The sequence below is a fragment of the Helianthus annuus genome, chromosome 15, assembly GCF_002127325.2.
Source record: "Helianthus annuus cultivar XRQ/B chromosome 15, HanXRQr2.0-SUNRISE, whole genome shotgun sequence".
NCBI lineage: Eukaryota > Viridiplantae > Streptophyta > Magnoliopsida > Asterales > Asteraceae > Helianthus > Helianthus annuus.
This window is the reverse complement of record NC_035447.2, coordinates 125,020,413-125,092,501: the sequence shown is the minus strand read 5'-3', so window position 1 is coordinate 125,092,501 and position 72,089 is coordinate 125,020,413. Positions and strand designations below refer to the sequence as shown.

General features: G+C 38.4%; 2 protein-coding genes and 5 long non-coding RNA genes across 19 annotated transcripts; all 7 read right to left on the bottom strand.

Annotated features, from left to right (window-relative positions):
• Nucleotides 1-16,719: 16,719 nt before the first annotated feature.
• On the bottom strand, nt 16,720-18,995 carry LOC110912408. The gene is made up of 2 exons (XR_002577899.2): nt 17,070-18,995; nt 16,720-16,974 (listed from the first exon to the last, which is right to left on the bottom strand). It is a non-coding gene; the product is annotated as an uncharacterized LOC110912408 (long non-coding RNA).
• Nucleotides 18,996-27,472: 8,477 nt separating this feature from the next.
• Nucleotides 27,473-28,939, bottom strand: LOC118487294. The gene is made up of 3 exons (XR_004881237.1): nt 28,790-28,939; nt 28,249-28,302; nt 27,473-27,768 (listed from the first exon to the last, which is right to left on the bottom strand). It is a non-coding gene; the product is annotated as an uncharacterized LOC118487294 (long non-coding RNA).
• A 264-nt stretch (nt 28,940-29,203) lies between these two features.
• Nucleotides 29,204-29,728, bottom strand: LOC110914172. Its single transcript, XM_022158984.2, has 2 exons — nt 29,615-29,728; nt 29,204-29,506 (listed from the first exon to the last, which is right to left on the bottom strand). Exons 1-2 carry the CDS (start codon nt 29,726-29,728, stop codon nt 29,204-29,206), a joined length of 417 nt encoding a protein of 138 aa, XP_022014676.2.
• A 5,753-nt stretch (nt 29,729-35,481) lies between these two features.
• On the bottom strand, nt 35,482-39,148 carry LOC110914174. The gene is made up of 2 exons (XM_022158985.1): nt 37,915-39,148; nt 35,482-35,855 (listed from the first exon to the last, which is right to left on the bottom strand). The coding sequence occupies exons 1-2, from the start codon at nt 39,146-39,148 to the stop codon at nt 35,482-35,484; spliced, it is 1,608 nt and encodes a 535-aa protein (XP_022014677.1).
• Nucleotides 39,149-40,606: 1,458 nt separating this feature from the next.
• Nucleotides 40,607-42,032, bottom strand: LOC110910302. Its single transcript, XR_002575978.2, has 3 exons — nt 41,890-42,032; nt 41,350-41,403; nt 40,607-40,895 (listed from the first exon to the last, which is right to left on the bottom strand). It is a non-coding gene; the product is annotated as an uncharacterized LOC110910302 (long non-coding RNA).
• A 2,413-nt stretch (nt 42,033-44,445) lies between these two features.
• Nucleotides 44,446-50,617, bottom strand: LOC110912411. Of its 13 annotated transcripts, XR_004881235.1 has the most exons (10): nt 50,322-50,601; nt 50,159-50,253; nt 49,926-50,054; nt 49,550-49,791; nt 49,131-49,368; nt 47,564-47,649; nt 46,123-46,158; nt 45,796-45,862; nt 45,630-45,698; nt 44,446-44,785 (listed from the first exon to the last, which is right to left on the bottom strand). It is a non-coding gene; the product is annotated as an uncharacterized LOC110912411 (long non-coding RNA). The 13 variants fall into 13 exon arrangements; XR_004881234.1 differs by having other exon boundaries at nt 45,630-45,720; nt 49,550-49,650; nt 49,731-50,253; nt 50,322-50,605; XR_004881236.1 differs by having other exon boundaries at nt 45,630-45,720; nt 49,550-49,609; nt 49,731-50,253; nt 50,322-50,605.
• A 992-nt stretch (nt 50,618-51,609) lies between these two features.
• On the bottom strand, nt 51,610-52,616 carry LOC110910303. The gene is made up of 3 exons (XR_002575979.2): nt 52,064-52,616; nt 51,836-51,959; nt 51,610-51,727 (listed from the first exon to the last, which is right to left on the bottom strand). It is a non-coding gene; the product is annotated as an uncharacterized LOC110910303 (long non-coding RNA).
• Nucleotides 52,617-72,089: the final 19,473 nt, after the last annotated feature.

The window sequence follows — 72,089 nt, the reverse complement described above, 5'->3', positions numbered from 1 at the left end:
TTCTATTATATTACTTTTTAGTTTTATTATATTATTACTTTTTATTATTTTAAAAGATTTTTTTAGTAAAAACATTTTTAAATTCAAATTTTTTTAACAAAGACAATTTTTTTTGCGGGCCGGTTTTTGCACGCCGGGTTTTTTCAACCGTCGTTTTTACGCGCCGTTTTTTAACGCCGTTTTTTACGCGCGTTTTATTACGCCGTTTTTTACGCGCCGTTTTTTAACGCTGTTTTTTTAACACGCCGTTTTAGCGTCCCGTTTTTACGCGCCGTTTTTTTACGCGCCGTTTTTTTACGCCCCGTTTTTTTCACGCCGTTTTTTGCGATCGGGTTTTTTTACGTCCCGTTTTCATGAACGCCGTTTTTTTAACGCGCCGTTTTTACGCGCCGTTTTTTTAACGCCATTTTTTACGCGCCGTTTTTTTAACGCCATTTTTTACGCGCCGTTTTTTAACGTCGTTTTTTTAACACGCCGTTTTGGCGTCCCGTTTTTACGTGCCGTTCATACGACTCGTTTTACGCGCCGTTTTTTTACGCCCCGTTTAAATTCATGTTTTTTTAAAAAATTTGTATACTTTTTACGATTTAAGTTTTACGTTAAACTTTTTACGTTATACGTTTTTTTGACGCGTCGTTTTTAACGCCGTTCTTTAACACGCCGTTTTTACGCGCCGTTTTTTTAACTCCGTTTTTTACGCGCCGTTTTTTAACGCCGTTTTTTACATGTTTTTACACGTCGTTTTAACGCGCCGTTTTTTACACGTTTTTTTTTTGCGCGGCGTTTTATGCTCCGTCTCCGCCCAATTTTTTTTACGCCTTGTTTTGCCCAACTTTTTTTACGCCCTGGAACATAAAAAGGTTTTACGTTAACGTTTTTCCAACGTTTTCACGTTTTACGCGCCGGTTTTTACGTTTTACGCGTCGGTTTTTTACGTTAACGTTTTTTTACGTTTTACGCGCCGGTTGTTTACGTTTTACGTAAAACTTTTTACATTTTACTAAAAAATTTTTACGTTTTACGTAAAACTTTTTACGTTTTACGTAAAGCATTTTACGTTTTACGTTAAAACTTTTTACTTTTTACGTTTAACGTTTTACGTAGAACTTTGTGCTTTTTACGTTTTGCATTTTACGTTAAAACTTTTTACGTTTTACGTCCCGGTTTTTTACGTCAAACTTTTTTTGCGTTTTACGCGCCGGTTTTTTACGTTAACGTTTTTTTACGTTTTACGCGCCGGTTTTTTACGTTAACATTATTTACGTTTTACACGCCGGTTTTTTGCGTTTTACATCCCGGGGTTTTACGTCAACGTTTTTTTACGTTTTACGCGCCGGTTTTAACGTTTTACGCGCCGTTTTTTACGTTAACGTTTTTTTACATTTTACGCGCCGGTTTTTTACGTTTTACGTAAAACTTTTTACGTTTTACTAAAAAAAATTAACGTTTTACATTTTACCTAAAACTTTTTACGTTTTACGAAAAACTTTTTACGTTTTACGTAAAACTTTTTACGTTTTACGCTTTTACGTTTTAGGTTAAAAAGTTTACGGTTTAACATTTTTTTTACAAAAAATTTTTTACGCAAGACGAACACACCCAGAAAACGCAAAGTCGGTAGGTGTCTCAGATAGATTGTTATCGTCATCGACTGGGGAAAAAAATATAAAAAGCCAACAACATCAAAACAAAGCGTATCTCGAAAAAAAAACGGGGTTTGGCTCAGATTATCCGATAATCAAGAGGCTGCAAAAGTGGGGTTGTAGGTTCAAAAAACCTACCCTCCGCCGTCCTTGCCGCGCCATTGTCATCAAAATCTACGTTTTCTTTTTCTTTTTGCATCATCGCCCCCCAAAATCCAAACCGATCAAATCCCACATAATCAAAGAATACAAATGGATCATTCAAGAAACCTCTATCCAGATCCAAAAAAACATTCAAACATAGAAGAAACATCAAGAACTGAACCAGAAACATCAAACAACCCACCAAAACACAGACACCACTCCTCACCCAACCCCTCCACCCATCATTCACCTCCGCCGCCGCCGACACACCACCCCTAGCCCACCACAACAATCCAGGTGGATCATTCAAGAAACCTCTATCCAGATCCAAAAAAAATCAAACATCGAACAACATCAAAGAACCGAATCAAAAACATCAAACAACCCACCAAAACAGAGACACCCCTCCTCACCCAACCCCTCCGCCCATCATTCACCTCCGCCGCCGACACACCGCCCCCCTAACCCACCACAACAATCCCCCTTCACTGGCCACCGCCGCCAAAAAAAACGTCAAGATCAGAACCAGAAAACATCAAACAACATCAAAATAACAGAAGCAAAAAACGTCAAACAAACCCCTAAAACAAAGACACGAATAATAAATCGCTACCTTTGTCTCTCTCTTCGTGTTCCACCACCACTGAAGAACTGAACCACCGGCATCACGCGCCGCCACGACAGTGGGGTGGCCGGAGATTACTGTGGATACGGAGGGGGTGGGTGGGTTGCAGTTAACTATCGCCGGAGGGCCCACCGCCATAAACTGGATGAAAGAGATGAGAGGTTTTGGAGCCACCGACATCACGCGCCGCCACCACAGTTGAGTGGCTGGCGATTACTGTTGAGACGGGTGGGGGGGTGTTTTGGCTGGTGGTTGTCGTCATCGGAAATAGGGTGGACGAAAGGAGTGGATGAGAGGTTTTGGGAGGGTTGCAAGTTTTGTGTGCTTCTCTGATGATGACATAGATGAAAATGGAGGAGAGTGATCTTTCATTTAAAAGATATGATGATGACAAAGATGAAAATGGAGGAGAGTGATCTTTCATTTAAAAGACAAATTAAAGAAAAGAGTGAAGAGAGAGGAGAGATAAAAAGCATTATAAATACCTGCTATATTTAATGAAGAGAGATAGAGAGAGATTAGACATATGGGGTAAATGACCAAACTACCCTTTTGGTTGGCATAATCTGATTGGTGGAGAGTGGTTCTCATGGTTCTTACAACTGGGGGTGGTTTTCATTTTAGCGGCTCCCTATATATATATATATATATATATATATATATATATATATATATATATAAAGGGGTTTATCCCCCACTCCTCTAGGTCCATCCCCTTCAAGCCCCTCCTACGTGGCGGCCATCCCCTTAGGGATAAGGCTCTCCATACCCACCCGTCTTAGTCTCCACTTGTGTACCGCCCCCTTCATGTCAATTATTGGTACTTGGGTTCAGTGGCGGATCTAGGATTCCGACCAAGCGGGAACGTTTTATAAATAAGCAGTAACGAAATCGAAAAAACGTCAATTTTTTCCAAAATTTACACTAAAAATGTCAAAAATTTTCCGACCAAGCGGTAGCGGAGACTACCCCTTGATACACTATACATCCGCCCCTGCTTCGGTTTCCGCTCCATTCGCAACTTCCCGAAGATCCGGTCCTTGAAGATAGGATATCATGCATGTTGACTATGTATTATGGTGGTTGTTGTTGGGTTCTTTGATGCCTCCAACTACTGCCATGATGAACTTGCTTCTTGATTGTTTCTTTCATAGGATTAATCTATTCTACATAACGATTGTGAATGGAAGACTTGACGCAAACAATTTTTGTTTTCATAGCCTTGATTGTCAAGTAGCTTCTGATCAGTTTTTTGCTTTACAGTCCTTCGATTTTGTTATAACAATTACCAACCCAAACTCATGAACCCAACATACCAATAGCCTGTACAAACTTTGTACGACACTTTTTCTATTAATTGAACTAAAAGAAAATCAATTAAAAGTATGATAACTAGATCCACCATTTACAACTAATTTACCTTGCAGTCTAAGCTACCAATTCTTATACGAAAAGAAAATTTTCAAACTTTAAATACCTTGTAGTATTAATTATACTACACCTTTTGTATTAACTGAACTCAAAGAAAATCAACCAAAAGTATTATGACATTTATGAAATTTAAAGATTAAATAGGAAGTTAATTTTCGTTAGGAAGGATAGGAAGCCATAGGATTATGACATGTGACAAATTTTAAAATAAAGAGAAAGGGTATTTTAGTCAATCCAACTCTTTCTTTTTCCTTTTTCAAAACCCAGTAACTTCAAAACCCACCATTTTCAAAACCCACCATCTTCAACTATTTCTTCACTTTCTATCTCAATAATCACTACATTATAGTGCGATTTTCATCACCAATCAATGATTTAAAACCCGATCAACGTGTTCTTCAGCTTTTTTTGAAGAAAACCCAGTTTAATTTCATAAAAAAATCTCGTTTTTTCCGGTGATTTTTGAGATAATCACTCAATTCGTTCGATTCGAGCGTTGATAAGTGTTTCTATCATTCAAATTTCGTCAATTGATGAAGAAATCAGCTTCGATCCATGTAAGAAATTCTTTAATTTCATTTTCACGATCTGGGTTTTTGATTCAGTCATTGCGTTTTACGATCTTTGCAGGGGTCCGGGGGCGGCAGCCCCTGGCTAGGGTTGAGCTGCGTTTTAGAAAAAATAATTTTCCAGAAATTGGCTCATTTCGAAGACAGTAATTCGTAGACAATTCAGACAGTTCACAGTGACAGACAGTTTTATGTGTCCATTGCGTTTTAGAAATAAGAGAATTTTATGTGGTTTCTGGCTATTGCGTTTTAGAAGAAAACACATTTTTAAGTGTTTTTAGTCATTGCGTTTTAGGTAAAACACATTTTTAGGTGTTTTCAGTCCATTGCGTTTTAGAATGAGTCATTTTAAGTGTTTTATGGCCATTGCGTTTTACATATAAGACATTTCTTTGTGTTTTTGGTGCATTGCGTTTTAGGTAAAACACTTTTTATGTGTTTTCTGCCATTGCGTTTTACAAATAAGACATTTCTGTGTGTTTTCTGGCCATTGCGTTTTACAAATAAGTCATTTCTTTGTGTTCTTGGTGCATTGCGTTTTAGAAAAATGTCATTTTTTAGGTTTTTTTTTTCATTGCGTTTTACGTAACTGGTGTTTTTCTATTGCGTTTTACGCAACTGGGTTTAAAATTTTTTTTTTTTTAAATATAGCAATAGTATACTCGTTTTAAAGATAAAAAAACGCTCGTTTTTTTGGTGCAATTTTTATAAAAAAAATAATGTCGTATGAAAGAGTTATTAACGTTTAAAAAATGGAGGGGGGGGGGAACTGGAGGAGAGAGAAACTATTGGCTTGGATTGACTAGAATGCCCTTGAACAAACTCACGCGCCTCTTTTCTTTCTTTCAATTTCCCTGATTTAATCTTAGCCCTTGATTAACTTAATGGATGGTCAAGATCACTTCCTAGTCTTCCTAGCCAAATAAACTTCCTATTGTATCTCCACCCTGATAAATAGATCCACTATTTATAACTAATTTACCTTGTAGTCTAAGCTACCAATTCTAATACGAACTAGTATTTTTTACATTGCGCGTTGCGGCGAAACCGAACAAATGATAATGCAAAACAAACGTGATTTGAAAATAAAGCATATTGTTTAGAAAACCAAACCATTAGAACGACTTATGTTGGAAATTTTGAATAGGAAAATGATTTTTTCCTATTTTGGACTAGAAATAAATATAATAAAATGAGCGGGTTTTATATATTTATTTGTGGGGGAAGGACTTCGCAACGAACTAAACCACGTCCAAAACGGAGCTAAGATGAATGAGATATCGATGCTCAAAGTTTGGTGTTTGAAACTTGAATGTTGAAATATGTGGGAAAGTGGCACCTTGTCCCACATCGGATGAGAGATGAAACTTAAAAGGGTATTTATGTGGGAACTCTCCATCCTTATTGTTTCATGGAAGCACTCACTAGTGTACTCGAGAAGGGCGCGGAGCGCCCTAACCCGCACTCGCGCGCGCGTGGTGTGGGCGATGAGGCGCTTTGATGGCGCACTTTGCACTTCGCATCGCCGCGAGCCGCTTGAGAGCCGCCTTTGTATTTTTGACCGCGTGCGCGTGGTGGAGCACAAGGGTTGCAAGGACCATGTGGTAGGTGATGTGGCGCATGACGTGGCAGTCATGCGCATGCGCGCGCGAGTACACATGGCATGGGTGCGCGCGGTTGCGCATGGGACTGTGGCGCATGCGCGCATGGCAGTGAGCCAAACGGACGCACGCGCGCACCAGTGTGTCTTGCGCGCGCGCACGCGCAGAAGCTTCCTACTGCAGTTAATGCCAGTGCAGTTACATTCAGCATTTAAAACTGACGAAGTTAATGCGTTTGACTGAGAATTTAATGACGAATTAAAGTGCATTGAAGACGTTTAATGTAGTTTAAATCACCCATTAAATTCGTTTTTTTTTTCAGTTTCTTCAAGTCTAGCTAGTATAAATAGGGTGGTACACCTGTTGAAGAACTACACCGATTTACACAGCAATTTCAATCTCTCTCTGCAGAATTTTTCTATACTCTTTCAAGCTTCAAGGTATACATTCGGGTTGGAGTCAAGACCGGCAGTGCAACTGCTTGCGGCTGTTGTATCCTGGAAACAAACGTGTTCTCCTGGGAGACATGAAATTTGTTTTAAGGGACCCGTGTCTAACACGATCCTCAGCCAAGAACAGTTTCGTCTGTTCGTGTTTTCAGTTCTTGTATTTCTATTTTTCAGTTGTAATTGTATTGTACTTCCATTTCATTCTGATTTGTTTCTGTAATTCAAGTTAATAAAGGAATTTTTATTTATTTTACACGAACGGATTTCTACAATCTTAAAACAAATTTTTAAAACACCGTTCGTGTAGAATCACAAACATTTTCTGTTGTGAATTCGAACCAGTTTTGAATTCATACAGTTGTGTTTTAAAAAACAGATTTTCTTCCTGTTTTGATTCAAAGTAGCGACTTTGTCCAAACAGATTCTGCTTCTACTCCTTTCGTGTCGCTGAAGTTCTAAAAATCCTACTGTTGTAGTCTTCAAAGTTGGACTTAGAAGCTACACGGCTGAATTTTTTTTTGAAGTCCTAATAATAATAAAGTAGCGTCTTTATTATTTTGAAAACAGAATTTAACTTGTTTTCTTGAAAATTTTTCAGAATGTCGACTGAAAATGTGAACATGAGCAGCACTAATGTTGTCGTTGGAACCCCTGCCAACACTGTGGAAGCGTCCACAGTGGCAAATCATGCTGAACGACCCGAGAAGTTCTCGGGTCTCCACTTCAAGAGGTGGCAACAGAAGATGTTCTTCTACTTGACCACCATGAACCTTGCGAGGTTCTTGACAGAGACCGTTCCCCAACCTGCGGAAGGGGAGACCGATGCTCAGGCTCTGAGCGCGGTAGAGGCGTGGAAGCACTCGGACTTTATATGTCGAGGCTTTGTTCTCAACGGTCTCTCGGATGCACTGTATAATGTGTACTATAATATCAAGACTTCCAAAGAATTATGGGAGTCCTTGGATAAAAAGTACAAAACGGAGGATGCGGGAACAAAGAAATTTGTTGTCGTCCGTTTCTTGGACTTCAAGATGGTTGATAACAAGACTGTTATGAACCAAGTCCAAGAGTTACAGATTATACTTCATGACATCCACGCTGAGGGTATGGTACTCAGCGAGACGTTTCAAGTGGCAGCCATGATTGAGAAATTACCTCCTGCTTGGTTGGATTTTAAGAATTATCTTAAACACAAGCGGAAGGAAATGACGATTGAGGAACTTGTCGTCCGTCTTCGTATAGAAGAGGACAACAGGGTGGCCCCAAAAGGCACCATTTTGCAAGCATCAGCTAAGGCAAACATGGTGGAAGTTGGGGAGTCCTCAAAGGGCAAGAAGGGCAAGGGTAAAAACAACAACAAAGGAAAGCAAAGGTTAACAACCTTGGACCTAAAAAGGGGGCTGTGAAAAAAAGTCTGCGCCTTTCCAAGGTACTTGTTACAATTGTAACGAGACGGGGCACCGTGCTTGTCACACCCCCAAAATCCACCTACGGAGTATTACCGCTTGGGAGCGTGACTGACCAGGATCTTAACCACCAATCATATTGAACATGTAATATAGTTAAGTATAGCGGAAGCATTTAAGTAAACCCAAACATAAATATTAATGTATGAAACATCATAAGTGTTCAAATAGCATTCATGATCCTTTGCCCACAACGACCTGCTCCTCCCTGTGCAAGCTCCATAATGTACCTAAGGTCCTGCAAGGCATGCAGCAGAGAGTCAACAACTAGTTGAGCGAGTTCACAGAAAGTAAGTTCAGTAATAGAAATGGTATAGCAAGCATTGCGTTCGTTCGTCTAATCATGCATCGTATTAGTTCGTTCATTGTTCATGTATAGTATTGGTTTCCATCGCGGGCCCTTTCGGCATGTATGCGAAGATTTGGGTTAATACTCCCAAATATCCTAGACTATGTATATTTGTATCGCTGGCCACCCTGGCATGTGTGCGAAGTTCTAATATGTATAGTTCGCAGCCTTCCCGAGGCATGTGTGCGAAGATCAGTCATAATTATCGCAGCCAACCCTTGGCGTGTGTGCGAAGATCTGTTCAAGTAGGTATACTAGTCTAGCCGTATCTTATCATTCACCATCCTCACCCTGAGGACTCGTATCATTAAGTTCCGTTAACTAAGTAGGTACGTATAATTCATTCAATCCCATTCCCACCCTGGGAACCCCATGCCTTGGCTGTGTGAACTCACCTTGGGTTGCTCGGCAGATACGCAATAAAAGGTTCTTGAACTAAAGTGGTTAACCGCGTCCTAACAGGGTTACCATACAAGTCAGGTTCGGTTCAATTAATGCACGTATACATCATAGCAAACACGTATGCACGTAAACAGTCAACACGTCATATATACCACTTGTGCGATTCGGATGGTTGGGCCATCAAGCTTGTGCGAGCCCAACCACCTTGTGCGATCTCATGACTGAGCCCAATCCATACCCGGCCCATCAAACAAACAAACAGTTTAACCTATACGGCCCAATAACTAACATACGTATGACATTGTGCGTTCCAGCTGGTCTTGTACGATCCAGCTGGGTTGTGCGATCAGGAATGGGCTTGTGCGTCTGGATCTTTGGGCTGTCCGGCCCAACAGTTAAATAAACATATAACTTGTGTGTGGCCCAACACCTTGTGCGATCCACACTAGCTTGTGCGATCCACCAGGTGTTGTGCGATCAGGCAAGGCTACTTGTGCGTCTAACACTTGTGCGACTGAGGCGCCTTATACGATTGAACTTGTGTGTGCTCTTGTGCGATCAGTTTAAATACCCGGATCTTATGCGATCGGTTACAACAATTAACAGTTTCCAAGTATATCGAAATCAATCAACAATTAACCGGTTTCCATGATTATCATCAAATCAATTAACAGTTTCTCTTTTAAGCAATCATCGATCAAATGGGCAATAATCAACCGGTTTTCTCATGAACCCTAATCAAACATTCATGAACACTAATCTATTCCATACCATCTAATTGAATCAACCCTAGAACTTTACACATAACATACGGGTTCAATTCTTATCACAGCCGATTAACACAAGTAAACAGCCGATTACCAAGCATCATTCTATACAACCTAAATCAATACACGACATTTAAGCAAATCAAATAGCAAGAACATCAACAACGATCAAACATCATCAACACGCATGCAAGGCGTAGCAATATCAAATCGGTTTAGTTTAAACACTAGCAGTGCTCATCCGAATCATACATGGATCATACAATCAAAACATACTAACCGATTAATGGCAGCAAAGGTGATCCGAACAATAGTCTTCGGTTGCCTTGTGTTGTTGCCGTCGAGTAGAGAGAGAGAGAGATAGGAAGTCTAGGGTTTGTGTGTGTGTGAGAATTGTAACAAGTGAAAGAACAAAACCCCTAGATGGATGCTTGTTTGCGTGCAAAACAAGTGGGCCGAACCCCATTCGGGTGCCCTATGGACCCGCGTACAAGGTGTAAAGCCCAAATGGCTTTGTGCGATCAAGTGTGGGTGTGTGTGTGTTGTGCGATCCGGTCATGTAACATTCATATAGCATACATACAACACTCGTAACACATCAAGCACATAACATTTCATGAAATCATTAAATAGTAAACTTTCACATTAGCACGTAACGTTACACAAAGTAAGTCTAAGGTTCGAGTTTTCACAGTGCTAACCAATGCAAGAAACCTAAGCGTGAGCATGCGCACATGGTTGATGAGGATGGTATGCCTCTAATCGCAATGATAACCGAGGAAACGGCTATGATTGAAGAAGTCAACGCGATGGGTGAAAACCTAAAAGGATGGTTCGTTGACACGGGTGCAACCCGCCATGTTTGTGGAGACAAGGCTCTTTTCTCTACATTCAAGGAAGCATCGGGTGAAGAAAAGCTTTATATGGGAAATAAAGCTACCGTAAACATCAAGGGGGAAGGCACTGTCATCCTGAAGATGACGTCTGGCAAAGAGCTTTATGTCCCAGAGATAAGGAAGAATCTCATGTCGGGATGGATGCTCAACAAGTTTGGATTTCGTCTAGTGTTTGAATCGGACAATTTTGTTCTTTCTAGACGTGGAATGTTTGTTGGAAAGGGCTATGCCCTTAATGGAATGTTTGAAATGAATGTAATGGTTGTGAACCAAAACAAGAAAATGAATGAAAGTTCTTCTTCTACTTACATGATTGAGTCTTCTAATGTTTGGCATGGTAGACTAGGACATGTAAAATTTAATTCATTACGACGTTTAATTAAATTAAACTTAATACCAACATCGAGTCCAATCACAAATGCGAGACATGTGTTGAATCCAAACTTACGAGATCATCGTTTAAATCGGTTGAACGAATAACCGAACCCCTTGATTTAATTCTTACCGATGTGTGTGATTTAAAAGCGGTTCCCATGCGTGGAGGAAATAAGTAATTCATCACGTTTATCGATGATTGTACTAAATATTGCTGTGTGTATTTACTTAAGAGTAAAGACGAAGCAATAGAAAAGTTTATCTTGTACAAAAATGAAGTTGAGAATCAACTTAAAAAGAAGATAAAAGCTTTGAGAAGCGATCGAGGAGGTGAATATGTTGCACCTTTTGCGGATTTATGCGCAAAAAGTGGCATTGTACATGAGTGTACACCTCCTTATTCTCCACAATCAAATGGCATTGCGGAATGAAAGAACCGCACATTGAAAGAAATGATGAACGCCATGTTGATAAGCTCGGGAGTGAACCAAGAAATGTGTGGGGACGCCATTCTCTCAGCAAACTATCTTTTGAACAAGATACCCTTGAAAAATAGGGACGAAACTCCATATGAGTTATGGAGAAAAAGGAAGCCATCGTACAAATACTTGAAAGTGTGGGGGTGCCTAGCTAAGGTGATTGTACCACCTCCTAAGGCTCTTAGGATAGGACCCAAAACTGTTGATTCCATTTTCATTGGATATGCACATCAAAGTAGTGCGCATCGTTTTCTTGTATATGAATCCAAGAATCCCGATGTACACAAACACACTATCATGGAGGCAAATCCTAATATCGTCTCATATTTTGAGAATGTGTTTCCTATGTTAGGACAAACACATGCGCCTTCATCAAGAGCGGTTGATGAAGCCGGTCCAAGTTCGTCTACATGGTTAGATGAAGCAGGACCAAGTTCATCTACTAGGTTAGATGAAACTCATGAACGACTTGAGGTCGAGGAGGGTGAGCTTAGACGAAGTAAATGACAAAGGGTTGAAAAATCTTTTGGTCCAGACTTCATGAGCTATATGGTTGAGGGTGAGCCCAATACCTACCGCGAGGCGGTTACCTCCGCGGAAGGACCTCAATGGCAAGAAGCAATTAAGAATGAAATTGATTCTATATTGAAAAATCATACTTGGGAGTTAGTTTATCTTCCACCTGGTTGCAAACCACTTGGATATCGTTGGATATTCAAAAGGAAGATGAAAGCTGACGGAAGTATTGATAAATACAAGGCAAGGTTAGTGATCAAAGGATTTAGACAAAAGGAGGGTCTAGATTACTTTGATACTTACTCGCTTGTTACGCGAATAACCTCTATAAGATTGGTTCTTGCAATTGCGGCTCTAAGAAATTTGGAAGTCCACCAAATGGATGTAAAGACCGCATATCTAAATGGCGATTTAGAAGAAGAAATTTACATGGAACATCCCGAGGGTTTTTCCGCCCCAGGTAACGAGGGCAAAGTATGTAAATTGGTCAAGTCTTTGTATGGCTTGAAGCAAGCTCCAAAACAATGGCACCCAAAGTTTGATCATGTCATGATTGACAATGGTTTCAAAATAAATGAGTGCGACAAGTGTGTTTATTTTAAAGACACACCAAGAGGTTATGTGATTTTATGTCTTTATGTAGATGATATGCTTATCATTGGGAGTAATGATAACATGGTCAACTCAATGAAAGACATGTTGAAAGCGAGGTTTGACATGAAAGACACGGGTCTCGCGGATGTGATTCTTGGAGTTAAAATCACTAGAACCTAAAATGGTCTTGTGTTGAGTCAATCTCACTACGTGGACAAGATCCTTGGGAAATTCAATTCGGATGATACGAGTGTAGCTCGAACTCCAATTGGTAATACCCAATGCCTAAGGAAGAATAGAGGTGAGAGTGTTTCTCAGTTAGAGTACTCAAGGATCATTGGTAGTCTCATGTATCTAATGACATGTACTAGACCCGACTTAGCATATGCTGTAAGCAGGCTAAGTAGATACACCAGCAATCCGAGCGAGTATCATTGGAAAGCTATCACGAGGATGCAACAGTGATCGAAGGATACACTGACGCAAACTAGATATCGGATATAAAGGACCACAGATCAACAAGTGGTTACGTGTTTACACTTGCTGGCGCAGGCAGAACTTCGTTATTTAGGGGGTATTATGCCCGAGAATAGCTTTATCTATATAGAAATTCGAGAGAGAAAGAAAGAAGTGAGCGAGTTCGACTGAAGGCCGATCAAGGCAATTTATAGGGCTGTTCGACCACCCTATCGCGGCACGCGAAGGATGTAGCAAGGGGCTATGCGGCCCGCAAGGCCAACTAGGGTAGGCCCTAGCTTGGCTGACTCGAACCCTAGACCCAACATGTTCATGACACGTGGCACGTTAGGGTTTCCGCCTGATCTCCCATCTGTCGCGGCCCTCCAGGAACCATAAAATTTGTTTTTATTTTAATTTTTAATTATATATAGGTATTTAGGGACAACGCTCATATTCGGGGTGTATTTTTGGACATATTGGGATATTCTAATTATTTTTAGGGTGTCGGAATTATTTAGGAGGGTTGTTATAGTAGTGATACTTCTCTGTTTTCAAAATGCAACAACAAAAACATCAAAGCCATCATACACAAACACATCCTTACCAAACGAATGTCAATCCTAATGAATGGCCATCTAATCGAATAAACATCCGAATGGGTTGCCACTCGACACTTTGTCACTTTTCACCGTTTTACGCGTCGCTCATCCTTATGCTATCATTAACTGTTCAGGCTAATCTCTCAGCTCCCTTCAATCCAAGACAGTGTTTACTTGTTAAAGACTATCTGTGAGTATACTCGAACCCTTTTTGCTTTACGCACTTTTGGGTGTTACATACGTTACTTATTCTAAATCACAATCGACACACAACGAAAACACTATGTATACGCTAACCGTTATTGCATGCTACGCGTTATTCGATGAATGCTTGTATGTTATGTTAACACAGTGATTGTTTCCTGACACCTTAGCAACGATAATACTATAGTTTGGACTCAGCACCTGTCATGGACAGGGATTGTTAAGGGCTTTAATTCACATGTCCTAGTGGGGATATGTGTTGCGCATTCTACAACTTGCAGTCACGCCTGTGCATATTTCTCTGTCGATAACCTACTTCCCTTCACTTTGTACATGTTACATACTGGTTATGCGTAAATGATTTCGAACTCTATTACTACTATTAAACTTGTATGCTCAGCTTTACACTATGTGTATTGACCTCTATTTTAATGTATGTGACAGGTGTTTAGGATGCTTGTGTTTTGCTGCTATGTGGGAATCAAGCTAGGGTGGAGTCTAGAAACAAAGACAATTTAATTTATTTAAATCTGAGTTGTCGGAACATGTTATTCGTCTTTGAGATATCACTGTCTGTAATAACTTACTTGCTTAATAGGTTATGGTATGGGACATAATATTAACTATTCGGTAAAGTAGATGTTATGGAATTTCTCTTGGACAATCTGTTTCGCTCAGTGCCATGCCTCGATATTTCCATCATCGGTTGGGTGTGACACTATAGGTGTGGTTTAGGTCCCGTATAAGCCTATAGGCATATACAAGACCTATAGGAAACCTATACGAGGCCGATACGTGACCTATACTACACCTATACGATTCGATATAACTTTTTGTTTATAAAATTTACTAAAACCAATAATATATAAATGTTTATAAAAAAACCTTTATATACATTGCGTATAGGTCTATCCGGAACGTATATAAAGGGTCAAAAAGACCATTTACCCCTTCATTTTGGGGCTATACGAAGCCAAATGCAAGGGTAAAATTATCTTTTTGACCCTTTATATACGCTATGTATGGGTCTATACGCAGCGCATAGTGGGAAAGACCATTTTACCCCTGCATTTGGGGCTAAACGCAACCATATGCAATGGTAAAATTGTCTTTTTGACCCTTTATATACGCTGCGTATAGACCTATATGCAGCGTATAGAAAGGGTAAGTTTTATTTTTAACCCCAAACCTGTGGTAAAAATATATTTTTTTGACCCTTTATATACGCTGCGTATAGGCCTATATGCAGCGTATATAAAGGGTGAATTAAAAAAAAAACATTTTTAAGTATCGTATCGTATAGTATAACTCTCGTATAAACCTCGTATAAGTCTCATATAGGTCTTGTATCTGCCTATAGGCCTATACAGGACCTATACTATAGTGTCGTATCGTATTGCATCGTATCGTATCGTATCGTATAGTGTATAGTATAAGTCTTGTATAAGCCGCGTATAAGTCTCATATAGGTCATGTATATGCCTATAGGCCTACACGGGACCTAAACCACATCAACAGGCCTATACGAGACCTAAACCACACCTATAGGCCTATATGAGTGTTATATCGTATTGTATAGTATAGTATTGTGTTGCATCGTATCGTATAGTGTAGTGTAAGTCTCGTATAGGTTTCCTATAGGTCTTGTATATGCCTATAGGCCTACACGGGACATATACCACACCAATAGGCCTACACGGGACTTAAACCACACCTATAGGCCTATACAGGACCTAAACCATACCTATAGGCCTATAGGGGACCTATACTACATCTATAGGCTTATACGAGTGTTGTATGGTATAGGTTTCCTATAGGTCTTGTATATGCGAGGTCAATATATGAGGACATATACGAGGCCTATACAGGACCTATACTACACCTATAGGTCTATACGTGACATATACTACACTATACGATACGATATCACACTTATAGGCTTATACGAGGTCAATACGTGACATATACTACACTATACGATACGATATCACACTTATAGGCTTATACGAGGTCAATACTTGACATATACTGTATAGTATAAGTCTCGTATAGGTTCCGTGTAGGCCTTGTATATGCCTATAGGCCTACGCGGGACCTAAACCACACCTATAGGCCTATAAGGGACCTCTACTACATCTATAGGTTTATACGAGTGTTGTATGTATCCTATAGTATCGTATCGTGTTGCATTGTATCGTATAGTATATAGTATAAGTCTCGTATAGGTTTCATGTAGGTCTTGTATATGCCTATAGGCCTACACAGGACCTAAACCACACCTATAGGCCTATAAGGGACCTATACTACATCTATAGGCTTATACGAGTGTTGTATGGTATCATATAGTATCGTATCATATTGCATCGTATCGTATAGTGTATAGTATAAGTCTCGTATAGGTTCCATGTAGGCCTTTTATATGCCTATAGGCCTACATGGGACCTAAACCACACCTATAGGCCTATAAGGGACATATACTACACCTATAGGCCTATACGGGCGTTATATCGTATCGTATAGTATCGTATCGTATTGTATAGTGTAGTTTATAATTTATTCGAACCGCATATACGTTTTCCAAAACAATTTAACGTTATATAATATTATTTGCATAACATTAACGATTATATATTTTAAGCGGTTTAACGTTGGAACCGGGTGAGAATTTATACCACAAATACATCAAAATAGCCAAAAAAAATCCGATGGGTTATATACACTGCGTATAGCTCTATAAGCAGCGTATATAAACCCTTGTTTTCTGTGCCAATGATTGTTGGGCAAGCTCTGAATTCCATGCAAATTATACGCTGCGTATAGCTCTGTATGCTGCGTATAGATCTATACGCAGTGTAGGTAAACCCTAGTGTGTAGATAGCCAACCAAGGTGTGCCAATAGTTTGACCCTTACTTTATTAGCATCACCAACCACCAGAGCTTTTCTTGTTGCTCTCCTATCCACTATTATCTGCATCCTTTCCTTCTGCCCCTAACTGCCGCCCCACCGGAACCAGAAGTTCCGACTTTTGAGCCTTTCTTCGTCAACATATCGTTTCTACTATACAGGTCAAAACTAAATCTGACTTTTGAAACGTCCATTGTAATTCTTTCAGTAGCATTGCGTCAACACATTTAGACAAACAATTACAAATGAGAATTTAAAGATCATATGATAAGGAGTTAAAGTCCAACACAAGTTCGATGCATTAACAGACCATATGCTTCTATCAGGTACAGAGCAACTATTATGAGTAGTATTTAAATGTGTCTAACAATGGCCTTGCATAAAAGATTCTTGCTTGGGCTTATAAATAAAAATACATCGATGGCATGGAAATAAATAATGTACTTACATGCATGGTATGCGCCTTCCCACTACTTGTAACACCATATGCGAATACACTTCCTACAATAGTAGTTTCATAGTAGATCCAGCAACTATATTTTAGCAATCAATATACTGATATAAAATTGGATCAAGTTTTATCCCACCGTTTATACCTTCCATATAAGCTTTTGTAACAGGTCCAGCAGCTACTTCATACACTTCTTGAGTTTTCACATAAGATCCAAAAACTTTATCCACAAGTTTCATCAGGAAAACAAACAAACCCAAAACTTCAACAGCATAATGACCAAGATAACCATATAAACCCAAAATGAAAAAAAACAATAATGACTACAACAGAACCTTTTATGTAATTTAGAACGTCAAATCAATATAAGAAATTGACAAAAATAAAACTTACGCCGCTATTGGCCAACTCCTTCTTGGGCTTGTTCAAACGAACTAATATGCCTATGTTAGGCTGCTTGAGCGCCATCACTCGCTACAAAATCCAATTCATCAGTTTACTTGATTTACCTTGTATGCATAAAACCTTGTTTTCGTTAGCTTGAGACCTTCTTTTCAGTTATGAAAGTTTCAGAAAACAGATGCATAAGGTCAAGCAATAACAATTTGAATCATCAGCCTACTACAAAACTCACATCAACAAATGAATAAATTAAATTTTCTTCTATCAAAACCACATCCTTAAATGGCAATTAAATAGTTTACTCGCATACCACATGTCTAAGATACACAAATTCTTCTCAAAAATAGGCCATACAATTATTAAAATAACGGTTCAGATGGTTAGAAGCCATTGGTAAAGGCAAAAAAGTTGAATATCAAAAGCAATCATATGGCTTATTTTTTTTTTTTGAACGGCCAACAAACTTAATCCCGAGCACTCTTGGGGCACCCACTGGACAAACGGAGTACTCCGAGAGTAACCCGAGTCCACCACCAATTCCAGGGAAAACCCGGTAACCCACCCGCCCGTAGGCACGACAGTGAAATTACCGGTAAAACCCGTTTGGCTCAAGGATCCAACCCAGGTTTCCCTGGGTCTCCTATCATTGCCCACCAATGCCTCACTCTGCACCAAGTGGGAGTCGAACCTGCATCTCACAAGAGAAATGTAAGCCCTCCACCACTTGATCTAGAGATCATTGGCTTATTTTTACCAATGGCCATACAAATTCTTCTCAAAAAGTTTTAACTCTAGATTTTAGCAACTCATATATAAACTGACTGCAATCTCACCGTGAAACTATTAATGCCAATCAATACCATTGCCATAACTCACATCTTGAAGACTTCTGAGATCAGACACTTTATGGTTTTGAACACATTTTCTGATTATGTGGGGATAAACTAAAGTAATTCAAATAGCAAAACTCTAGAAAAAAAAAAACATAAAATGGGGATGATTTCTCTACCTAAGATACAAACCCATTACTATTTAAAACCACCAAATCCCCACAGCGAACTTCCTAGCTGACATGTAGTGGTGGTGGCGATCGACGGGACGAGGGGTTGGGTTGGAAGTGAGGGTGGATATGAGCTGTGTAAAAAGATACGATATCACGGTAGGGACCAATCTTAACAAGAGTGGTCATTATTTTGTGATTACCAAAGCATCGTCGGTCTGACCGGAATATCAAAGGTCACCGGAAACAACTATGGTTATCGGAACGACACCACCACCGTTTGACGACCCAATAACATCAACACTGTCGTCTCCTGTGTCAAAGCCTAGCACGAACGCCATCTCTCCTCTGTTGTCCATCGAAAACCACTGTTTACCACCGTTCATCGGAGAGGCCGCCAGTGGTTCGGTGGGAGATGGTCATCAGACCACTCCTCTCTCTAAAAATATGCATCTCTCTCTTATTCAGGTCTCTTTTTCCCTAGGATCATATCTCTCTCCTTACTTGTGTATAGATGTATGATAAAGGATGAGTCAAAAGATGAGGCATCATGTGGGAAAGAACAAAAAGCTGGGAGCCTGACACGTGGGGAAGAACAAAAAGCTGGGGTGTTGAAAAAACGGAAGGTGTGAGATTTGAACCAAAGCCAAAACTATAAAGACCCAACTCACCAACCATTAAACTAGAAGACAAATCTTGTGAAGGTACCAAATGAAAATATATATGCACTATCAAGATTGCTGAATAGAGAAAAAAATAAGGCAACAAATAGTTTACTGCCATGTGGCAGCAAACACTATTCCTAAGGTTTGTTTTTTAATAGTGTGATAATAATAATTTGCCATTTGTGAAAACAAATGCAATTCGATGGAACTATAATTAATGGAGTTAGAAACATTTAGTTGAAAAATGATCATGACCGATTCGTAAAATTGTTAATGAAACTAGAATATGGTGGCGGTGGCGATGGCACTTATGCATTACGTTGAAAATGTTGAATCTATTATTACGTGAAACATGTTGAATTCTTTTTTTAATGACAACGTTTACTTCTACTCTATTAGACCAATAATTTCTATGTTATTCACTCTTGTCAAGGATTGTTGAACCTGAAACCACTCAATTAAAACGCATAATTCTATGTTTTACATGTAGACTTTTTAAAACAAACACACTATCTCATTAAATCAAGATTTAAATTAATACGACTTTAGGTAAAAAATAAAATAAAATTCCGAATCTGATTCTCATTAAATACAGATTTAAAGTCGTATTAATTTTTAGGTAAAAATAAAATAAAAATCCGAATCTAATTTTAAAATAAAAGTTGGAATTCAATTCTCTCGGAATTTATAAAGCAAACCACAACTTACTTTTACATCAAATATTTCACGAAAAGTTAGGAAGCATATCTTGCTCCATGCTCTCAAACTCACTTATTCAATTCTAACACATGGAACGATAACAGTTCTTGGTTTCTTGCACATAACAATCCAAACAACATAACTCCAAGTTATAAGTACGTTTATTTCACAAAACAAAACATCGTATCTTGAATGATAATGCTATCCAATTACCATCTTGTCACAAAGACATACAACTTTTACAACATAAAATACAACTCGGCAATAGTTATCTAAGACAGTGATTACCACAATGGATTCATTACAGAACCAACAATACATTGAAAACCACAATAACAACATAATACACTTGTACACGGTGCTTTGAAGATAATCAAAGTAGCAGAAGATAGAGTCATCGCAATTCTCGGCACACATGAAAATTTATTCCGACAGAATATTAAACGGTAAAACAAATGAAAACATCACCCACGACAATAAAACTAACACACAGTGACCAACACCCCTGCTGATCATTAGCCGCAACTATAATTGGAATCTTTGCATTTCCGACCACCAGGATTGTATGCGCCTGAACAATCTTTATTGAAGCAAGCAGGCGTGTTTTTCTTTAGACTGATATGAATGTCAGGTTTAGAACCTCCCCCCGGACTCAGAATCCGCCTATAAACTTCGATATCCATCATAAATTCTAGGTCGTCGTCCTCAAAAACTCGGCACTCTGACGGCCCACAACTGCTGTTGCGGGGCGCCATCCAACCGTCACAGTCTTTGATCATCATGAGCATAATGATTGATAGAGAGAAGATGGTAACTGCTCGTTTGTTAATCATCTTGGTTTTGTTCGGATCAGTAAGTGTTTGCCGTCGCTTATAACGAAGGTATTGGCCTTTTAAGTTGGGTTGGATAGCGATTGTGTCCACTAAACATGTACAAAGTGGTCAAAAAATTGATATACAATGACAATTTAAGTATTTTAATCGTCAATTATTATATAAAGTGGAATAGTAAGACATTATCGAATGCTTTTGTAATTCTGTCGGTGATGTTTGCCTTAATCCGATATAAATGACATTTATGTTTTTCCTATCATACTACCGGTTGCAATTAAAGATTAAAAAAAAAAGGAAAATTACGAAAATGTCCGTTGACCAAACTTGTTTTTAAATTTGTCACGCTCCTGCGTCCTTGGAGCGTCACATCATGCGCGGGATGCGTCCTTCAAGCATGGGATGCGTCCTTAGAGCAAAACCTATAAAAAATGGACACGTGGCCACGAGATGCGTCCTTCAAGCAGGGGATGCGTCCTTGGAGCAGGGGAAGAGTCGGGCAAGTTTCTGAAGCGTCCGGCGAGGTTTCCGGCGAGTTGCAGATTTCCGACGAGTTTTCCGGCGAGTTATTTCATTGAAACGAACAGAAATATGTGAAGTGCTAAACAAGACACGTGGAACCAACACGTGTAAATGGTTAGACGACCCTTTGGTCTTCAAAGAAGTTGACCAATTAACATATCTAAAAGCAGCATTATCGGAAACACTTCGGCTATACCCATCGGTACCGGAAGATTCCAAACACGTCACCGCCGATGACGTCCTCCCCGATGGGACAGTGGTGCCGGCGGGATCCGCCGTCACTTATTCAATCTACTCTATCGGTCGGATGAAGTTTATATGGGGTGAAGATGTTCTTGAATTCCGACCGGAAAGATGGTTATCCAATGACAGTAAAAAGTTTGAGATGAAAGATCAGTTCCGATTTGTGTCGTTTAATGCGGGGCCACCGGAAAAGGTTTCTGTTAACCATTGTGTCGTTTTGACGGTAAACAGGTTTGGCCACGGGAAAAGGTAGATTTCAATGAAATAACTCACCGGAAAACTCGTCGGAAATCTGCAACTCGACGGAAACCTTGCCGGACGCTTCAGAAACTTGCCCGACTCTTCCCGTGCTCCAAGTACGCATCCCGTGCTTGAAGGACACATCTCGTGCTTAAAGGACGCATCCCGTGCTTGAAGGACGCATCTCGTGGCCACGTGTCCATTTTTTATTAGGTTTCGCTCTAAGGACGCATGATGCGACGCTCCAAGGACGCAGGAGCGTGACAAATATGAAAACAGGTTTGGTCAACCGACATTTTCGTAATTTTCCCTAAAAAAATGCCTGAAGCTATAATTATTAACTTTTATTTACATTTTTATTTTAGAGAAAGTGTACAGTACAATTGCTCTGAACGTATAGTATTTTGCACGTTATAAAACCTCAAAATCATAAATCTGCATGTTGGAATTTGTCCGGGTTTGTGAACCGCATGTTGGAAGTGTCCGAGTTTGTGAAACCGCATGTTGGAAGCTTCCAAGTTTGTGACCCGCATGGTGGAGTCTTCTGAGTTTGTGAAGTCCGCATGTTGGAATTGTCCAGTTTTTGTGAAGTCCGCATGGTGAATCTTCCGGGTTTGTGAGTCTTCCTAGTTTGTACGTTAAAATCCGCATGTTATAACCTCAAATCTGCATGTTATATGTTCATCGCATACAAATGATACGTTAAGACCAATTGTACGTTAACTAACTTCTTTATTTTATTCATACTATATATTTACGGGTTTACGATAAATTATACATATCAATTAAAACTGTCCATGAACAGTGTTTCAATGTTTTCTTTAATGTGTTTATTATATTTTAACTCTATTTTCAAGTGTTTATTTATTTTTAAATGCTATTTCATTCAATCATTTAGTTTAACTTACGTTTTTTAATTTACAAAAGAAAAAAAAAACCACAACAATAACATTATAGTATAACTTCTATTTAAAATAGATATTGTGCTACAGGTGTACTAAACCAAACAAAAAATGACAATGAATGGTAATTATTATTTTAAAGTATTTATTTATTTTTATAAAAAAATTATTATTTATCATTTGTTTCGATTTTTCTAATAATCTGTGTTTATTTTTTCCAATATTGTGATAAAGTTTTTTCTTTGAAATAGATAATGTGCCGATAATGTACCAAAAAGTACCGAATTGATTGAACAACATCTGTATCGATACCGCTATTAATTTTTATTGTTTTTACTTTTAATAACCTGGTTGTATTCATTTTTATGGTTTTCGGTTTCGATAACTTTTAGTTTATACAACTTTGTCTGCAACGATATATGAATAATGATATCAATGACGATCTGAATCAATCAATACCGTTTGAACATTCGTGTCAATACCCGTGTTCATTTTTGTCGTTTTCAGTGGATTGATTTCTACACGAATTGCATGTATCGTGCTGGCATTGTAACGAACCAAAGCGATACCAATCCAGTACTCGCGGTAATGTACCGCCGCAACGCACGGTCGAATCACCTAGTATTAATTAAGTATTACTTGGAAAATTGGGAATTGGTGTTTAAAAGTTAAGCCTAATAACAAACATGGTTCTAGACAACTTTTTTTTTTCTAGAATGTGTAGAACAAAATAATTTATTTATTTTTAAATCTTAAATTTTTTTAATAACCAAAAAATGGTTGAAATGCAATGTTTACACATCCCTCTTAAAGTTCAAATAACATATATGAACAAATTTCCTTTATTTACAGAACCCACACATGTATAGGATTGGAATATATGAACAACTTATTTTAATGATTGTTTATTAAATAACATCACATAAACATTTGTATAATTAAAAAAAATGAACCGTTAAATTAAATAAAGAAATAAATGATTTAGTTTTTTCCTTCTTTCCTCGCATACGATCTTACCCTTCAAGTGTGTGTATATATATAAAGAGACTAAAATGTAATAAATGTCAAAGTGTTTGTAGCATAGCGGAATTATGGTGTTCTAAAAATGTGTCCTTACATTTAAGGTTGATGGTTCAAATCCAATCGTGAACAAAAGATGTAAGTTTAAGAATGAGTGAATTTCAAGAATTGTCCTTTATCTTTATACTCAATTTTAGGCGGTGTCCTTTACCTTTAAAATTGATGAGTTTTGTACTTTATGTTTTCAAATGTTGCACGGCTTGTCCTTTTAGCCTAACTGAGTTAGTTTTTTGCGTTAAATCTAGTCATATGCCTTGCATACAAGGACAGTTTCGTCATTTTACCTTTGCAGGGACTAATTGTGTAAATATCCCGAAAAAAGGTTAAGAAAAATAAATTAATTAAAATTATATATATACACAAAAAACCCAAACCTTCCTCATTCTATCCCTCTTTCTCATCTCTGCATCTCTCTCACCACCACCACCTCTGCCCCCTCCCCCATCATAACTGCCGCCTGCGACCCCCACAACCATCGCCACCTGCATCTCTCCATCACCATCGCCACCGCCACTGCAGTGATTGAACACCTAATAACACCACCACCACTACAGTGATTGAACATTGAAGGCTTGGCAACGACATTCATTTTGAAGAAATCAGAGGAGATCCGAATCATTTCGAAGAAATCAGAGGTTGATTGTGGAAATGCGACCCTTGATCTAAACTACCCTTCAGTGACGGTGGTGGTGAGAGAAATCAGAGGAGATCCGAATCACTTTGCAGTGACGGTGGTGAGAGAGTAGTGGAGGATGGTGGTGGCAGTGGAGAGAACAAAAGGAATCTCGACGGTGGCAGGTGATTTTGTTTGTTGAGTTGATTTGGGGATGTTTGGTTGTTGGGTTGGGGATTTTGTTTGTTGATTTGGGGATTTCTGGGTTCTTGAGTTGATTTGGAGATTTTGTTTGTTGATTATTGGTTGTGGGGTTGTAGATGATAAGGGGCCAACCACGGTGGCAGGTGATGTGGATTGGTGGTGGTGTTTAATTTGATTTGTTATGAAATGGGTTTTCGAATTGACTCCTTTAGATGGTGATGGTTGTAAAAAGGAGGTGGTGGTGGTGCTCTGTGGGTTAGAGAAAGAGGGTGTAGGTGGCTGGTGGCGATGTTGAAAGCACTGGAGGGTGGTGGCTGAAGGTGGTTATTGGTGGTGGCTGGAAGATTGGAACACTCGTGGGAGAGAGTGAGAGCTAGAAAAACATAGTGTTAGAGGGTGGTGGCTGGAGGTGGTTGAGGGTGGTTGCCAGAGGTGGTAGTTGGTTGTAGCTGGAGAAAGTCAAGAGAGAGAGAGAGAGAGAGAGAGAGCTAGAGAGATAAAGAGCTGGTTCTTGTTTATATATATAAATTACATACACACACATCATATATATTATAATGTTATTTAAATTTATTTTTGTCTTTAAATAAATAGGTAAAAAGACTAAACCACCCTTGTGTAATATGATTTAACAGAAAAATCTAACTGGGTTAGGCATAAAGGACAAAACGTGATGGATTTAAAAACATAAAGTACAAAACTCGTCAATTTTAAACATAAAGGACCTCGCCTGAAAATGGGTATAAAGATAAAGGACAATCCTTGAAATTCACTCTTTAAGAATAGAATTATATAGGTATCTAACTTTGCTAATAACAAGAATATAATAATTAGTTAAGGTTATTTTATTAAATAACAAGAACTAGTGGGATTCTCCTGCTTCGCGGCGAGAGTTTGGTCGGTAGCAGTTCAGTTTGATATGATACAAATGTTTGCTATAATCAATATGTAACAAAGATATGGACAGGTGTTTTATGTGACAATGTTATGTTTTGAACAAAAAATAAACAAGAAAAGCTACCCTATTGTAAATACAATCCTATTTCAACAAAGTTTATGCGAGAAACTTATATTGTACCACTACCGGAGTTGTTCGAACGATATAGATTTGGTTTGATACGGTAGATAACAAAAAAATAAATTATCGTCAGGCTGGAACTCGGACTATTTGGTGCACTCGTATAACAAACGTAAGTGAAAACCCAAAAAATATATCAAAACGTAAAAAAATCAAACACCTAGTAATTATATAACTTGAAGAAAATATATGTTTAACTACAAAATTAAAAGGAAGAAATAACCAAAAAGAAGAAAAAAAAAAGAAAAAAAATGAACCATTGCTTAAATAAGATAATGATTATTTGTTTAATTGTTGAGTATTTTATATATATGTTTATAAAATAAAGAGAGGATCAAAGTGAAATAGTTTTATAAAATCAAAATACTAAAAACAATACTGTTTCTGGGGATGTTATGGATTAATAATATATATGAATATGAATAATTAATTGAAGTTTAATACAGATTAATAATTCTGTAAATTAGTATAGAATAAAGGTAAAAGCAAAAACAAAACAAAAATTAAAGTAAAAGATAAATAAAGCATAGATGAAAATATAATAATACCATGTGTTTCACTCTCCTAAGAGCATCTCCTATCCGGTGGGTGGTTTGGATACTTGATGGCAGAGTTGAACCAAAAGTTCTATGAGGCCGGAAAGTCATGGAACACGATTTTTTTCTATCGTTATGTTTTGTGTTATATGTTCGGATTGGTTATTTGATTCGGGTCGGATTAAACAATAATAACTCCAAATAAAACTAAATAATCTTCATTCATTCAAACGACTAGTTCTTACACATAAAAAAAACTGAACCCTCAAGTTTGATTTATATAAAAACTAATTTCAGACGTTATCTAAACACACTTCATGTTTAAAAAAAAAAAATTATACAAAATTACTAACACCCCATTCTTCATGCTTTTTTAACTCAATACGAAATTATGTATAAATTCATAGACAACAAAGTTGGTAGGGGCAGGGAATTTTTATGTAAAATAATTGGCGGGAGTGGGTGCACCTCCTTGCCCCTTAAAAGCTCCGCCCCCGCGAATACCATATGAAATTCCATATTTCGCTTTTAGATTTGAGCATGCATTGGAGAAGGTGAGTCGGACAAATCTGATTTGTTCTAGGGGATACAATCGGATACAGTGTGTGGTCTCCCCACACACAAACCACTATTTTAAAAATATAAAAGTGAGGCGTGAGGTAGAGGTTGGATTGGTTTAGCGTCGGAGGAAAAATGTATTTTTCTAAAGCAATAATACATTAATATTTATTAAATATTATATTAATAGGAATTTTGTATTGTTTAAACAAAATATAAATACTAAAAATCCCATTGAGCTATTGAACACATATGAACAAAAACAAACATAAACGCTTGCACTTACGTATGTTCATAAATATAAATGATTGAACATGGTCTCTGTTCATGTTCTGTCAATTAAATGAATGAAAGTTTTTGTACGTGTTCGTTCATTTACTAAACAAACGAACGTCCTGTCGAGCTATTTGTTGAATGTACAGTTCATCTCATCTGAAGACCTTGTCGTTTGGTAATCGAAGTACGTAAAATTGTTCTATCAAAATTACCATACAAGTATGTGCTAATTATATGAGACCGGAAACTACTTTATTTTGAAACCAAATTACCATACAAGTATGTGTTGATTATATGAAACCGAAAACTACTTTATTTTGAAAACAAGTATGTGTTGATTATATGAAACCGAAAACTACTTTATTTTGAAACCAAATAGTTTTTCAATAAAAATTATATCGAAATGTTCATATAAAAAATAATTAACACTGTATTTACAACTTTTTTTAGGTTAAATATTGCAATGATCAATGCATTTCATGTATACGTTATCACCGCGTCAAAAGCGGGCTTTTGCCACACAAAAATAGCTGTGACCATAAACCTTTTGCCACATTTATTTTTCCCGTTAAGTTTGACCAAGACATCATAGGTATGATACGATCTAAGGCCCGCTTTTTCGTTTTTATAAAATAACATACAAGGGCGATTTAAAGTATAACTTTTTAAAACTTCCCAACCTTGCCACATTTGAAGATTGTAAAACTAGCAACACTAATACATACTTTTAACAAAATTTGGGCATGACCCGTCCGTAAGACGAGCGTATCCCTGTTTTGTACAACTTCCAAACGATAATGTTCATGACCCGTTCGACTAGACACGACTAAAACCCATAACATCAAGTTTTGAAAAGTATGACTACTAACAAGATTATGCAAAATTAACAAGTATTTGACCCAAAACATTAGTACAAACTAGCGGAAGCGCTTGGTATGACATATTATGAACACATGCTCGCTCCAATTCGCCAAGTCGCCTAAATTGAGGATTTACCTACATTCAACAACAAAGCTTTAAAAAGTTAGTCATAATACTTATTTCGCTTACAACACCAACATTTTAGTTCCATTCATTTATATACTTTCATTTTTCTTACGCATTCGATTACCCAATTAAATGGGTATGGCATATACTCTCATAATGATATTCAAGCATACCACTTACGACCCGATCACATTGGGTTAATTGCTTTCAACATAAATCTTTCGTTCTATCCGTATAACGGATTGAACTTCATACATTCGTAATTTCATTCATGACCACCCATTCTAAACGGATGGCACCTTATTCTTACTCGACTTGTTCAACTCGAACCGGTCGATTTGCATAACTTGTTATAACCTTCGTTAACATAACCAAATCTGCAAGGGATTTGCTGTCTACTTACTAACCACCATAATCATTATAACAAGGGTTGTGTTTTGTGATTATTAACAAAAATTTAAGTAAAGTTTTGTATGTAACGGAACATACCTCGATCTTGTGAGCCTTCTGATTTCTTAGTACTTGAACCTTCTTCCTTCACGCCTATATCAACACATTCATTCATTTGTTTAGTACCCCAAATTTCATTCCATTATTTTCCAAATTACACATAATTATTCTTTCAAGCATTTCATCAAACACTTGGCGGGTTTCGCATTTGTGGGACACTAAGTACAAGCTTTTAAAGTATAATTCCTACTAGTTCATTTCAAAGTTCATCAACAATCAATCAAATTCATAATTTTCTCTTGTCCTACTTAATTTTTTTTAAGATTCAAGTACTACAACATCATCACATGTCAAACTTACATATGATTCCTACCAATTTTCCACCTTTCAACATCTCTAATTATTCATACCAATGGGTTATGCAATTAGCTTTTCATATAATCAAATTCACACATAAACATACATGATTCCTGTTCTATAGAGAAGTCCTAACTCCAATCTATACAATTTCTTGCAAAATTTCGAGATTGGGTCATAACTCACTTCCTAGCATACATCAAAAACACCAAATTGAACTTACCACCTTATAGAGGATGTTAGGTTAATCGAAATCCGGTAACATGCAACCGATTAACACTGAATTTCTTGTCAATTGATGAGTTTTGCAAGAACAAGGGTAACCCTTGTTAATCCTGCTTTTGTTCGACCAGAAACACGCCCAAGGTGTGTATTTTTGGTTTGAACCCTTTTTACTCCTTAATTATAATTTTCCACATTACCCCCCTCAAGATTATTAAGTGTTTAATTTAAACACTTCCCATAATTTAGGCTTTTCTCATTATCTAACTAGTATTTGGTAACATTCACATTTACTAGGTTAGACTTTTAATTAATTTAGCTCGTATGTTTAAAGGTCATTTTTCGGGTGTTACAAGTCTACCCCCTTAAAAGGAGGTTTCGTCCCCGAAACCTGGTCATATTACAAATTAATTATTTACGTACCGAAGAGAAAAGGGTAGTGCCTTCCCATTTCATCTTCCGCTTCCCATGTAAGTTCCGATCCCTTTCGGTGTTGCCATTGAACCAACACTTGTCTAATGGCTTTGTTGCGGAGGTTCTTTACCTTAACGTCTTTTATAGCTATCGGCCTTTCAATGTAATTCAACCCCTCATCCAATTCAATATCATCAAGAGGCACAAACGCCGCTTCATCCGCAAGGCACTTTCTTAATTGCGATACGTGTAAGGTATTGTGAATCCCGTCTAAAGTAGGCGGCAATTCTAAACGGTATGCAGCCTTCCCGACTCGAGCCAAAATTTTAAATGGTCCAATACAACGGGGACCCAATTTACCCCGTTAACGAAAACGGATTATGCCCTTCCATGGAGACACTTTCAATAGAACATAATCTCCAACTTGAAACTCAATAGGACGTCTCCTCTTATCCGCATAAGCCTTCTGCCGATCTTGAGCCGCTTTCAGTCGAGCTCTAATAAGTTCGATCTTTTCGTTAGTCATCGCTATCAGATCATTAGGCGCAAGTTCTCTCTGTCCAACTTCGCCCCATCACACGGAAGTCCTACATTTGCTCCCGTATAATAGTTCATAGGGAGCCATTTGAATACCGCTATGATAGCTATTATTATAAGAAAATTCTGCTAGTGTTAATTGGTCATCCCAATTCCCACCGAAATCTAAGGCACAAGCTCTTAACATATCAAAAAGTGTTTGGATGGTTCGCTCTGATTGACCATCAGTCTGAGGGTGATAGGCCGTGCTTATGTGTAGCTTCGTGCCCATACTTTCATGAAACTTCTGCCAGTAACGAGAGGTGAATCTAGTATCCCGATCTGAAACAATTGACACGGGCACCCCGTGTCGAGATACGATCTCATTCGTATAAATTTCCGCCATTCTCTCGGAAGAGTGAGCTTCTCGAATAGGTAAAAAGTGGGCACTTTTTGTGAGCCGGTTTACGATAACCCATATTTCATCGTGCCCCCTTTTCGTTCTCGGAAGCTTGGTTACCAGATCCATAGTTATCTCTTCCCACTTCCAGACTGGAATTTCCAAGGGTTGTAACTCCCCGCATGGTTTTTGATGTTCAGCTTTTACTTGGGAGCATGTTAGGCATTTCGAGATATACTTTGCAATATCGCGTTTCATACCCGACCACCAATAATTGGTTTTCAAGTCCCGGTACATCTTGGTTGCCCCGGGATGGATTGAGTATCGCGACTTATGAGCCTCGTCGAGTAGAGCAGTCTTGACTTCGGAAAATCGTGGTATCCAAATCCGACCGAATCTTGTTTTGAGCCTGGTCGAATTTTCTTCTAGTTTATCGGCTATACCTTTCGTTCTTTCTTTCTTTGGGTCTTCTGCTCCAAGTAACTTTATTTGGGAATCGCGTATCATATCAAGTAAATGTGGTGTAACTATCATTCTCATGGACTTTATTTGGATCGGAGGTGGATACTATTTTCGACTTAACGCATCCGCTACGACATTTGCCTTTCCCGGGTGATAAAGGATATCGTAGTCGTAGTCTTTAATAAGTTCCAGCCATCTCCGCTGCCTCATATTTAAATCTTTCTGTTCGAAGAAATATTTGAGGCTTTTATGATCTGAGTAGATTGTACATCTCATACCATATAGATAGTGCCTCCAAATCTTTAAGGCGAACACTACTGCTGCCAATTCTAAATCATGTGTTGGGTAGTTCACCTCATGTGGTTTTAATTGTCGCGAAGCATAGGCGATTACCTTTCCCCCTTTGCATCAAAGCACACCCTAAACCTTGCCGTGAGGCATCCGAATAAACAACCAGATCCTTTGTTCCATCCGGTATCGTTAATGTAGGATCGTGATCTGACCCAAACGAGTCGTTCGGAGGTGTTCTTCTCTGTTTCAGGTGCGGAATAACAAGAAACGGAGGTAGAAATAGCTGATTCTTCACTTAATCTACTGTTTTATTGATTTGACAATGATTACAGCTCGATCTTCACACCGGCAGCACTTCGGTATGGAATACAAGGCTGTGCTCCCTGGTTTCGCTCAAATAAAACCCTATATATAGTTGCTGAGGTTTTGCTCCTGTGTACATGACACACAAGCGAAACCCCACATGACCAAATAAGCGAAACCTCTATGGTCATATGAGCAAAACCTTCAGGTGAAGACCATATGAGCGAAACCTGCTTTCTATACACATACACTTCCTATTTTCTCGTAAAACGTGCCCTAATCTATACAATTCAATGTAAGACTCGATACAAGACGAAGTCGACAGATGTAATGCACCAACAGACTCCCCCTCAGATGTTGACGAGTCGACTATCGAGTCACAACAATGCTGTGTCTTCACTTCTTCAGTCTTGATCAGTCTCTGGGCTTTTCTCTCTCTATCTTTAGACTCTCCCTCTCGATTTGCTGGCATTCCTTTGTTCTTCAGTAACATCTGCATCAGGATCATTGTCTGGCTCTTCATGTTCCAAGATCGAAACCTGGCTCAAACTACAGAGTCTTCAATTTCCAGGATCGAAACTTGGCTAATCCTGCACAACCTTAACCCAGAAGTAAGATGTTAACAGTTTAAGAATTTTAGAACACCAACACTCTGATATAAACAGACAACTCCCTCTCATATACATATGCATCAACAAACACTCTCTCTCAAATCACAAGCTCATGATGAACCACTTGTTGATTTAATAAAACATATTTTGACAGTTAAGACTCACTCCCCCTCACAACAATGTCATCATGTTTAGCATTTGGAATTTTGAAAATCAGCTTTCCAACATCAGTTGTCGAAAATCTTTTTGACTTTTTCAAAAGTTTATGCTAAAACACGCACAAAATCTTTTTGGATTTTCTAAAAGAAAGTAAATGACATCACTTGTAAAGACAAAGACTGACACCAATTGTAGAAACAAACAGAATGCAGAATTGAAATATTTACAAACAATATTTTTGTGAGTTTGCGTAAGAGGATCATATTAGTTAATGAGACATGTCACTAACACCGTTAAGCTGTATTACATTTTAAGTTTTAAACAATTCACCTAGATTGTCAGTATATTTGTCCACTTAAATTTTCACACAAAGTTCAAATGATCCGAGATACGATGTTAATGTTTTAATAACTTGAACTTATCCGCGTGTCTTACTTCTTGAATATACTTCCGTATCCAGATCCCAATATTCAGTCTTACAGGTGAGTATACCACAGATGATATATGTTTAGGGGATAAATGCGAGGGCCGTGAGAGCTCAGGTCGATACTTCCGTATACGCAAAGAGATGACAGCTTCAACTTTAGGTGTGCCCCCTTTAGAGGATCTTTTGAGTACAACAGCAGCGACTATCAATTTTATTGTTTCATCAGCTTGCTGAGGGCGATGCTGTGTTTCAAGCATTTGTGGAAAGCATTATCCGGGGACTAGGTCAGTACTTCCATACAGCAGAAGTCCCGGGATAATACCCCAGATATCACTGAGCATAAAGACCTAGTATCTCAGAATAAGGGACCTTTCAAACAAGATTTCAAGGGTTACCTATATATCCAAGAAGTTGTTAACCCAAAGAACAAGCAAGTTTGAAATTTTTATGTTTGTATCTCGTCACAATTTACTAAGTGTGTAAAAACCTACTGACACATCCACAGTGAGATTGTTTATCACATTTTATCTTTTCATTTCTTTAGCATGTTGTGACAGCCCACTGATGTACTATCATTTCCTCTTTTCACAACAAAACTCATTTTTGGTTTTATCATGTTTTTGGCTTTTTCAAATTTTCTAATGTTTTTGGATTATCTGAAATTTTCTACTCCCCCTAAAATTCTAACACATTAAAGAAAAAATGAAAACACACTAAGCTCTTGACCCACTAGAGCACAAAACAAACTGTACAAAAACATGACAACTGACATCGGATTGCATCAAATCGCCATCCACTCGGCTTAAACAATCAGAACTCCCCCTATCACAAACCATTTTCTCATTTAGATTTCAAAACACTTAAGTTTGTTTTAATCAAAATGATTTTTCCGGAAGATGTGTATGTTTTTACCACTTGTAAGTTTTCCACTTGTTAAGTACGGGGATATGGTTCATCATCTTGTCTGTTTAACCATATTCAGTAAATCAAGTACAACCTAATGTCCCTGATTTATCGATTGCAGTCAAGTATCCTCTGTATCAATTGTAAAAATAACCACTTGTAAAATCACAATCAATACCACTTGTAGGTGTATCTGAACAATTATCAACTGTAGGAATGTTACGTCTACATTTACCACCCAGGATGCCGATTCCCGCTTCACACTTACCAACCTGGAAGCTCCGGCGTAGTCCTTCACCTGTAAACATTCAAACATTTTCAAAAACTTTCAATCATCAAAAACATGAATGATGCCGATTCCTGATCCACGATATAAACTTGGGATCTCCGGCATAGTCAAGTTTTTCTATTTAAACAGATTCACCCAATCCTGACGATCCTTGGGTGATTTTGAATTCTTGTTCAACAATGATGGAAAGTTTGCATCATCCATTATTAAACCTGAATTCTCCATTTTTACCTCAACCAATGGCTCCTCTGGCTTTGACGAACCAGAATCATTGCCTGCACATGACTTGTCTGACTTTGACCTGTCAGATTCATCGCCTGAAGGTGGCTTGTCTGACTTTGACACGTCAGATTCATCGCCTGAAGGTGGCTTGTCTGACTTTGACATGTCAGATTCATCGCCTGAAGGTGGCTTGTCTGACTTTGACATGTCAAATTCATCGCCGACCATCTTCTTCTTCTTTTCTTCTTTCGTCCTCAGATTTGTATCCGATGAATTTGTCTTACTTGACTTTGCAATTGAGGGAGTTGATTCATCAGAACTCTTATTTTAACCAACAGATGAACCCGAGGACAAGATCTTCTCGAGATACTCTCTCGCCTTCTTCCTCTTCTTCCTCAGTCTGTTTTTCTGCCCCTGTGAAAGTTTAACTTTCTTTTCTTGAATTGTCTGTTCTTGAACTTTAGGTTTTAGAACCTTCTGTTCATGGGGCTTGACATAGACTGGAATCTTTGCCAATTTTTGAGACTTAGTCCTCAATCTGTCATTCGATCTCCTTGGGCAATCTCTGGCAATGTGACCTCTGATGTTGCAGTTAAAGCATCTTCTCGTCTCATAATTCCAACTTTGGCAGTTAACAGCAATGTGTCCTTGATAACCACATCGGTAACACACTCTGTTATCGTACCATGTACCACCTTCACACCAAACGCTCAGATCGTAGCATTGTCTGGCTTTGTGGTAGTCATCATTCCTCTTGTAAGCTGGATTTGACTTTTGAGTACTATGGTCCAACCTGCACCACTTATTGCCAACAATTTTTGAATTATTATTTTTTTACTTTTTGTAATTTTTGATTTTGATTGGATGATCGATCTGATGAGCTGTTATTTTCTTTTTGTACATTTTTCAAATTTTTATCTTTTTGTTTCTGTTCCACTTTCTTCTTCAAAGGTTTTTGCTTAGAGCATTCTCCCTTTTCAGTCGATTGTAGAACAATCTTCTGAAAATTTTCTTTTAATTTCAAAAACAATTTTTGTTTTTCAATTTTTTCATTTTCATCATCAGATTTCTCATCACAATCTTCAATTTTGAATTTGTCAAAATTTGTGACATCGTCACTTATTGGAACATAATTGATCGGTTTTGGACAGGGAATATTCAAAATATCTGATGAAGTCACAAAACCTTTCAATTTCTTTTCAAGTACAACAATCTTGTTTCTTGAATTCTCAGCTTCGTTTTCAAGCTGAGATATTCTTTCAAGATGAGACTTAATTGATTTTTCATTCTCATTCTTCATGTTTTCAAGAACAGACTTTTCATTTTCCAAAACTGTTATCTGTTCTTGAAATTTTGTTTCATTTGCTTTCAAGTTCTTGTTCTCAAGCTTTATCCAGAAATCTGCATTTTCTGAGGATTTCTTTTTTCTTTCATCCTTTTCTTCTAAGTCTTTGATTTTCTTTCGAGCACATTCACCTTCTTTTTCAAGTCTAATAATTTTCTGAAGTTGAGAATTTATCATTTTTTGCTTTTCGATGTTATTTTGACTAAAAACATTTCTCCCATCTTCAAGAATTTTTATTTGACTTTGAAATTCTTTTTCCATTTTTAATTTTTCATTTTCAAAAATTTTGATTTTATCTTCAAAGATTTTTGCACTTTCCTTCAATTTATTGTTTTCCAATGTTAAACTGTTCTAATCACTTAACAGTTTAACATTTTCGGATTTCAGCATCTCACAAGTTTTCTTCAATCCCAATATCTGTTTATCATCATCTTTCATCTCAATCTGTTCCTTTCCCCTTTGGTCATCATTTTGACTTTTCTTATTTTCAACATTGATCACCACCTGTTCTTCAATCTTTTCAATGAGTGGACAAATTGTCAGTTGGGAAAATTCTCCAGAAATCTTCAAGTTCAAGATATAATTTTCCCATTCTTCTTGAGGTAAAGCACTGACAAATTTTTCAACCCATTCTTCTGGTCTTTTGGTTATACCAATTTTGGAAATTGAACGAACAAGATGTCTATACCTCTCAATGATAGTCTTTGTGTTTTCTCCTGGATAACCTGAAAATGAATCAAATTCTTTCTTTAATACATTTATTCTATCAAATGTTTCTTTATTCATATTAAAGAAATTGGTATCCATGATTCGGTAACGTGTTTTTCAAGAACAAAACACTTATGAGCGAAATTAACAGATTGCAGCTTCAAGCAAAATCCCAATAACCACAGGAGCGAAATTAGGGTTTTGGACACACAAGAGCTAAACCCTGATGTTCAAAAGAGTGAAACCCTAATGTTCACAAGAGTGGAACCCTGATGTTCACAAGAGTGGAACCCTGATGTTCACAAGAGTGAAACCCTGATGTTCACAAGAGCGGAACCCTGATGTTCACAAGAGCGGAACCCTGATGTTCATAAGAGCGGAACCCTGATGTTCATAAGAGCGGAACCCTGATGTTCATAAGAGCGGAACCCTGATGTTCATAAGAGCGGAACCCTGATGTTCATAAGAGCGGAACCCTGATGTTCATAAGAGCGGAACCCTAAGATATATGTGACACAAAAGCGAAATTAGGGTTCTTGGGTGTACATATGAGCGAAATTAGGGTTCTTGGATGACCCTATGAGCGAAATCAGGTGTCCAAATGAGCGAAATTACACAATGTCCGTATGAGCGAAATCAAGTCCGAAGGTAATTTAGTCCATTTTTAGTCCGAATTTTAGTGTCAAACTTTCAGGGATTTGTCTATGTCCAATTGTCTATGATCTGTGAAATTTTGAGCGAATTTTGACCGGTAAAACTTTCTGAAAATGATGAAAGAAGGTGTAGAAGTTAGAAATCTCAATGAAAATCAGCTGAATACTGCAGAACTCCTCCTCTTGAGCTCTGATACCACTTGTAGGATCGTGATCTGACCCAAACGAGTCGTTCAGAGGTGTTCTTCTCTGTTTCAGGTGCGGAATAACAAGAAACGGAGGTAGAAATAGCTGATTCTTCACTTAATCTACTGTTTGTATTGATTTGACAATGATTACAGCTCGATCTTCACATCGGCAGCACTTTGGTATGGAATACAAGGCTGTGCTCCCTAGTTTCGCTCAAATGAACCCCTATATATAGTTGCCGAGGTTTCGCTCCTGTGTACATGACACATAAGCGAAAGCCCACATGACCAAATAAGCGAAACCTCTATGGTCATATGAGCGAAACCTTCAGGTTAAGACCATATGAGCGAAACCTGCTTTCTATACACATACACTTCCTATTTTCTCGTAAAACGTGCCCTAATCTATACAATTCAATGTAAGACTCGATACAAGACGAAGTCGACAGATGTAATGCACCAACAGTTAAGACCGGGGGGACTCGACAATTTCTCCTTTAACTTTCAAAAGGCTTCTTCCTGTTCTTCACCCCACACAAACTTCTCTTTCTTCCTCGTCAGTTTCGTTAAGGGTAACGCTATCTTCGAGAAATCCTATATGAACCTCCTATGGTACCCTGCGAGGCCTAGAAAACTTCTTATTTCAGTTGGGTTTCTCGGGGAAACCCACTTCATTACGGCATCAATTTTTGACGGGTCTACTAAGATACCTTCCGAGTTTATCACATGGCCCAGAAACTGCACTTCTCTAAGCCAAAAGGCACACTTTGAGAATTTTGCATAAAGTTTTTCCTTACAGAGAGTTTCAAGTACTTCACGCAAATGTCTCGCATGTTCAGCCTTACTTCGCGAATAGACTAGAATATCATCTATGAACACGATCACAGATTTATCTAGCATGGGTTGGCATACCCTGTTCATAAGATCCATAAACGCTACTGGAGCGTTCGTCAGTCCAAAGGACATAACTAGGAACTCGTAATGTCCATATCGGGTTCTAAATGCAGTCTTTGCAAAGTCTTCTTCTCGTACCCTTACTTGATGATATCCCGAACGTAAGTCTATCTTTGAGAACCAATTCGCCCCTTGTAACTGATCGAAAAGATCATCAATTATGGGTAAGGGGTAGCGGTTCTTTATGGTTATTTTGTTCAGTTCCCTATAGTCGACACACATGCGCATCGACCCATCTTTCTTTTTTACAAATAAGACGGGTGCTCCCCATGGTGACACACTCGGACGTATGAAGCCCTTATAAAAAAGATCCTGTAACTGTGTCATTAGCTCCCGCATCTCAGTGGGAGCCAACCTGTAAGGGGCTTTCGCTACCGGTTTTGCACCCAGATTTAATTCGATGCGGAACTCTACTTCACGATCGGGAGTGAGTCCCGGTAATTCCTCCGGAAATACGTCTAGAAATTCGTTCACAATCTCAACATCTTCAAGCTTCGGGAAACCTTGTTGAGCATCTACCATGTAAGCTAGGTATGCCCTACTCCCGTTAAGTGTATACTTAACGGCTTGAACGAGGGTATAGAGTTTCGCTTCCACCTTTCTCTCGCCTTGTATGTTTAATCGTTTTCCACTTGGGGATTGAACATGTATTGTTTTAGTTTCACAATTAATCTCCGCATGGTATCGGGCCTTCCAATCCATACCCACTATCATTTTAAATTCCCCCAAATCAATGGGTATAAGGTCGATATCAAATTCTTCGTCCTCTATAGTGAACTTGCAACTTCTACAAATCTCGTATAACAAATAGTTCTTACTATCGGCTATTTCTACTTCTAAGGGAACCGACATTAATTTAATCTTAAATGAGGGATGATGTGCTATCTCCCTAGAAATAAACGACATGGTTGCTCCGGTATCAAATAATACATAAACCGGCATAGAGTTTAATAAAAAGATACCTGAAACTACATTCGGATGAACCTTAGCCTCCTCGGATGTGATTTGGAACATCCTTCCTTTTGCCCTAGAACCCTCTTGCTTCTTATCTTCCTTTTTCGACTCTTGCTGAAGTTTTGGGCATTCCGATTTAATGTGCCCCCTTTCGAAACAATTGAAACAAGTCTTCGGGTTATTTGGACATTGATAAGACGAATGTCCCTCATTACCACATTTGTAGCACCCCTTCTTGCCTAACAGACACTCTCCAGTATGAAGTTTTCCACAAGTCTTGCAAGGAGTAATACCACCCTTCGACTTATCTTTCCTTCCTTGCTCTTGATACTTCCCCTTTTTAGATGGACTCGAACTTGCACCTTTTTCACTTGATCTCTTTTCACCACGTTCTTCTTGCCTCTTAATTTCAATTTCTCTATCCCGTGCCAGATTGATAAGCTCATCAAGGGTCTCACATTTCGAGGGAGTGATGAACTCCCTAAATTCTGCCTTCAGTATGCCATAAAAGCGTTTGATCTTCATTCTTTCAGTCTTCACAAAATCTCCACAAAACTTCATATTATCCATAAAAGTGTTTGATATTTCGTTTATCGTCTCGTTTTTCTATCGGAGGCGTAAGAAATCCTCCTGAATCTTATCAATGGCTGACTGGGGACAATGATATCTCATGGAGGGTTCCTTAAATTCTTGCCAAGTCATCATTTGGAGTCTATCCTCACCTATTTCCTTGCTATACGCATCCCACCAATCTTTCGCCTGGAAAGAGAGTTGCCCAGTTGCGAACATCACTTGGTCTTCCTTATCACACCTACTTCGTATAAATACTGCCTCTATAATGGAAATCCATCTTTGGCACGCGATTGGATCAATTTTTCCATCATACGTTGCAAGATTGCATGCCATGAAATCTTTATATGTGTGTCGTCGTTCCTTGCTTTTAACCTTAGAACCCTCAATTAGTTCCTTCAATTCTTCTATCTTGCTAGTCATCATTGCATCCAAAACTCCCAACACCCGACTCTCCACTTCTTGAGCTAATCGTGGAAGATTAGCTTGCATAACCCATTCCGCCACTTCTGTGATTTTGCTATTAAATGCTTCTTGTCTAGCCGTATCATCGTCATTGTCATTAACGTTTCTTGTCTCAGCCATCTATAAAAATAACACTTACATTCATCATTAAACACAAGCTCTCAATTATACACATACTTCAACCTTTGGTTACTACAATCGTAATCATGCATTTCATAGTTTTTAACCGTCAAATTTTCATCATTCGTTTCGGATCATTTATTCCATTGCTTGCCATACTTACGAATTCTTTTTCGTTATGATCTCAATTTATGATCGTAAGTATCTTATTAGTATGCTTACAAGGATCTTATGTCATTATCGATAGTCATTTAGTTCATACGGGAACCCTAGGCGTGAAAAACAAACAAAACAAACATTTTTCAGCGGATTAGATTTCCACTGGCCGTCGGCGACGGCCCTATACCCGTCGGCTACAGGCCTTGTAAAGTGGCGTCGTCCAAAATGTCCGTAGACAGCCACATAGGGCGTCGGCCCAAATGAAGGGGGCGTCGGCGACGGCCTGAAGCCTGTCGGCGACGGCCTTCCGTTTGATGATTTCGCTGTAGATTTATTTTAGGCACTTTTAATCATTTTTCGGGTCGGTTCCAGCTATACGGTTCCTGGAACCTCCCGTTTCACCTCCCCTTATTATTTCCCAACATACTTATCTTAAATATTTACATTGTAAGCACACTAAGCATACTTGCGTTTACCGAAACTTAAATTTTTACCTCATTGGCGATCTTGGAGTGAGCACACTTCCGAGTGAGCCGTCAGTTTGAGTTCAAGCACTACTACTTGTGCTCGAATCCCTCAAACCTCGGCTCTGATACCAACTTGTAAGGCCCGCTTTTTCGTTTTTATAAAATAACATACAAGGGCGATTTAAAGTATAACTTTTTAAAACGTCCCAACCTTGCCACATTTGAAGATTGTAAAACTAGCAACACTAATACATACTTTTAACAAAATTTGGGCATGACCCGTCCGTAAGACGAGCATATCCCTGTTTTGTACAACTTCCAAACGATAATGTTCATGACCCGTTCGACTAGACACGACTAAAACCCATAACATCAAGTTTTGAAAAGTATGACTACTAACAAGATTATGCAAAATTAACAAGTATTTGACCCAAAACATTAGTACAAACTAGCGGAAGCGCTTGGTATGACATATTATGAACACGTGCTCGCTCCAATTCGCCAAGTCGCCTAAATTGAGGATTTACCTACATTCAACAACAAAGCTTTAAAAAGTTAGTCATAATACTTATTTCGCTTACAATACCAACATTTTAGTTCCATTCGTTTATATACTTTCATTTCTCTTACGCATTCGATTACCCAATTAAATGGGTATGGCATATACTCTCATAATGAGATTCAAGCATACCACTTACGACCCGATAACATCGGGTTAATTGCTTTCAACATAAATATTTCGTTCTATCCGTATAACGGATTGAACTTCACCCATTCTAAACGGATGGCACCTTATTCTTACTCGACTTGTTCAACTCGAACCGGTCGATTTGCATAACTTGTTATAACCTTCGTTAACATAACCATATCCGCAAGGGATTTGCTATCTACTTACTAACCACCATAATCATTATAACAAGGGTTGTGTTTCGTGATTATTAACAAAAATTTAAGTAAAGTTTTGTATGCAACGGAACATACCTCGATCTTGTGAGCCTTCCGATTTCTTAGTACTTGAACTTTCTTCCTTCACGCCTATATCAACACATTCATTCATTCGTTTAGTACCCCAAATTTCATTCCATTATTTTCCAAATTACACATAATTATTCTTTCAAGCATTTCATCAAACACTTGGCGGGTTTCGCATTTGTGGGACACTAAGTACAAGCTTTTAAAGTATAATTCCTACTAGTTCATTTCAAAGTTCATCAACAATCAATTAAGTTCATAATATTCTCTTGTCCTACTTAATTTGTTTAAGATTCAAGTACTACAACATCATCACATGTCAAACTTACATATGATTCCTACCAATTTTCCACCTTTCAACATCTCTAATTATTCATACCAATGGGTTATGCAATTAGCTTTTCATATAATCAAATTCACACATAAACATACATGATTCCTGTTCTATAGAGAAGTCCTAACTCCAATCTATACAATTTCTTGCAAAATTTCGAGATTGGGTCATAACCCACTTCCTACCATACATCAAAAACACCAAATTGAACTTACCACTTTATAGAGGATGTTAGGTTAATCGAAAATCTGGTAACATGCAGCCGATTAACACTGAATTTCCTTGTCAATTGATGAGTTTTGCAAGAACAAGGGTAACCCTTGTTTCTCCTGCTTCTGTTCGACCAAAAACACGCCCAAGGTGCGTATTTTTGGTTTGAACCCTTTTTACTCCTTTCTTAATTATAATTTTCCACATTACCCCCTCAAGATTGTTAAGTGTTTAATTTAAACACTTCCCATAATTTAGGCTTTTCTCATTATCTAACTAGTATTTTGTAACATTTACAATTACTAGGTTAGACTTTTAATTAATTTAGCTCGTATGTTTAAAGGTCATTTTTGGGGTGTTACATACGACCATATTAGACTTTTAGTGGCCATAACACCTTTCGATTGTGGCTAAAGGGTACTGATTTATTTTTTGCTGGAATCAAGCATTTTGTTCATTAAGTGTGTCTAAAAGGTAACAACGGTCACATTCATTTTGTCCATATGTTTTTTTAGCCACATACATTTTAAAAAATGTGACAAAAATGGTTGTTGTAATCTAGCATACCATCCATTAAGTGTGGCTAACGACATAAATTCATTTTAAGTGTGACCGCTTCTATTATATTGTCACATGAATGCACTGTTAGTGTGACCAAAAATTGTTTCTAGACACACGAGACACATATATTTTTTCCCATGATATTTTCTATCGTTCTGTCACGCAGTAAAAAACAAAGTAACAACAGTGTCTCTGTTGTGTAACTTTTGGTCACACTTAGTTTATTTTACTCATGACGTTTGTTATTATTCCGTCACACAAAATAAAAATAAAAATAAAGTGATATTGGTGTGGCTAATGGTATTGTAAAAGCCACAGTAAATTTTGTAGTTTTAAGTATGGCTATTGCTTAATGTTTGGTCACACATACTTTTATTATCCATGACGTTTGCTATCATTCTGTCACACAAACAAAAAACAAAGTAACATATTGTGGCAAATGGTTGTCTAAAGCCACATGAAATTTTGTAGTTTTATGTGTCGCTATTGATTTTAACTTTGGTCACACATATTTTTCTTTATCCATGATGTTTGCTAGTATTCTGTCACACAAACACAAAACGAAGTAACATAGTGTGGCTAATGGTTATGTGAAGCCACATGAAATTTTGTAGTTTTAGGTGTGGTTATTGCTTTATATTTGGTCACACATATTTTTTCTTTACCAATGACTTTTGCTATCATTATGTCACATAAACAAAACGTAAAGTAACAAGACTGTGGCTAATTGTTATGTAAAGCCACATGAAAGTTCCTAATTTTAAGTGTGGCTACCTTTTAACCTTTGATCACACATATTTAATATGATTCTATGTGGTCAACTAGGTGTAATTAGCAATTTCAATTTGCTTAAAATAATTAAAAGCAGCATTAAACATGAAATACCTATAAACTAAATGATATTAACAATATAATATTCCTAAATTTATACATATGTTTTAACTTAAAAACTAACTAGTGGGGAAGCCCGCGCGTTGCGGCAGGTGTCCGGACTAATATCAGAATCAATTATGATGTCTATTACGAACCACGTTGACCGGACAATCATCAAAACGGACCACAAACAATCCGCTTCTTTACAGAAATTGAACAAGTTGGTGATATCTCACAAAAAGTCCTTTCAATTTCTTGGACATGATACGGTCAATATTGGTAATGTGCATAATTCTACTGGGGTGTGCTTTCCCAAGCCTTTATTTTCAAGTGGATACGACCTACATTTTTTATCTTTTACATACCAATCTATGAAAATGACCCTACTATCATGAGAGTCAATGAATGTAGCAAGAATTTTTCTTAGCACTTTGTATTTTGTACTACTGAGAAAAAGTCTTTTATAAAGGATAGTTTAGTTCCTTTGATATGGCGTAGACGTTTCATATAATGTAACTGAAATTGGCTTCTAATAAGTAGGATAATTATGGGTTTCTTTCCTAACACTTTGTACCCATGTTTTGTTGTTTATACTGCTGAACAAAAGTCTTATATAAAAGATAATTTAGTTCCGTTGAAATGGCATAAATTTTTGATAAAACATGACTGAACCCAGTTTCTAATTAATAGAGAAATAATAACCACCAGCTTAGCTTTAGTCATTGAGACCTGAATAGGATCAGTCCATTAGTGTTTTTGTAAATCAGGAAATGTATAATAGAATTTTTTAATTGACCCGTTTGACTCCGCTTAAAATAATACTGATCAAACAGGTCGGCTATTGTGGTTCCTATTCAGACCCGAAACTCTACATGCCCATTTCGCCACATGTGATGTATATAGAAAGACGTAATAATATCATTGACTAACCTGGGTTATTGCGATGGTACAAGCGCCAGCAACAACAGCAATAAGCCACATGGGTTATTCATGAACACTAAGCCTTCGAATTATAGCTTCTTGAACAAACTATTTTTTTATTTTAGGGTTGGGGAGGGGGTAGTAAATAGTGAGGGATGCGAAAAACACCTTGAAGCTGCAAATATTTTCAAAATTAGACACCAGACTAATGTTCAATTTCGTTGGTTCTCTTAATATCTTTATCTCACAAACCAACATAACTAATATTTAATCTTGCAATCCTTTGAGAACAAAAATAACTCAAGTCTCAACAAAACAAAACTTTAAGATGTTACTATTAAACGTCATATGACATTGCAGTTGGTTTAGTCACAGCTTCTAAAATTGTCCAACCTTCTGTGTTGGGTTCAGCTTGCTCACCCGGGGTCTGTCAAGTTGTCCAACATTCATTCGTGTCCACCTTCTAGCTCATTTATGAAATGGATTAATAACAATTTCAGATTCCTTTGAAAGCTCTATTTCAGTATTTTCAAGATTGTGACACGTCTGCAAAGATATTATCAAGGATAAATTCATGAAATGGTTGAATATATATAAATATAAACTTTCGGAAACAATAGTGCATTGAGAACCAGGATTGCTTTCATAAGCGAGAAGCGCACCGAGACGACATGATCTAAAGCCGCAGCACAAAAGCGTTTGGACATAAAAAAGTCCTGGTCAACCTAATCCATTTTGACCCATTACTCTACCTACCCTATCTCCTTATTTTTCCACCTCCAAAAGAAACAAAACTAAAACACTTTACCACTTAACAATCAGTGTTCAACTTGCAAATTTCGAACTTCTACACCAGTAGAGACAAAACAAAAACAATTTTAAAATTCAGAAACTAATGGACTTTTTATCCTTTATACAGAAACTAATGAACTTCTACACATTTTTATCAACCTATATTTATCTACACATGTGAACAATGCAATCTAGCCATTTGTGTGTGTAATATAGTAGCCTAAACTTCCATCTTCTCTAAATCTGCTCCAACTAACCTGCAAGGATCAAGGTTCAGGCCACTTTTTTGGATATTTTCGATAGGTTAAAGCTATTTATACCAAAATTTCCAGATTTTTTTTATAGAATTACGCCTGGACTGCCATGACGCCCTTTTCGGCGTGCACCTCGCTTGAACGCCTACACGCACCTAGTGCGCCTTTCACAACATAGAGTATAGGACTTCATACTTATGGTTAATTACCAAATTGCCCATGTAGGATCTCAATGGCCACTTAACTACCTATATATAAAGAATGGTTATTTCCTACATATTTCACCATTGCAATAACTTATTATATTGGTTAACTCTAAAAGAAAGCATTCTGATGATACTTACAAACTCTCTAACTGAGGATGGAATGCATCTGATGGGATTTCTCCTTGGAGCTGTGTCTTTTCCATCAATCTACGAGGAGAAGATCACAAATCTATAGGCTTAGTTAGCTCATAAGGTCATTTTAGTAGATGTTTAGCAATAGATGGAATACAATGTTTGAACTCACTTTATGGTTGACTTTGACCATTCCTATTGTCCAGTGTCCACTGAAAAAACCGAATGGCTACAACTGCCTACAAGTCACACATTTACTAAATGATTAGTCTGCTAATATTGCAGTGAACACAATCCTTGATACACGAAGACTATAATTAACGAACAACTATCTCAGGTAAGATTTAGAAGAACTGCCCAATTACAACTTATGAGTTATTAATTACATGGGATAGAGAAATGGAAACTTAAGCTAAAATATCAGTTATTCATTTTATTCTATCTAAAACATTTAGCCCTAATAGCATCAGCAGCAACAAGATTGAGCATGATGAATAACCTTGGAAATTAGCATGAGTGTATTTCTTCTCATCACCTACATCGCAAAATTCAAAACCAAGACCAAACAATCAAGTAAAATCAGCAAAAAAAAAAAAAGAAAAAAGAAAGAGGCATTTGCAGTTGGCAAGACATCAATCAACAGACAAAATAAAAATAAAAGGGAACACTTGCAACTAAAAAGAGGTAGATTAAAAGGGAGACGGGTCAAAACTTTCCCAACGTGCACCTTCAAAACTCATTTCATACCGAAGATACAACAATAGCAATCGTCAATACTCAAATCGTAATGAAACCTTTCCTACATACATTCATAGAAACTTACATTCATACACACATACATACCTACGAGTTCTTACTTACCACTTTTATCCTCATATACTTATGCCAACATGTCTTATTCACAGCTTTTCATAATAATAATTCTATACATATTGAAATACATACTTACTCCTTTCTAAACATGTTCCTCTATAAATTTCTATCTCTAACACTTAAGTGAACCTTTACTTATACTATCCAGAGACACATAACTTTTACATGTGATCAACAATATCATAAACCATAAAACAGTTAGGCATACGAGCTTATAATCACATTTAACCCAGGTCCGGGTACGAAACCGAACAAGAAAACAAGATTTGCCAGCTTTTGGCTCGCTCACGAGGCGCGACCAACGAGGCCTCCGGCTCTCGCAGGGCGCGACGACTGTCGCGGGGCGTGACTGAATTAAGGGCTCATCTTCGCGTGCCGCAACGCCCTGTTTTCGACAGCAAGTTGTTTTTCCTGAGCTGCATCTACCCAGTTCTACATTTTCAACCTATATTGTACGGAAACATGCATATCTTTCAAACCGACTACCCGTTTAACCTCCCGTTTCTTCCCACATGATCGTAATTTGACCTTCTATCATAAGAACTCAAGTCTAATATCCGAACTAAGGGAAATTCTTAACTTATACGTTTTCGACTTTATATTCATTTACTAGTTATTTGACCCGTTCATGTTTTTACCAAACAACTCATTTGTTCATTCTAAAAATTTACATGAACATTATAACTATAAAAGTTTCCCATTAATTCGTTTTCCCGCTTCTCGATTCATGTACTAAAAGGAATTCTACTCATTATCCGGTTATAATACCCTCGTCATAACTTATGCAAATCATACCGTAATATAATAATCCCTTATTTTGATCCGTTTGGTCCACTTAGCGGAAACCTCCACTTCTATATACCCAAACCTTTCTAGACTCCAATTTCATTCTTAATTAAACTAACACCCATCCATACTTTAATACACTAAGAAGTGATTCCGTAAAATCACTCACTTAATAATCTTTCTTGATGTTATCGTCGAAATCACATTTCGACATAACTACCAACAATTTTCTTGCAATTAATCACTTTACTAATAAAAAGGGAGTCCGGGAAATTACTTACCTCGTGCGTCCGAATTTACGCATAGCTTTAGTGTTTACTTTTTGACCCCTTGTCCTTCCGTGCTTGTATCCATGATGACATGGCTCCTATCCGTACAAGCAGTCACATTCACAACATAATTAGCATATATACACCCATTCAACTATGTCCACAAGCTCATTCATGGAATTTATACATAGTTGACTTTCAAAAGTCGAATGTCCAGCTTATATAATTCCATTCAAATTAAGAATATGAATTCGTCTTAATGTAGTAGACTATAGTATGAACATCATTCGCATTTCACACTCATATTGTACAATATGTAAACTTACAAGATCATTTGATTATATACACACATTCCATTCCATTCATACTAGGATCCTCATAATTTCATAACTAACAACATCATCATTCAAGATTATCTAATTTGCCACTATTCTTGAATCCGACATGATTCTTACTAGAAATCCACATGAACTACATCTAAAACACACTTCACGTGTTAGTTTGCTAACAAATACATCATAATCACTTTCTATACATATAAACTTACAACTTGCATACAATTTCACATATTTGTTCTCTTAGGCATTTCATCGAACACTTGGCGGGTTTCGCATTTGTAAAACATTATGTACAAGCTTTTAAAGCATGATTCCTACTAATTCTTCACATAACTTTCACTTTAATTTAGATTCAAAATCAATAACCTATAACATCCATTGTCATAAACATCAAGCATCATCAAATTAACATAAAATATATCATCATCATCCTATACAAGAGCCACTACAAGTGGGTTTTTCATAAATATACATAACAATCAGAAATCTAAGCATAATTCAAGTTTCATAAGGTATTTCTATCACATATCCATCCTAACTTCACTTAGATTCATGAATTCATCAAAACCCACTTCACCCAACATCACCAAATCATAAAATTTAACTTATTTGGTTGTGAAGAACACTTAGGAGATCGAAAATCTTGATACATGCATGCTAAAAGTCTTCAATTTCCTTATCAATTTAGAGATTTCTTGTGAATTAGGGTTTACCCCTTTCTCCCCTGCCTTGATCAATCGACCACACACACACAGTGTGTGTGTGTGTGTTTTTATTTTTCTTTTTCTTAATTTCAGTTTCCATTTGGGCAATCTAAGTCCCTCAAGTTTATCACACCATCATAGTTGCCACAAATTTCATTCTTTTACTTATTTATTAGACCTTTAACTAAGTTTAATAACTTAATTATTGTATTTCATTTAATTACACATGGTAACCTACTAGCGAATTTAATAATTCGAGTTTTGGGGTGTTACAACAATTTAGTGTCTTCATTTAACAGATTACATCATATTCTCCTAATAATACAAAAGTATATTATCAAAACAGAAGTATATAATGACTCCTACCGGAATCAATAAAAACTATATAGAAGGATTGATCGCCACAACCAGCAGATAGTTCAACATCTAAACATAATTCATGGCGAATATACGTGACTAGTACTTAAGTGAGGATACAAAAAAGAAGAAATATATATGAGCAGAAGGACGAGAGTATATAAAAGAAGCACAGCCTACCTCAAGCTCCAAAAACATGTAATTACGTGTGGGTTTCTTTTTACTTCATTGATGCCGTAACCAACTCATGAACACACTGAATCAGGACCTCTTTGTGCACACCGTTTGCAAAAAAATAGCAGACTTTAAAAGTTGGCAAATGTCCACCAAAAGGCAAAAGCTCCACTAAAATTAACCTAACTGAGCAAGGTCATCTGGCAAGTCTTTGTTGCAGTCTCACATATGTATGTTGAATCATCTATATACCAACCACAGTGAATGTCTACTTTAATGTTATTAATAATAACTGAGTACATAATTGATACTCATGTCAATGTCATTAACAAAACCAAAAATGGAGGAAAATATAGAACTTATTGACATTTTTGATACAAGGTAATGATATAAAAAGGAGATAATACATTAATACTAGTCCTGACCTTGAAAGTGCATCCACCAGCAAGAGCTTCGGATTGGGCTTTTGTAATCACACTTGGAGACTAGACACAAATATATTACAAGATTTATATGATCTTAATCACTACAAGAAAGATTAAAGTTTTTCTGAGATATTAAAGACCATAATATGGAAAGCAAGCTGCGGAATATCTAATTACTTACAGCCTGACCAATCTCAGACATCAAGCATATGTCTCAGAATTAGCGAACTTTAGATGGATCTCTATTCGCCACATCAATTTTGCATCAAAACCAAATGGAACCGAAGGAATGGATACAAATTACAAACCCAGCCTAATCCGTTAATCAAAGATCAAGCTACAAATATGAAACTATACCATCACGGAGCTAATTTACCTTGTAAACGATGTATGAACATCACCTAAATGGCGAAGCTTCCTGATTCGGCAGATTATACGCAGGTTACTGTCGTCGAAATTAAACAACATGCTTAAAGAAAATGATGCATATTTAGCAGCACCAGGCCTAAATTTTCCAACGTAGGTGTAAACCAAATCAATGCTACTCTGGCTTTTAATCAAAACAATTTCAGATCATATCAAAAATATCGTAAAAACAATTGTTCTTACCAAATCCGGAATCCCGAATCATAAATAACTTGAACAAATAATCAAATTCTGATCCCGAAGAGGAATCCATGATGCGGATGAATGAAAACAAAACCCTAAAAATCCATTATGTTAGCATCTGGAGTTAAAAGTGTGAATAGAGAGAGAAAGATCCAGATGATACCGGTTTTATTCAGAGCAAGAATCAAGAAAATCAGATATTTTTGATGCAAGTTTTGGGATGCCGGTGAGGGAGATCGATGGTGATGGTGGGAAGTTTGATATGGGGAGCGTTGTTGAGGTTGTCCACCTAAATTAGAAGAGAGAGGTAGGACGTGGTTGGAACCAAGAAACCGTTTATAACCTAGATAGATAACCCTGAAATACGGCAGAGAGGTGAGAGTGTGGAGTTTTTGGTGAACTACTTAAAACTGCAGGTTAACTGTTATAACTACTCTAGAAACAATTAATTGAGTGAGTTTAAACGCCAAGATTTCATCTCAGTGAAAATTGAATGGTGGAGAATGATTTGGAAAATAGTTAGTAGTTTATTAGAAGGTAACCACCAAGTTGTGGAGATAATGGAAGAAAAATTAGGAAAAACCACCAACTAAAGAAACCGCCATAAATCCGTCTTGAACCGTCACAAGAGCGGTTATTTTTATGAGTTTAAATGACTGATTTAATCTCAGCCAGATCCAATGGTGAAGATTGAATTGAGAGTTGATTAGACTATGTGGGCTTAATAACCAAAATGATACTTTATGCCTTCATTTTTGTGGCCATTAAGAATGAACCTCCCTATATTAGAATGCATATGAACTAAAAACAGAGCATACAAACTAAAAAGAAAGATTAATCAACTTTCTAGAGGTCGATTCACGATTGGCTCTTCCGCAATTTACTTTCGGAAAGGTACGCCTTTGAGACTGCGCTTTTGACTTCTCCAAAAACTCATCATAAACACGCTCATGAACAAATGTACAGTAAAGAGAATACTTTCTTTGTAATGTGGTTAAATTTTAGAAGTCTAAAGACAAATACACCTCAATTTATATATAACAAAATGAATCCTATACATGAAGATATAAGAAATAGTTAACCAATGAATCTTCTACCACCTGAAGAAATGAATTAAGGAAAACCTTTGAGCAATGACATAAAAAGAATTCACCATTGTTCTTAGGGTAAATAATCAGTGTTTTACACTTAAATAAAATAGTTATTCCAAACTCAAAAGAGAGATGCTAAATTCAGCATGGGACTTTCAGGGCTTTATAAGCTAACATAATTAAAGGAAATTTCATAGCACGATCTGACCGTAACCCCATTCAGTTCATGCAAAGTTTGTAATCGTCTATAGAAACCGTTAGCCCATGGATGTTATCCGCCCAACCTGCACTTTCCAAGACATAATATATGTAAATTAACTTATGCGTTACAAATATTACACTTTAGCATAATTACTAACTACCAGAATAATATCAAAATAGATGTGCAACCCTGGTTCATCAAGTTTGGCATGTTCATAAGGCTTGCCCATCCATGTCTCAAGAGATGCCAAGTCATCATCATGCGACCCCCAACACCCTAAAACAGATCTTATGTAACTACCTCAAAATTCACCAAAAATATAAAAATAAAACAGAACTGATAAAGACTAAAACAATACGCTGTGAAAATCAAATGAAGTATTACCTATTGTGCTATCCTTCTGAATACGAACATCATGACACCAATCACATTGCTCTTTGCCTATTCCTCGCATAGTAAAACTTGAAGACCAAAAGACGGTATCTAGAACGGACGAAGTTGTTCAAATCTAAGAAATAGTTACAAGAAAAACACAAAAACATATCAAATCTCTAACTTATTTGCGTATTAAATCTACAATTCTGATCTTACTTTGGTCACCTAAATACTTACCCGGAATCCTATCGATGTCCAGATCCACCGTTGTTGCCTTCGGATATACCATAACATCTCTCTCCCTTGTCATCGAATAACCATAAAATCGAAACAAAATATTGAAATAAGACCCACATGGATGAAGAATAAAACATGAAATCTCATATTGTTAAATGGCGTACGTAAGCAACTTTCTGCTCAGATTGGTCTGTGGAATCAAGCAGCGATGCATCTGAGGTTTAAAAGCTAAAACCACATTGAAGGATTAGGCCTTTCAAATAGCACATTTAATTTGGAAATCTGAGATTATCCCCAAATAAAACTGCTGCGAATTGAAGTAAAGGGGGGTTACGGGAACATGAAGAGGTGAGTCTTTATTTTAAAGTTCTTGTACCCTGTCCTGCGTTGAAGATGGTAGGCATGAAGGGTTTTGTTCAATTAACAGAAGACATAACTGGGCATGGATTCCAAGTATCAAATGTCTAAATTGTCTTCAAAGTGTCTTAAAACTTTGGACAATGTCCAAGTTTCCCCCCTTCTAAAATGGCTTGCTTCATTTGTACATGGTGTTTCAAGATTTGTACCTAAGAAAAAATTACGAAAATGGTAGAAAACTTACTTTTCTCTCTTAATAAGGTATTATAGATATAATACCACCCATTTACATTTACATCACATAAATAAGCAACATGTTGGTGCATAGAGGTGTAGTACCTCATGCTTAGGGGGCTTTTTTTTTTTAAAAAAAAGTTAAGACTACTCTTTTAATCCAAATTACATGAATTTTTTTAATTTTTAGCTTAAAAGTTTTTATCTTTTCAATTTAACCTCACAACTTTTTACTTTCGAATTTGGTCCCTATACTTTTCATATTTGGAAAATTATCCGTTTTATGTTTTGTTCTAGATTTTGCGGGTTAAATGGTGCAACGTGTGTGTGCGTGTGACTCAACCTTTTTACGTTTCGTTCTAAATTTTGCCAGTTAACATGGCGTAACGTACGTGTTTGGTTAAACATTTTTACGTAGTCTATTTTTCCTGTTTGACAGGTTCGCCGTAACACACAGCTCCTAAATAGACTTAGTTATCATTTTCTATGTTTTACGTTTCGGTCTAATTTCTTCGCATTACCACACCACAACTTTGATGTTGGTGGTTGCTAGCGTTGGGGTGTCATTGGTGCTATTTGTCACAGTTTTACACCCCTACCCAGGGGCGGACCCACATAGAGCGGGTCGAGTTCACTGAACCCCCAATGTTTTTTAAAAAATTGGTAGATCTGGTATATTAAATTTTATAAGGACCCCATAAAATTTTCTGTTTTTTTTAAATTTAATTCAAACCTCACTCTGACCAGACCCGAAAACTTTAACGTTTTTTTATGAAAATTTTAACACAAAAAAATGGACCTCATTTGAAAAACAATCTTTTGTCCACCATTGCCCCCACTGCAATGCGCGGTGGGGAGGGGGGTGTTGCTTAATACTTGTTGTTGTCGAGTTCCATCAAATTCGATCCACAACATCTATAGTTGCATTTGATATTTCATTTCCTTAAGGCTAATATTATTATGATGTAAGTTCAAACATGTTCAATTGTTAATATATATATATATATATATATATATATATATATATATATATATATATATATATATATTATCGCGTGGTTAGTTTAATTTGATTGTTTTAGATCATTTTCTGTCATACCTACAAAATATAAAAACTCAAGAAAGTAATAAATTCTATACTAAGATAAAAATTTTTATTATAATTAATATAAAATAAAGGGCCTTGAAGATACAATGATCTATATTGACCGGAATCAATCAGATCTAAGGTTTTGTTTCCGCATAAAAAGGGTTAATCTCCTCGTGGATTCGGTGGTTGGTCGGACTACTTGTTTGGTGATCATTGCAAAATAGAAAGCCGTTAGACTCGCCACAGGGAGAATGGGGGTTCTCTCCGTGACCACCCTCCGGCGTGATAATAAGTACAGTGATCTCAAAGTAAAAAGATAAAGTAGTAAGTGCGAGTGTGAAAGTAACTTGTGAGATCATACATTTATAACCGGAAATTGGCGGGAAAATGTGTAACAGAGAGAGTAACGGGAAATACTTTTCCTTCAGCGGTTATTTCTCTTTCCGTTTAATGGTTAATCACACGGATCGTGAGTTTGATCAACGGCTTGGGAGATGCCACGTGGAAAGTGATTTTGTGTAGATCTGTCTTCAAGCTAGTGTCATCATCGTGATTTAGATGAGAGCTCAGGATCGTGCCACGTCACATTCGGTTGCAACCGAATGAAGCCACCATTTAAGTCCTTCTAGAAGATCTACAGCTGTAAACCGTTATGCCTTTGCCATGTGTCCATTCTGTTGTAACAGAAAAGATTCCTTTGTTCAAGTCTTAATTGCAGGTGCGCGGAGATCTTCAGGAGTTTATCTTCAAGCCTAACTATACCCTTGCGCGAGCCCGCGCAATGGTGTTAGTTGAATATTTGTCCTTCTTTTCTCCGGCGCATTGTCATCGAAGACTGTCCTTTTCCAAATCTTGTTTAGAACCGTTGCACGGCCACGCAGGGTCTTATTTAAGATGCATTTGGAATGAAGTTAGAGTATGGTCCTATGCGCTTGCGCAGGGTTTTTGGGACCATACCCCTTCAAGTCCCCCCAGTCCAGTGTTGCTCCTACGCGCCAATGGCAAGTAGGTGGAGCATTGGACTATATAAATGAAGTGTGCACTTTTGCTGTTGAGAAGTAGCAAGATTGCCTTAACTGCTGTTAAGGAAGAATAACGTACGTCTCCAGATGTGGCGGAGACCTCGGATGATGACAACTTAGCGTATGAAAATACGACTTTGCAAAGGTTGCCATTTATTTTGAATTTGTTAGGATGTTGAATCCGTTTTTGTATTCAGCCAATGCGTTGTTGCGCAAGTAACTTTATTAATGCACTGCCGCGCAAGCAACTTTGTTAATGCGCTACTGCGCAAGTAACTTTGTATATGATATGGTTTAGTTACAATATTTACAAGGGTACAATTACTTTGTTTAGGTAAGACAAAAAAAGATGGTATAAAGCTCATGTGTGAACGTAGGGCTAGACCTTGACCAGTACCTATGACCGCTGACTGTTCATGAGACTTATATTAGGTTACCATAGTGTTTTTGTGCTTACCAAAAGAAATTGCATGCATTTGTCATAAAACATAAAGGCGTAATGTAAGTAAAAAACTTTGCATTGATTTGTAAAAGGCGCAGAGGCCGGCAGATAAAAAGCTATTTTTGAATAAAATAATTATGATGCGTATGTAAGTACCGACCCTTGTGTTGTACGTTGGTCAGCGTATTGTGCTGTCCTTGTACGAAGGGTGCTAGGATTACATGTAGCACCTACGCAGCTGCTGCGCATTCCACGTGCGTGGAATGTCTGTTCCATCAAGTCTGCGCAGGGTGTATGCTCCCTTTCCTAGGACCTCGTTGATCACATAAGGCCCCTCCCATTTAGGCGCGAGCTTCCTTGGTCGTTCTGCGTTTGATGCTTTGTTATCTCTTAGGACGAATTCTCCTAGTAGGAAAGTGCATATGCGCACACGTGCATTGTAATATTTTTCGATTTTGATTTGTACTTGGCCTCGTTAATGGCTACATTTTCTCGTCTTTCTTCAAGGAGGTCCAATTCGAGACTGCGCTCTTGCTCATTGTTTTGTTTTTCCATGGCTAGCATGTGGGGTGACGGAAGGCCGATCCTTGCCAGGATCACGGCTTCCGCATCGTAGACGAGACTAAATGGAGTTTCTCCCGTGCTAGTCTTCGGCATGGTGCGGTGAGCCCATATAATACTTGGGAGTTCATCGACCCAGCCTCTTCTTGCAGTTCCCAATCTTGCTTTAATGCCATCTACAATCTGTTTATTAACGCTTTCAACTTGACCGTTTGCCTGTGGGTGCGCCACGGAGGTGAAACTATGTTCGACGCGCATTTCTTTCATCCATTTTTGTAGATCATTAGAAGCAAAATTGGTACCGTTGTCTGTGATAATGCACGGCGGTAACCTGAATCGGCATATAGTGTGTTCCCAAATGAAATTTCTAATCACCATTGCGGTGGTTGATGCTAGAGCTTTGGCTTCTACCCACTTGGTGAAGTAATCCACAGCAACTAGATCGATTCCCCATTGTTGGAAAGTCTAAGCTGTGGTTACCGGAACCGAAGGGTCTTTGGAGCGTGGCATTGGCACGAGATACATTTGCGTAAAATTTCTACGGCGTCCAGATCCATGCCGGGCCAGTAATAGCCTGCGTTCATGATTTTTGCCACTACCATGCGAGGACCAACATGGATTCCGCATAATCCTTCATGGATTTCTTAGACAAGATATTGCGTGTCATGATTGTCAACGCATCTTAGAAGAGGACCCATATTAGACTTGCGATACAGGATTCCGTCCGCCATTTCATAATTAAGCGCTTTGTGCTGATTTTTTCTTGCTTCTGTTTTCCCTTCTATAAGAGTTCCATGTTGTAAGAACATAATAATCGGGGACATCGAGGATGGATTCCCGATTTCTATCATATTTACATGTCTTAGAGGAACATATAGGTTTGAGAAAACTTCAATGCGGAGCTCCTTTGCTAGGTATTTGAAGCTTGTAGCAGCTAATTTGCTTAGCGCGTCCGCGTGCTTGTTCTCGCTTCTGTTAATATGGATGATTTTGAAAGTCTAAAACTGATCGATTAAGGTTCTCGCCTGTTGAAGATACAGGGCCATTGTTTCACTTTTTGCGTCATAACGATCGTTGATTTTCTCGGCAACTAACAGAGAATCAACATGCGCTTCTACATTTTTTGCCCCCATTTTAATTGCTAGGTGGAGACCTACTAGAAATGCCTCATACTCTGCTTCGTTGGTGGTGCTTTTAAAATCTAACCAAATGGCGTAAGTAAGTTCATGGTTGTCGGGGCTGAATAGGCGAAGACCAGTCCCTGCGCCGTTATCGTTGGAAGCACCATCTATATATAAGATCCAGACCCTGTCGTCGAAGATTGGGGTAGGATTTTGAATAGCTTCGCATTCTTGGATTCTATCGACGAGAACTTCAGTAGCAAAATCTGCTAAAACTTGGCCTTTGATGGCTGGGCGCATCTTGTACAAGATGTTATATCCGCCCAGTTCAATATCCCATTTTGCTAGTCGGCCCGCGACATCCGGCTTGGATAAGACTTGACCCAAATGATAATTGGTAAGAACAGTTATAACGTGGCCAGAAGAGTACCTTCGTAATCTGCGCAAAGCATGAATCAACGCTTGAACAAGTTTGTCCATGATTGAATAGCGTGTTTCTGGGCCAGTCAACATCTTGCTGATGTAATAAATTGGAGTTTGGACTCCGTCTTTTTCGACGAGTAACATTGCACCTAGGCTACTTCTGATGCGAGGAGGTACAAGATTAATGGTTCTAGTTTTTGCGGAGCCGTTAAAGTAAGTAGCTGAATTATGCATTCTTTCATTTCCTGAAAAGCTTTTTCGGCCTCCGGAGTCCATTGAAACTAGCTCTTCTTAACGTAGTTCCGCAATGTGCTGATGAACGGATAGGATTTAGCAGCATGGTTTGCTAAAAACCGGTTGAGCGCAGCTAGGCGACCTGCTAGACGTTGCATCTCTTTGATAGATGTTGGTGACGGCATGAGCTGAATAGCCTCTATCTCTTCTGGATTGACTTTCAAACCATCCTTGGTCACGATAAATCCTATGAATTTACCTTCCTCCATTCCGAACGAACACTTCACTGGATTCAGCTTCAGATTAACTCTGCGTAGAGAGTTGAAGGTGCACTGGATGTTTGTGAGCATTAATCCTTCTTCGGGACTCATGATGACAAGGTCGTCCATATTGACTTCGACTGTTACGCCGATATCTTCCCCAAAGACTTTGTCCATTAAGCGTTGTTATGTAGCTCCCACGTTGCGGAGACCAAAAGGCATTTTTGTGTAACAAAATATACCTTTGTCCGTGTGGAAAGCTGTCTTGTCTTTGTCTTCTTCCTTCATTTGTACTTAGTGATAACCTTTGTAACAATCTAGGAAGCACTTCCAGCGGAATGATGCTAAGGAATCCACCTTCTTGTCTATCTCTGGGAGAGCATAACAATCTTTTGGGCAAGCGTTGTTGAGGTCCTTGAAATCAACGCACATGCGCCATCCACCATTATGCTTTTGCACCATTACTGGGTTAACCACCGAAGTTTGATACCGAACTTCGCGCAGTATGCCGGCTTGAAGTAGTTCAGCCACTTGCTCATTCATTATGCGAGCCTTTTCCAGACCGAGACTGCGCTTTCCTTGTGCTACTGGCTCTGCTGAAGGTCGGACATTCAAACAATGTTCCGTCACCTCTCTTGGCACGCCGGTCATGTCCGCTGGGGACCATGCAAAAATATCTATATTTTCGAATAGAAGTTCTTTCAGTCTTGCGCGGATTGCTAGTGATATGGCGCGTCCTAGCAAAATAGTTTGCTCAGGGTATTCATTGTTGAGTACCCACTTCTCTAGTTGGTTAGATGGAGATGGTTTCGCGGCCTTTACTGGTGGCTCTTCATCTAAAGACATGACTTCTTTGCTTGAATATAAAATTGCTACTCTGGTTTGTCGAAAAACAACAAACAGCGTGTGGTATAGAGGTAATCATGCTAAACTCCCTTTTGTGAACGTCTACCCAATAGTACATGTCACGACCCCCGACCCCATCCTAGCCGGAATCGGGTGTCGTGAGCAGTCCAGTGGTACCGGTGATTATTTTGAAAAAAACATTGCAGCGGAAATTTCATCAGGACCGTGAGTTAGGAAAATATCAGAGTTTAGAAACACCGGATTTTATTTAAATAGATGGAATAAATTCCATGTTTTACCAAGGTAGCTTTTAATAAAAACAATATTTCTTAATTTGATTTAATTAATAAAATAAGCCACTTCTTGAAGTCTTTTAGTGCCGGATCCAGTCCTTACTCCAATCTACTGTAATTACCTGAAACGCGTTTTAAAAAGGTTTTGTCAGCGGGAAATACTGAGTGAATCATTCATTTTACTGAAAACGACACAGTTGTTATAATTCACAGTGTTAAGATCTTTTACACATGTTTCTGATATCAACCAACTACCCACAGTATTTGTCACTCGACCGGATCTGTGACAGTGGTCATATCACCATTGGCTGCCCCAATGAATGACGTATCACTAAATTTTAGGTTCGCCCACCTAAAAGTGATAAAAACAGTAGTAATGTGCACAATACCCCACATACTGGCTGTAATTTGGTGATTACATCAACTTAATCACTGTAATTATAATTCTGAAAATAATTTGGAGTATTGTAAAACAGTTGATAAAAAGAGAATGACTCACAAATCAGCATGCAGGATAAACTTCTTGATTCTATTTCTTCCGATAATTAAGCATGCACTTTATTATTCTGGATCTTCTGATGATTTAATAGTTTGTTTGATTGTAAGGGTGTAGTTTGGAGTATTTTTGGTAGTTAAATACATAGTTTAACAGAATGGAATACGTATTGGTGTAAAACCCAAATCAAACCTTAACGGTAGTCATGAGATTCGAACCTTAACGAATTTCACAAAAACCGGGTTAATGATCAATACAACTTTTACGATAACTCACGAGATCAAATTCTCACAACGAATGACAAAGTGCGATACTTAAACATTCATCGAATTAACGACGAACGACAAAGTATAACCCTAATATGGGTGGCACTTAAACATCCATTGGATATATTGATCGGTCGGAAAATGAATCGTAATAGCGATTGAGTGATTATTGGTTAGAACACCAACGTATAGAGAGAAGAAGAAAGAAATGAGCAAAGAAAAATGAATCCTAAGCTTCCTATTTATAGGTAGGAAATAGGAAATTTCTAGGAAGTTTCCCTTGTATTTCTAGGAAGTTTCCTATAGTTTTTCTAGGAAGTTACTTATACATCTTCTAGGAAGCTTCCTATCCACAGATATCTATCCTCTTACACTTTCCTAGCACCTTCCTTCGGTATTATCTATTATATTTTTTTTATAGATATTTCTATTTAGGTGATTAGTAGATTTTACTTAGCTTAATTATTCTTGCTTAACTTAATTAATCGTACTTAGCTTAATTAATCTAGTTTAGCTTAATTAATCCCACTTAATTAATACTAAACTTAATTAATAGATTAATTAACCTACTCAGTTAACCTAGCTGCTAAGTTTATTTAATTATTAAGTTTACTTAGCTACTAAGTACTCTAGCAGTTTCCTGATTACGAGTTCTAATTTCTAGACACAATGGAACTCCTATTAGTGTACTAACTCAATTCAACTTTAACGACAATCACGAGATAAAACCCTCACAACGATTTATAAGTGCAATACTTAACAATTCAGCGGATTCACAACGAATGACAGAGTATAGCCCGAGTTCGGACATTCAAGTTGAAATCACGATGAATAACAAAGTATAACTCAATTTGAGCAGCACTTAGACAATCGTTGGATAGTTATAATCGATCGGATAAAGTATCGTACCAGTGATTAGAGTTATTACCCTAATAACGGGCAGAGTTTAGGGATTTAGAGGGTAAAATCCCGAGCTATAAAAGCTTGACGGAAAGAAAAGAATTGAACAGCGATTGAGTTAATACCCTGATTGCGGCAGAGTTTCGAGGTGTGTGTTTGAGTAGTAGAAGAAGTATAACTCGACGTCAATTTGGAATTTGAGCGTCGTTTTTGTGCCCAGAAGCAAGTCCCGAAGCCTGCTATTTATACACGAATTTGCTCCTGCTTACGGACCGTAAGCCTAACCCTTTACGGTCCGTAAAGGGTTGGAACCGACTATAGGGTTGCCACGCATGGGACTAGCTATACTGAATCAACAGATTCGACCAATCAGATTTAGGCAACGCGTTTTTAGGATAATCGTCCACTAGGTTTAACCCCCACCCCCTTGAGTTTTAGGGGCCCTGATCCTGATTCCGATCATTCCGGAAATTTTAGGGTTTGTGCAGAATCACTTGGGTGTCTTAATTAAGGTTTCCTTATTGGATAATTATCATACTAAATATTAATTTTTAGTGAGAGTTGTTACAGTACATCATGGCGGGATGTAGCTGGCATAACCATGAAATTGACTGGAACGGTGCGCGAGTGCTCCCCATCAGAGAGTGTGACAGGAAAGGAGATCTGACCCAGCGGCAAGACGGCTTCATTGCAGAAACCAGTTAAAGGAAAATTGATTGGTTTCAAGCGCGCCTTGTCCTTTGGGTCTAACTGCTTGAAACACTGCTCATAGATAATATCCATAGAACTACCCGGATCGATGAATATGTAATCAGTACGATAATGACCGAAAATACCTGTTATGATGACCAATCATTCTTCCTGGGGACCTCCTAGTACGGCAGGGAAAATTACTTGTTGTTCACACAAGTGTTGATTATGGCTTCGTTGGTTATTATGCTTGCGCGGTGGTCATCCTTGCACCATGTATGTTTTCTCTGTATTGTTACTACTTGGACTGTCACTTTCGCGAATAATCCTTCGGACGTCTTCTCCCACGTTTTGTATCATGTGATTGAGCTTCCTTAGATGTTTTTCGTCATTGAACTGGGTGTCCCACTGCCGTAGTGGATGTGGGCCCAGTTTTGTACGATCGGATTGCTTCTGAGAATTTACTCTGAAGGAGATTCCCGACGGCCAGATCTGAGATGAGTAAACTCGTATTTGGTGCTAGACTGAGAGTACACTTTTGTGTCTTTGGTCGACACATGTGACGATAAATCGTAACAGGACACTCGAGATGCGGTTGTGGTTTGCACCTGAGTTGCATATTCATGTGCATGCGTTGCTATTTGAGCTGATGATTTACAAGGCTGTGCAAAATTTTCATTCAAAGCGATTTGAAATTCGACAAACCAATAAGTCGGAGTTTCATCTGGAAGTGGATCTGGACTGATCTGAGTTTCGAGTTGGACTCTAGAGGTAACAGGACTGTGCACCTGATTCACCTCGTGATGAATATCGTCGTTGTTAAACAATTTCCCCACGATTCCGTTGACACGAGAAGCACGGGCCGAAGTGCCCCTGCTCTCGGATCGAGGACTTGGTGGGTAATTTGACGGATTTTCTGTCACACCCCCAAATTCCACAGGCCGATTATCACCGCAGGGAGCGTGACATGACCATGATCAAACAACCAATCATATTGAACAATATAATAAAGTAAATAAAACCCAACACAATCAATATGATTAGTGTCACACAATAATGTAAAGTCTAAGTTAACAGCGGAAGCATTAAATTCAAAACCAACGTATAAGTTTAAAAGTTCATAAAGTTTAACATGGCACATAACAGTCCATGTCCCACAACGACTCCTTCTCCTATGCAAGCTACAGCTAAATACCTAACGACCTGCAAAGCATTTAGTAACGAATCAACAACAATCTTGAGCGAGTTCACAGTTGGTTGTCCATTTTAATGTTGTTCCAAAAACCATAAGCTTTTTCGAAAACCATGAGTTAACCAGTTCCTTGTTTCCCAAATCATTTACCGTGGGGGCTACCCCAGGCTGTAACCACTAGACCCGTTACCATATCGACTAATGACTAGAGTCATGTTTATGTGCCATGCGTCAATGTCTATCATCATTGACTAAGTGCCCAAGTACATTAGTCCATTCCTGTCCTCTGCGGCATGGTGTGAGGCTTGTCAGACCTAATAGCGCTATTTAAGTAATGACTCGTTCGCCAATGGCCTGGCGATTAAGTCGATATAAAAATGAGGGACTTCATGATAGAGTTTGTCTAGTAAGTTCTATGTTGTCATCCTTCTCAAGGAGGATGGAGGTATGTATTCTACCCAAGGAGAACACGCAGGTTTCAATGTTGTCATCCTTCCCAAGGAGGATGGAGGTACGTACTCTATCCAAGGAGAATACGCAGATTATCAATTTTATTCCTTAACCCATTCCCAAACCACCGGGAATTCCATGCTTTGTAGAAAGTGTGAACTCACCTTAGATTAGCTCGGAAGATAAATAGAAGGTCACTTGAACTAATTGTGGTCAACCACGTCCTAACATGGTTACCATACTAGTCAGGTTCATGTTCCAAGTAATTCACATAGGTTTCACACATATACTAGCAGGTTACCTACACAGAATAATCATGGCATACACATTGTGTCATGGAAATTTAGTAACATTACATAGCATCTTCAATAGAAGCTCATATGTGTTCGTTCAAGGCCTAAGTGTGTGATTCAAATGATTGGGCCGGTGGAATGTGCGAGCCCAACATTAGTGTGCGAGTTCAATTGATGCGGCCCACTATCTCCGGTTCACAATCTAGGGTGTGCGATCCATCCTTGATTGTACGATCCGAGAGGTGTGCGATCCAATTAACAATAAAGATGTGCGGCCCATTAACAATAAACAGTCCTAATACTAGTGCGGCCCAACATAGTGTGCGATCAGCACCAAGGTGTGCGATCCACACTATGGTGTGCAGTCATGCAGTATCAGAGTTGTACCATATGTAGTATCAGATGTACCATTAAAGGTGTGCGACCAGGCAGGTGTGCGATTATGCATTAAAAAGTTGTACGTTGTGCTTCAACAGTGGTACTACATGCAAACCCTAAGGTGTGCGATTGAACATGTGCGATCAAAAGTTTTTGCGATTACTAGGTGTGCGATTCAGGACTTGTGCGATCAGTTATGTGGTGCCATGAATCTAGGAATCAGTTACATGCACACAATTAATTCTCCAAAACAGTTACCAAACATACACCCATTCGGTCAAATCAAACAATCACCAACTAATGAATTGATTCATATGAACCCTAATTATCTAATCATGAACAACAACCCATCATCATTAAAATCAGATCAAATAGTATGATTAACTCTTAAATTCTAAATCATCATGCAACCAACGATATAAAGAGTACACGATTCGGATCCAAACACACTTGTATATCATCAAACACTCATTCATAACAAATATCTAATTAATCTAGTGATCATCGATTCATCGCATATTCCACACCCCTAAACCCGATTTTAACAGTTTGCTATCATCATAACCAACACATGTTTCTGATTTGAAATCCTAATTTAAGTAACAATCCTACTAGCATGAACCCTAGTTATCACACAAGATCATAACCATCACAACATCAATTAACATACAACCAAACAATAACAAAACACTAACCGGAAGTGTGTGATGTGATTAACTTGGTCAAGATGGAAAGCTTCGAGTGAGAGGGGCTGCCGTCGAACAAGGAGGAGAGGAAGAGAGCTTAGGGTTTGTGTGTTTTCTTGTGTTTGCAAATTATGAGAAACAAACCCCACTAATGGGTGTTTGTATGCCTATAAGAGGAGTGGGCCAAACCCATGCTTGGGCTGCCCTTGGCCATGAGTTCTAAGCAAATAAGATTGGGCCGAGAAGAGTGTGTGACAAGGGACAAGGTGTGCGGCCCAAAGGGTTTGTGCGACCAGACAAATATTATGCGAACACGTTTGTTAACCATACATACAACACATTCACATAACACGTAACATAAACAAACTCATAACATTCCATTGCAAACAAACACATCACTTAATCACATAACGTTCATACAGGTTACATCAAAGCACAATGAAAGGTTCTAAAATACGAGTTGTCACATCATCCCCAAGTTAAAAGAAATTTCGTCCTGAAATTAAGCACGTAGTCACTGAGGAAGCTAGTTGTGTTACGTGGTTTCCTAGGGTATCACATCATCCCCCCGTTGGTTTGGAATTTCGTCCCGAAATTCCGTAGTAGCTTCAGAAGTGGACTCACCTTTCTTGAACAACTAGGGATACTTGCGTTTCATTTGGTCTTCTCGTTCCCATGTGAACTCTGGGCCACGACGGGAGTTGCAACGAACTCGAACGATGGGTATCTTGGTACGTTTGAGGGTCTTGATTTCCCGGTCCATAATTTCCACCGGTTCCTTGAGGAATCGCAACTAGTCGTTGATAGTGAGTTCCTTGAAGGAACTATGAGGGTCTCATCTGACAGACACTTCTTCAGATTTAACACATGGATTAAGCTTGCCCCATTTGCCAAAGCGAACCACACCTTTCCGATTTTCTCGATGATTTCGAAAGGTCCGACGTAATGTGGATTAAGCTTGCCCCGTTTTCCAAAGCGAACCACACCTTTCCAAGGTGAAACTTTAAGTAGCACTCGATCCCCAACCTGGAACTCGAGTGGTTTCCTGCGCTTATCAGCGTAGCTTTTCTGACGGTCACGAGCTGCCGCCATTCATTGTCGTATTTGGGCAATATTTTCCGTTGTGTCAAGAATAAGTTCTGGGCCAGTAATTTGGATGTCGCCAACTTCTGCCCAACATAGGGGTGATCGGCATTTCTGTCCGTACAAAGCCTCGAACGGAGTAGCCTTGATGCTGGTGTGGTAACTGTTGTTGTATGAAAACTCCACCAAAGGTAGGTGTCTTTCCCAACCGTTACCAAAGTCGATTACACATGCTCGAAGCATATCTTGAAGAGTCTGGATAGTGCGTTTAGTCTGCCCATCCATCTGTGGATGATACGTTGTGCTCATGTCTAGACGTGAGCCAAATGATTTGTGCATCGCTTGCCATAAATCAAATGCAAAACGCGGGTCACGATCAGAAATGATGGAAGTTGGCACCCCATGCCTAGCAACCACTTCCTTCAAGTAGATGTCTGCGAGCGTAGAGAACTTATCCATTTCCTTGATTGACAGAAAATGTGTAGACTTTGTCAGTAGATCCACTATCACCTAGATGGTGTCGTTTCCTCGTTGAGATCTAGGTAAGCCAGTGACAAAATCCATGGAAATTTGTTCCCACTTCCATGTTGGGATCTCTGGTTGTTGAAGTAGTCCTGATGCCTTCTGGTATTCAACCTTGACTCTCACACAGGTCAAGAATTTACTAACATAGGTCGCTATGTTAGCTTTCATGTGGGGCCACCAGTACAGAGTTTTGAGGTCTTGGTACATCTTGTCAGAACCAGGATGCACCGAGTAGCGAGACTTGTGTGCTTCGTCCATCACAAGTTCTTGTAAGTTTTCAAAGAATGGAACCTAGACACGTTACATGAAATAATAAGTGTCGTCTTCCTTGCGTTCGAATTTCTTTTCCATGCACCGCAGGGACTCAGCTTCGAGGTTCTCCTCCATTAGTGCTTCAACCTGGGCGTCGCGAATTTGGGTAGGAAGACTGGAGTGAATAGTAAGTTGTAACGCACGTACACAATTAGGTTTGGTTTTCTTACGACTGAGGGCGTCAGCCACAACATTGGCTTTGCCTGGATGATACTTGATTGTGCATTCGTAGTCGTTAAGGAGTTCAACCCATCGACGCTGTCGCATATTCAACTCCTTCTGATCGAAGATATGCTGGAGACTCTTGTGATCGGTGTAAATGGTGCACTTGGTACCTTACAAGTAATGTCTCCATATCTTGAGTGCAAACACCACTGCTCCTAACTCCAATTCGCAAGTAGTGTAGTTCTTTTCGTGAACCTTGAGTTGGCGTGATGCGTAAGCAATGACTTTCTCACGTTGCATCAACACACAACCAAGTACTTGGGTTGACGCGTCACAATAAACTACAAAATCATTCGTGCCTTCAGGTAACGAGAGAATAGGTGCGCTACAAAGGTTCATCTTCAGTTGCTGAAATGCGAATTCCTGAGCATCACCCCACCGGTAGGCGACACCCTTTTGAATAAGAATAGTAAGAGGCTGCGCAATCTTTGAGAAATTCTTGATAAACCTTCGGTAGTAACCCGCCAAACCCAAGAATTGACGGATTTCAGTTGGAGTTCGAGGTGCAGGCCAATTCTTGATCGAGTCAACCTTGGATGGGTCGATATGAATCCCATCCTTATTGACTACGTGGCCTAGGAAATGGACTTCACGAAGCCAAAAGTGACATTTCAAAAACTTAGTGTAGAGTTGCTCTGTTCGAAGAAGTTCCAGAATGAGTCGCAGATGACGCTTGTGTTCCTCCTGACTCTTGGAATAGATCAGGATGTCGTCGATGAAAACGATAACGAAGTTATCCAAGTATGGTTTGCACACTCGGTTCATGAGATCCACGAAAACCGCAGGTGCGTTTGTCAACCCGAAAGGCATAACCAAAACTCGTAGTGTCCGTAATGAGTCCTGAATATTGTCTTAGAGATGCCCTCGTCTCGGACTCTCAGCTGATGATAGCCCGAGCTCAGATCAATCTTAAAGTAGAAGCTTGACCCATGCAACTGGTCAAATAGGTCATCGATACGAGGAAGGGGATAACGATTCTTCACAGTCACCTTGTTGAGTTCACGATAGTCTATGCACATTCGGAAGGTACCGTCCTTCTTCTTAACAAATAATACTGGAGCTCTGCAGGGCGAAGAGCTAGGACGAATGAAACCCTTGTCCAAGAGTTCCTATAGTTGCATGGAGCTGTAGGTGCTGCTCCAGGAGTTAGCTCCATTTGAAACTCGACTTGACAATGGGGCGGGAGACCCGGTAATTCCTCAGGGAATACCTCAGGGAAATCACGTACGATCGGAATGTCTTCTATCTTCTTCTCTTTCGTTGACGTGTCAGTAACGAGAGCTAGAATAGCAGTGTGGCCTTTTCGCAAACACTTCTGGGCCTTAAGGAAAAAGATGATGCCCACAACAGCACCACTCTTGTCACCACGAATAACGAGGGGTTCTTCACCAGAACAAGGAATGCGGACAACTTTCTCCTTGCAGAGTATTTCCTCTCGATGTTGGGATAACCAGTCTATCCCAATGACAACATAAAAACTACCAAGAACGATGGGAATAAGATCGATAGAGATGGTCTGACCAGCTAGAGCGAGATTACAACCCTTAACTATGTGTGTGGCCTCAAGACTTTTACCGTTTGCTAGTTCTACAACATGCTTGAAATCCAAGGGGATTGGGGTACGCTTAAGCATCTGACTAACCCTTAAGGACACGTAACTAGTATCGGCTCCCGAATCAAATAGAAAAGAAACAAAGTAGTCGTCCAGTAGAAACTTACCCGTCACAACATTGGGATTGTTCCTTGCATCACCCTGACCAATCACGAATGCACGTCCCCTGGAACCATTACCTTCATTGTTATCCCTGTTGTTGTTTCCATTGCCCTGATTGTTGTTATTGTTGTTTTAATTCTGATTCAGCTGTGGGCAGTTCCTCTTGAAGTGACCTTCAGCTCCACATTGAAAACACCCTCTGTTGTTACCCTATTGTTGTTGTTGCTGCTGCTTCTAGTTTTGTGGAGCTTGTTGCTGTTGCTGCTGTCGATTCTGATTCGCAGGACGTGGGTTCCTACAATCCTTTGCTGCGTGGCCAGGTTTGTTGCATCTATGATAGCGACCCTTGCTGCATGGGTCGCTGTGGTGCAAGTTACAACGGTTGCACTTAGGGTGGTTTCTCCTGTACCCACCCTGGCCTTAATTACTAGTAGACTACTGATTGGGGCTCTTGTAGTTGTCGGTCCTTCGTTGCTGATACTGAGGCTGTACAAAACTTGAACCCTTACTAGAATTCCCATCCCACTTACGCTTGTTGTCACTTAGAGCATCAGAAGAAGTAGCGCTAATTCGCTTAGGCAGCTTGTTCTGCTCGACTGTCTGATTAGTGAGGCGGTGGGATAGTCGTATAATCTGCTGGATCGTAGAAAGATTAGCTGAAGTTACCATGCTGTAAATCTCTTGAACTAATCCTTTGATGTAGAGCTCGATACGCTTGTATGGAGGATTCGACATGTTGGGACACAATGCAGCCAATTCGTCCGTATGCTTCGTGTAGGCTTCAATTTCTAACCCTACCATCTTGAGGTCGTAGTACTCCACCTCCAACTTATGAATGTCATCACGATGACAGTACTCTTCTTTGATCAGCTCCTTAACATCATTCCAGGGGTGGCATTAGTAGCTACCAACCCTAACATCTGCACTTGTGCGTTCCACCAGGAGAGCGCATCACCTTCAAGAGTTCCAGTTGCAAACTTCACCCTACTAGCTACAGGGAATTCACACATCTCGAAAATAGATTCGATCTTCTCGAACCAGTGGAGAAGACCTACGGCTCCCTCTGTGCCACTGAAAGTACTAGGGCGACAGTCCATGAAGGTCTTGAACATACACACCCGAGGCTGAGCATTTTGACCTGTTGCGCGAGAAAGAAAGGATAAGGTTAAGCACGAGAGTAGGATCTAAACATCCTAGGATAGGTCGAAATGGCAGGCTTTACCCCCTGTTTGAGCTGCTGCGAGAGCCTGAGCAACTCATTCGTCGATTAGAGCCGTGAGTTGTGTCTGAGTCAAGTTGAGACGTCCACTCATGATCCACATCGAGAAAAACACAAGTAAGAAAGGTGTCGTAGAGAATGTGAAAGTGTAGGATGACAGAAGAGAGTAAGCACACAGGGTTTCAGGCAAACACTTGCTATGTTAACTAACATATCATGAACAATGCACTATGTAAACTAACAGGCAGGCAATGCAAACATAAACCATACAACCTATAATGTTGAGTCTTGCACGTGGAGCGAAGCGTCGTTGTGGATCGTTGAGCACTGAACAGGTTATAGTCTGGTTTTTGTCCAAAAAAAAAGCTTTTTCCTTTTCTAAAACCAAGTTCACTATCACCAATGGCTCTGATACCAATCTGTCAAACCCCCAAATTCCATAGGCAGAGTATCACCGCAGGGAGCGTGACATGACCAGGATCGAACCACCAATTATATTGAACAATATAATAAAGTAAATAAAACCCGACACAATGAATATGATTAGTGTCACACAATAATGTAAAGTCTAAGTTAACAGCGGAAGCATTAAGCTCAAAACCAACGTATAAGTTTAAAAGTTCATAAAGTTTAACATGGCACATAACAGTCCATGTCCCACAACAACTCCTTCTCCTGTCCAAGCTCCAACTAAGTACCTAACAACCTGCAAATCATGTAGTAACGAATCAACAACAATGTTGAGCGAGTTCACAGTTGGTTGTCCTTTTTAATGTTGTTCCAAAAACCATAAGTTGTTTCGAAAACCATGAGTTGTGGCACCCAATTTTCTCATTCGACTAATGACATAAACTTCATACAAATTTTTGCAAAAATTTTGACATGACCCATTCGTAAAGTAAACGATTTTCTTGCTTTTTAGCAAAATCATTTAAATACATTCTACGTCCCTTTTCAAAAGATTGCTAAAACTAAAACCATACACATATCATCAAAACATTTTAACCAAACTATCCAAAATAAAGTTTAAACTTCAAACTACTACGATCATCCTAGATAATAGTTTAACATTTACTACACAAAAATGATTTTTGACCCATTTCAAATGATGACTTGAACCAGAAGCGCATAAGGGCAACGTAGTGTGTGTTTGGTCCGAGCGCGCCGGAATCAAACGTGAGATTTACCTATCATACACAACATCAAACATTTGTTAATTCATAATACCAAACAAAAATCCATAACTTTCATTACATACTCTTATTCGACCCATTTGCAATTTACCCATTTGTTGACATTTCTTATGTGAAGCATTCTTCCCGTTTGACATTATTTCCGTTAACTTTCTTTCATTCCAACATCTCAATAACTTTCATACATACATCCGTTCGACCCATTAATAATGAGTCCATACTCGAACAACATCGCCATTCATCATACATGTCTAAATCATCCCGTTTACAACGGGAAAACTTTATCATACATACTTGACATATCTTAATCAATTTGACCCTTTTATAACAAGTCATTACTAAACCATTCCACATCCTACTTTCCGAACGATTTTAGTATCACTTGCATGGTTAATATACATCCGATACTATTGTACTACTTAACCATTTTTCCAACATTCAACATATCAAAACTTTACCATAAACGAACATATAATGAAAAGCTAAGATTTATTTATTAAACTATCATCCGTAGAACTAGATAAATGAGAATTAAGTTCATATGAACTTACCGTGGTCTTGGGTTCCTTGCGCTTTGGAGTGACCTGCTCCTTCTTCCTTCTTTGCTCCTATGCAATCATAACTTTATACATTTAGCTTTCATTACTTTCATAATTCTCTATCATACTTTATGGGGTCCACTAATCACATACATCATTATCATAAACGCTTTACATCAACTCATCAAGTATTCATGTAAAACCATAACCTAACCGACTTAGGCATTTCATCGAACACATTGTGTGCGTACTTTCTAATACGCATGATGTACAAGTAATTATAACATATTCATCCTAAATTTATCAACTAGATCAACCAATTCCTTCAAAATCAACAATCATGACCATACAACATATGATTCATATCAAATTACTCATCTATTTATTAAAATATCATCGACATTAATCTATTTAGCATGTAGGATTTCTTAAAATTTAATCATCCTTTGACATACAAGTGGGTTTTACCCTAATTCATCATCATAGATAAATTTATGCATAATTTCAACTCCTACATGCTCATATCATCTTACATTCATGTCTGATTTCATAGAAAATCACAATTACATCTAAACCACTTCATCAAATATTGCCAAATCATGAAATTAAACTTACTAGATGTCAAGAACACTTAGATAATCAAAGTTCCTTGCTCATGCATTCGATTAATCTTTGATTTCCCTTTCAATTTTGTAGAAATTTGAATGCTAGGGTTTTTCCTTGGCTCCCATGTTCGTTCGATCGCCCCCAGGAACCAAATTCTGGTTTCTTTTTTTGTTAAGTGTTTAATTATACATTTTTCATTTTAACCCCTCATCCTTTCATAACATGCCACTTTTCCCTTTACTACATACTAACTCAATAAAACCTCATACATGCATAAAAATTTAGGTTTGCTAAAGTTTATAAAACTTTAATAATGGTAAAAATCTATGTTTACCATTTCTTAACATTAAAGCATCACGATTAAATTATTATTTTA

Excerpts from the sequence above, each read along its gene's own strand:
- LOC110914172 (XM_022158984.2), bottom strand. The coding sequence starts at position 29,728 with ATGACTAACGAAAAGATCGAACTTATTAGAGCTCGACTGAAAGCGGCT. Across the intron at positions 29,507-29,614 it reads AGTTTCAAGTTGGAGATTAT|GCTGCATACCGTTTAGAATT; the intron begins GTTCTATTGAAA and ends CGAGTCGGGAAG.
- LOC110914174 (XM_022158985.1), bottom strand. The coding sequence starts at position 39,148 with ATGAAGTTTTGTGGAGATTTTGTGAAGACTGAAAGAATGAAGATCAAA. Across the intron at positions 35,856-37,914 it reads TAAGGGCTTCATACGTCCGA|GTTATCCAGGAGAAAACACA; the intron begins GTGTGTCACCAT and ends ATTCATTTTCAG.